This window comes from Miscanthus floridulus, chromosome 11, assembly GCF_019320115.1.
Source record: "Miscanthus floridulus cultivar M001 chromosome 11, ASM1932011v1, whole genome shotgun sequence".
Taxonomy (NCBI): Eukaryota; Viridiplantae; Streptophyta; class Magnoliopsida; order Poales; family Poaceae; genus Miscanthus; species Miscanthus floridulus.
Window position 1 is genome coordinate 46,275,322 of NC_089590.1, and position 71,741 is coordinate 46,347,062.

A 71,741-nucleotide genomic window follows, 5' to 3' on the forward strand; every position below is an offset into this window, starting at 1 on the left:
AACTATACTGGAAGGGCGGGCGTGGTGCAAGCGGTAGAGTCTTACCGCCTGTGATCGGAAGGTCCCGGGTTCGAGTCGTGGTCTCCTCGCATTGCACAGGCGAGGGTAAGGCTTGCCACTGACACCCTTCCTCAGACCTCGCACAGAATGAGAGCTCTCATAATCAGTTAAAATGTTAAGCATGCTACGGCCCTATTTGGATCCAAGGAGATAATAGTTAGCTGCTAATAATTAGCTCCTTAGAGGAAGTACCACCGAGCACCGTTTGTAATAGGCGTGATCGGCCCACAGAGGTCGCCGTGGATGAGCTCGAGAACGTCCTTCGAGCGATACTTGGCCGTCTTTGGGAAAGGTAGCCTCTTCTGCTTCCCGGCTAGGCAGCTGTCACACAGCTCGCCTCCATGCTTGATGTGGGGTAGCCCTCGGATCATCTTCTCCAGCCGACCAAGCGCGTCGAAGCTGAGATGTCCGAACCGGACATGCCACATCCACGGTTCCTCAGAGTGCCTTGCCGCCAGGCACACTGCTCTACCTTCAGGTCGAGCAGGTACAACCGGCTTAGGGACCTCTTCACCTTGGTGAGAAGTCACTGCTCCCGGTCCCTGATCCTAAGGACCCGTCCTTGATCAGTACCTCACTACCACGCTCATCCAGCTGACCAATGCTGATGATGCTGGAACGCAGCTGCGGGATGTAATATACATCCATTAGCGCTCGGTGCTCCTCGTTCTGGCACCTGAAGATAATGGTGCCGCGCCCTTGGATAGCCACCCTTGAGCCGTCACCAAACTTCACCGTACCAGTAACATCGTCGTCGAGCTCGGAGAAAGATGCCTTAGAGCCCGTCATGTGGTTGCTGGCACCAGAGTCCAGATACCACCGCTGTTCCTGGTCGGCGCCCACACGTCCGAGGTGGACATGGGTGCGTGGTTCATCGAGGTTGACAGTCTTCAGGGCCTTCCCAGGTTCTTCCACCGTCGTCGCCTCTTCCTTCTCGGCCTCGACGTCGTGCAGTGCACAGAACGTCGCCATCAGGATAGTGGCATCATCCTCATCATCAGCTTGCGCCAGATGAGTCTCAGTCTTCTTTTCCTGCTTGCGATTTGAGCACTCCCGTGCCTAATGGCCCATCTTCCCGCAGCGCCGATAGGCGTTGGGGTGTACCTGCTTCTTCTTCTCCGAAGAAGCCTTGCCGCGGCGCTTGCCATTGCCACCGCGGCTGGAGGAGGCTACCTTCCCAGAGTTTCTCCGAGTAGCCCACTCCTCTTCCGTCAGCAGCAGTTTGTCGTTGTCCTTCGTTGTTGTCGCCTGCACTAGGCGCTCGTCCACCGCCCACAGACGGCCTGTTACATCCTCAATGGTGAGGGTGGACAAGTCCAGCATCGTCTCTATGGAGAGAGTGATCTAGATGTACTTTGCCGGCATGAAGTGGAGGTACTTGGAGACCGCCTTTTCTTCGTCGATGGTGATGCCATGGCTTTTCAGCTTGCTGATGAGCGTCTGTAGGCGGAGGGAGAAGTCCTCCACCGTTTCACCATCCTTGAACTTGAGGTTGGCGTACTCCTGCTTCAGAAGCTGGGCCGTCGCCTTCTTTGCGCGGTCGGAACCGACGCGCATCGCCGCAATAGCCTCCCACGCCTCTTTAGCCGAGCTCTTCGCCCCCAACGGCTCCCTGTACTCCGCCGGTACAGCAGCGATGATAGCCTCCAACGCTGACATGTCATCTTCTTCATTGTCGGTGCCCTTGTCAACAACATTCCAAAGCCGTCGGGCTCTGAGCTTGACCTTCATGGTCACCGACCACTCTCCATAGTTGGTGCGAGTCAGCATCGGCTAACTGGTGCCGCTAACCTCCCGCACCGTGTCAACAACGACCTCCGGTCGTGGCTGGACAGCCATAGCAGTGTCACTACTGCCGCCCATCTCCGAACCGCCCGTCATCGCCAGCGGTTAGTCTAGCGACGACGCTTGTACGGCTCTGATATCACTTGTTGGCCCATAGGATCACCGGCTCAGGTGAGTGAACCACTCACCAGTCTTACCGAGCACCCACTAGCCGTGCCGACCACGAACAAGCGTTGTTCGTCCCCACGCACTATGGCTAGAGCTTGAAGAATAAGGGAAAACAGAACATACACACACAGTACAAGACACCAGCGTTGGCCGAAGCCCTGTATTGGAGATGACAAATCTGAACTCTCTTTACTGAGTTGCCATGGTAGTCTATTTATACAACTCTATCTATCTAGTCTTAGTACAATTGACTCTGCGCCGGCCTCTGCATGGGGCTACAGTGAGGTGAGCCGTACGGCACCTACACCTGCAGCGGCTACAGTATCACAGCAGGGGGGCCTTTCGACGCCGTCTTCCCTTGCTGTGTTCACACAAGGTAGCAGTAGATTATCTAACATTGGTTGCATAAATTGTTCATCATTAAGTCACATAATACCTCATCTTTTGGAGAGAGAAATGGAGATTTATAACTCAGAAAAGCAGCAACAGACAGAATTGGTGATAGACAACCGAAGATAGCACCATAAAGCATCATCTGCAACCGCATATGAAAAATGAATCAGAATATCAATATGCAAAAAAGAAAAGAAAAGTTCCATAAAGAATTATAAATTCACAAGAAAATGCATGAAGCAGAAATAGTTAACTACATCTAAGTTTTAAGAACCCTGAAGTTGCTGCAGATTCATACGAAAGTGCATAAGAACCCTGAAGTTGCTACATATATGGTGGTGTCTGTGTGTGTGTGTGGGTGGTGGTGGGGGTGGGGGGGGAGGGGGGGTTGAGTATGGTAAATTTCCTATAACTGTATATATATGAAAAAGGGTGCTGCCTACAGAAATCAAAGTGAAATAGAACTGTCGAAAAGCCTGATCTCGATACTTTAGCATTTCTTGACCAAGGCTAAATTCAGGCAAGGATCTACTGGTAAATAAGCAGGCCATGATCCTAAACCAAAGCACAGTCTTGAGTTTAAGCAGTTCAGTTGTGTTCAAACTGAGCTCAAGTTTATGTTATCATATGCAATTCGTAATTGTGAAAGATGCATGCATTTTATTGTTAGCGAGCTCACTTCAGACAAGCTCAAACTCCGAACATGAGCTTACTCAAGCTTGGCTCTTTGACAGCCTAATGTGAATTCTTGTACAGAAGACAAGACAATGCACAGGAAAATTGGTGGTGGTGGTGGTGGTGGGGTGTGTGTGTGTGTGTGTGTGTGTGGGTGTGGGGGGGGGGGGGGGGGGGGGGGGGGGGGGGGGGAGGGATAAGGTAACATGCACGCACAGAGCATTCAAGAGATGTGTCGTGTGACAGAATCAGGTAGTTTCACCGAAATTTCAAATTGCCATTTTCCTTGAAAGTATTTCCAGAACTAGAGCCAGGAGGATTTTATCAACAGAGCAATGTTGCGAAGGCACACAGCCGTTCACAGCAGGCCGCAAGTGGGAGTCCACACTGGCAGCAACCATGGGCGGGAGCCCACACGGCCGGGAAAAAGGGAGGAAAAAAAAGAATTGCTCGGATCGTGTTCTTTGAAGAAACAGGCACGATTGTAACTCTCTAATACGTGCAGCTGACCGTCAAAAAAAATACGTGCAGCTGTGTGTGTGGTGTGCCATGTGTTTTTGGGTGCGTTGTACTTGCAGCTCTCCTGCATATTCGAAAAATAAAAGGGTGAGTAAACTATATATTTTAGCCACACCTTTCCAATCACAACATCAACAGGCAGTTTTGCCAGATGATACCCAAGAGGTGACAACTCTTCATGTCCTTCAAATGCTCCGACCTAGACAAAACAATAGCAGCATAGCCATAGAGTTTGCTTGAGACCAGAGAACTACCAAAAGAAAAGCCAAGATTGCCATGCATACTTGTGCTTCTCACAATGCATACATGTATTACGGGTTAATAAACAGAAAGAGAACACAACCTTGTATAGCAAGTCAACTGCAGAGGAAATAGCTTCTTCATTAGGGGGCTCTACTGCCTGGAGCAAAACAAGATAATATGTGATAACAAGGAATGACATGTGTAACAACAGAACTAACATAAATATAGCTATTACTAAGTACGTCGCAACAGACTCTACAAAAAGGTGAACATGAACTCAACCTTTCTTGCAAAAGTTACAGAGAAACTTGAGGATATTGCATAGAATGTGATGAGATCAAAAGTAAATGGTGAAAAGCAGAGGGAAATGTACCTTTAGCAGGAAGGATTTGATGTCGCCAAGATGAAGTGATTTTATTTGCAGGCACAGCTCAGTCAAAGGCATCCGTAGCATCTCAGGCACCTTCAAGCATGTAGAGTGAATATAAATTCCCAAAGACTATGTGCTATTCAGGAAAATCTTGATAGCCTTGGCTAATGATATTAACTCGCTCATTTGTGTCATAGAAAAGCATATTTTCATATCTTAATAATTACTACTATAACCATATGCAGAGAATGTGGGTTTGCAAATTGCAATCGTTGGTATAACTGCCCTAAAAGAATTTGATTGATATATAAAAAAAAAACTCGACCTGTGAGGGGTTATGACGGCCCCCGGGTTTTCCTTTTTAAGAAGATCTTCTCACATAGATCGAGAAAACCCCCGTCAACATCCTGATGCAGCGGTATCCTTGGCCAGTGAGAAGGCGTCTGCCGGACCTGGGCCGTGCGGCACTCAAGGCGCACACACATGGACCACAGGCCAGACCAGACTCCGGGCCAGACCATTACTGCGCTTTGGCACATGGGACGGGCGAGGGGATTTTTTTTAACCTCAGCCTGAAATTCGCTCCCACGGGGAGTCGAACTCAGGACTTGAGGAGTGCCGCCAGGCCACCTAACCGATTGAACTAGGCGCCCTTTGGCAATTTGATTGATATATTGGAGATGGATTAGCAGGGTGAGACAGCAAACAAGGAAACAGAAAAGCTTATAAGAACAAAAAATCACCATATAATGAATACTGAAATGGTCAAGGTGGCGAGGTGCCATGAAAGATAACTGGGATATATGAGCGGCAGAATAAGGGAACATTAGGAAAAAAAAATATATATATATATATATATAACTAACGCCAATGGTAACCTGAAATGGCCGCATGATGTTTTCAAACCGATGCCTTGTATACAAACAGAAACATAAACCAGGCTTCACACGACCAGACCTACCCCGTCTCTGTTTTGCATTTGCACGAGAAATCCAATCTTCAACTATGCTTGACATTTTCTGCAAAGATAAAATAAAGCAACCAATAACAGACTTTACTTTATATTATATCTATAATCAATGCTCATTATTGCAACTTCTAAGATTATATTGTTTCATAACTACATTATGTCAACAGATGCATAAGGAAGTAACAAGAGCTCATGCACAAAAACTAGAACTGCCAAACTACATAAACAATCATATTGAGCACCATGTGCATTTTACTTCGGGGCTCTTGGGATAATGAATATAAAAGTCCAAGTGTGCAACCAAAACTTGAGCTGAACACAATGTAGTACGCATGGTAGAAGACTATAACTATGAATTCCACTATTAGTGTCAAGGCATCAAGCACTAGCCCATGTGTTCATTTACAACTTCTTTTATGTTGTTTTAATGGAAGTGTAATACAAGAAGCAAAATCTATTGGTTACAGCTCCAGAAGAACAAGTAGAAAATGAAACTCTGTAAGTGCAAGCACCACTGAATAAAATGAATGTTGAATAGATGGTTTAGGGACCTGAGGGGAATTTTTGGTGTTAGATAGACCAGCTAATGTTGTGTCTTTATTTAACTCTAATATATCAGCCAGAGTCACTGGGAACATTAAACGGCGTTGCGTTCCTGGTCCCAAGAACAATCTTGTCCCTGCCTCGTAAAAACATTTCTCAAGTAACACAGGAGTTTGGCGACATAGGAATTGGGATCACCTTGTATTTTTTTTCGTACAAACTACTGAAGGACTCACCCAAAATTCTTTAATATCTAACATTCTAACCCGTAAAACATTGTTTCAGCAAACAATGTTAACCACAGTTTTATCATGGACAAATTTGTCAAGTGCTCTTTCAGTAAATCTGGATTGCACCATTCAGTCAATTGAACCATAAAAAAACTTCTAGAATATAGAAATCCTTAGGAAAAGATTATGCAAATTGTAAATCCTGTATTTTTCCCCCAAAATTATAGGTAAAAAATAAGAGAAAACTGGCCTTGCGTGGATTATAACGGTTCTCCTTGTGCTTTCCAGTATCAACTACATATATTACATCATCAATTGTAATGCTGGTCTCTGCTATGTCTGTGGCAATAATAACCTGCAACACAACATGAAGTAAGATGCAGTAGGTGTCAGTCTGTGAGGACAGGAGTGGGCATAATCACCTTGCGGAAGTTATCTGGTGGAGACTGGAACACTTTCCTTTGATCAGAGGGTCCAAGTAGTGAATGTAAAGGAAGGATCCAATCAGATGATGCCCCTCCAAATCTAACTGAAGCAGATAATCTATCAATCAACAAGTCAATCTCTGCAACTCCCTGTAGCAGCATCAATGGAAGAAAAGAACTAAGATATATATTAGCAAACAAAGCACTAAGCTGATGTGGTGTCATCATAAACTTACAGGAAGAAAAACAAGAATAGCACCCAGAGGACAGTTCTCTTCAATATAGCATATCAAGTCTTCCAATAGATCGAAATCAATCACATCTTCATTCAAGCGTTTCTGTGTTAATAAAAGAAGATTCAGTCAGAACAAAAACATTATTAGAGAAGAAGGATGCCATACATATGGATCAAGCAATGGAACTCACTAGATTTTGGTTCGTTCTCTCATTATATGACTTATAGTAATCAGAAATATAATGAGGGTTAATATAGCCTTCGGAAAGCGTTGACTCATCGCCCCATGAGGATAAGACAAGGTTCTTTTTTCCTCATCGGTTATTCACTGAGCTGCTAGCATGCTTCCACTGGAGCAGAATCAAACAGATTAAAGGTAAGTATAGCATTAATGATCAGAGACACAATAAATGCCTGTTGGCACAGCTCAGCTCCAAGATTTTTTTGAAGCTACTCCCTCTGTCCCATATTATCTGTCGTTTCCGGTTTTCGTGCCACAAGTTTGACTCGATTTGTAGAAAATACGTACAACATTTGTATCTCTAAATAAATTTATTAAAAAACTAGATTCAAATATCTTTGCAATGATACTAATTATGTACCATAAATATTAATATTTTTGTAATATATATTTTATTAAAGTTGTTTCTCGGGAAGCGATAACGACAGATATTTTGGGACGGAGGGAGTACATCCTATCTCCAGAAATTCTTGGGGCTGGAACTGTGGGCACACAGAACGTATTTGGTTGAACAATTTAGTTATTACTTTGGATGAAAAACATGTGATTAAACCACTTTATTTTATCCTATAAACTACAAATCCTACATGGACCTCAGAGATGAAGCTGTACCAAACAGGGCCTAGTATAATGGATGTCAACTGGTTAGCTCACCGGATAAGAAGGGCAGTGACAGAACATACCACTGTGAAAAAACATAACATTCTCTTTCCCCTAAGATAGCACTATATATCAAACAGAGAAACCCCAACTTAACTATAACTTTATTGGAAAAGAAGTTGCAGGAGAGTGCAGGACCAACAAGATTTTTCATACTTTTGTAATAGAAGTGTAGAACTGTTAGATATGTATATATCTACTAGGGGTCTAATTCTATATAGCTTCTTGCAACTGAAGTCACTTGTGACTATATATATGAAAGCCACCCAACCCAAGGGGTGTGTGAGATGTTTCGTTATTCTCTACAAGAACACAGAGGAAGACCAAAAGAACAAGCCTATATCTACAAAAAATAATGAGCAATAGGGACATATACAAGATTTAGCTATTCAAATGAAAGTGAAACAGTAATAAGCACAGGGCTCCAACTAATGAAGAATGTGTACTCTATCTATTGTGAGCTATCCTGCGTATTTGAGAAAAAGAATTGGGAATATGAAACCTTTTCCCCATGCTGTGCGAAGTATGCTCCTGATGCAGGAGAATCCAATGCAAGACAGTACTCCATTTTCTCATAAACATCCTCAAGGAAGTCAGTTGACACTAGATGTGTTCTTCCTTCAACACTAATCACGGGGCACTCTCCAAAATATCGTGCAAATAGGCTTGAATCAACCGTTGCAGACCTAATTAATGATTATGAACAGAATAGGAATAAAACAAGATTAGAAGGGCAAAAACAGTAAGAAAGTGAATGCAAAATTTATATAAGTAGTAAAAATATTAAACCGGGAAGAATTGTACATGAGAATCACTTTCAACTTCCTTCCTTGTTGATTGGAGCGTTTCTCAATGAGATTCTTAAGAACAATAAGCAGGAAGTCACTCTGAAGGGAGAAATAAAGATCGTTCAAGTACCTCATCCAGCATAGGAACATTTTAGACGTTTTGTAACACAAAAACGCATAAAACACATGAATACATACCAAAATTGTACGTTCATGTACTTCATCTACAACAACATGAGTAACATCACTTAAGTCTCTGTTTCCCTGAAACATATAGCATGGATAACAAAATCATATTTTAGCAATTATTAAGGCATGATCCGAAACTGGATCCCTTCTTTTCATTAGCTGAAAGGCTTATATAGAGAAAAGGCAGCTTCACTCATATCAGACCAATGACAAACTGATATCACCTTTATATGTGATTTAAAAAATGCATCAAATGTTAACTATTATGCTTATGAAGGCACTACTTAGTACTTACAGATAGTTTTCTGAGAAGGATACCAGTAGTACAGAACAAAAGCTTTGTCCTCTCATTCCTAAAACAATAGAAAACATTAGACATGGGTAAACCCCTACTGTGGTATATATATTAGATATGAACCTTAAAGGAAAAGAGGTAAAAATAACAAGGAAAAATCCCAGGGGTAGAACTCAAGAGTTTCCACCCAAGAGAAAATATCAGAGATATTATATACAAAATTAGAAGTTATGCTTATAAAACCTGTGCATGGAACCTGTGCATATGAGAAAGAAACAGACCGTGCACTGTCAAGACGAACTTGATATCCGACCAGTGAATCATTCGATCCAGGTGATGATTCACACCTTTCATCAGATACTCTTTCGGCCACAGAAATAGCCTACACATACGTAGACCAATCCAAGTTATATTTGACTATAACTGTTTGATCAAATAAAGGTACGGGGTGGTTTGTGATCATGTAAAAAGTAAAGTTTGAAGCTTTAGCAAATATGGAAAGAGTGACCACCACAACAAATGGTCTCCTGATAATGCAATATTTCAAAAGTTACAATGTGGGATTCAATATATAGCATTGCAAGTGATTTCATTAATAAGGCATGCAACTTTTGCATAATACCATTATTAATTTTAAGGTTAAGTCCAATTTACACCATCCAACTTGCAGCAAAGTTCAGATTTCAACCTCGAACTTCAAAACCAGACAACTTTGGCCCTCCAACTCTCGGAAAAGTTCAACTTTCAACCTTCTGGGCGGTTTTGCGGGTGAACAGTAACTTTTGATATTTTCGGGAGCGCCGAAATTTTATATTATTTTTTTGAGCATCTTAACGTCCTCAAATGAAAAAACTCAAAACTATAAAGTTGTAGATCTCATCGAGGTCTACATTTTACATATAAAAATTATCTTCATCCGACATTGTATTGAAGGGTTTTCTATTTTTTGAAATTTGAGTCTCATCACGCGATAAAATATGGTGCTGAAATTTTATATTATTTTTTCGAGCATCTTACTGTCATCAAATGAAAAAACTCAAAACTACAAAGTTGTAGATCTCATCGAGGTCTACAATTTATATATAAAAATTATCTTCATCCGACATCGTATTGAAGGGTTTTCTATTTTTTTAAATTTGAGTCTCATCACGCGTGAAACAATTTTGTCGCGTGATGAGACTCAAATTTCAAAAAATAGAAAACCCTTCAATACGTTGTTGGATGAAGATAATTTTTATATGTAAATTATAGACCTCGATGAGATCTACAACTTTGTAGTTTTGAGTGTTTTTATTGGAGGAAAGTAAGATGTTCGAAAAAATAATATAAAATTTCAGCACCATATTTTATCACGTGATGAGACTCAAATTTCAAAAAATAGAACACCCTTCAATACGATGTCGGATGAAGATAATTTTTATATGTAAATTATAGACCTCGATGAGATCTACAACTTTGTAGTTTTGAGTTTTTTCATTTGAGGACGTTAAGATGCTCGAAAAAATAATATAAAATTTCAGCGCTCCTGAAAATATCAAAAGTTACTGTTCATCCGCAAAACCGCCCAGAAGGTTGAGAGTTGAACTTTTTCGAGAGTTGGATGGCCAAAGTTGTCCGGTTTTGAAGTTCGAAGTTGAAATCCGAACTTTGCTGTAAGTTGGAGGGTGTAAATTGGACTTAACCCTTAATTTTATGATGATGACCTCCTGGAAGAAAAGATAAAGAACTGCACTGTGATCATACCGCTATCCGTCGGGGCTGTGTGCAAACTATATTGCAAGAACCTCCAAGTTCAGATTCAATCATGTCATCCAAAATAAACTGTGGCACCTGCAAACATGAGAACAGAGACAATAATGCATAAAACAAAAATAAAATCCGTTTGATTCAAAAATGGAGATTTACAATGATATTAGTTGGTTAGCAGTGTTAAGTGTTAACTCTACCGTTCCCAAAAAAATAGAGCCAGCCACTGCTAACGGCTTAAGGCCGGCTACCAGCCTTACTGGTTCAGTTTTTGTTTATCCTAACTTTGACACAGTAGATTCACTAGCCTGGTGGGGACAATGTGCACTTGCAAAGCAGAGGCTGAAGGTTGAGCTCCTTCCAACTTCTGATTGCAAATTAACCACTTGAAGTGGGGCCTGCAGGGCTGCATGTAATTGTTGTGCCTTGGAAGAAATATTGAATAGCCATGTGAGAACCGAATCCACAATCAGAACCTTGCCCAGGACAGACAAGAGGGTAATGGCTGTGGTAGCTAATGCATCGTGTTGTCATCTCTGACTTCTGGGTTAGAGACTTGCAAAGTTAAAATGAAACCATTTTTTTTTCTTTTTGCCAGTTTATACAGCTACCAAGTCCCACAGGTAACTGCAGGTACCAACCCTGTTTGTTAACACAATCCCAAAGGTAAAAAATTATATAAATGGCACGTCCATATCATGACCTCATGAGTATAAAACTTTGTGCTGGATGTGTAAACAATTATCCATGCTTATTACAACAAGCTTGTTCAACACATCAGGTATAATTGCTTTAGAGGGAAAAGTATCAATTTTGGCAAATAAGTGGAACTTCAGAGAAACATATCCAAGACACTGATAGTTTGAGAGAGAGAGAGAGAGAGAGAGAGAGAGAGGATGTCACTCTTAGACGTAAAACAGGCAATGGCAAGAAATGAAACGGCAACAAACAAAAATATTGGGACTGCATGACTGCATATGCCATAATCATGTACCCCTCCGTATGATTCAACAATAATTTGAAAACAAAATTATTCCAAAGGAGACATACAAGACTGAAACAAATTGTCTATATAACGTACTCATCTACAACAGAGATATGGTTTTATGATATGATGCACAAGATGCCTTCCCCTCAGAATAGTCATTTTGTAATGACAATTGACATTCAAGAAGGAAACCATTGCCACGGAGCATAACAAATAGTGGGGAAGAACTCAAATAAAATGGTAGCACAGGTACCTGAGTTGTTTTCCCACATCCAGTTTCTCCACTAACAACAACTACATCGTTCTCTTTCAGCAACTGTAGGAAGTGTTGCTTCTGTCTAGCTATTGGTAGAGAAGCTCTTGCTTCCAGCATTTTCTAAATTCAAGGTGAAAACAAAAAATCATTAGTAACAATACAAAAGAAGCAGCGCTTAATTCTAAACCAAAAAAATATTGTTATTAGATTGCAAATCCATTGCTTACCAAGTAATTTGGTAGCTTCCTTTTATCTTCCAACTGCTTTTTTAAAATTGCACTCTCTGCATCCTCTGCTGATTTCAATCCTATTGTGGAAGAAAAACAAATCACATTTTAATTATTAGCAGATAGAAGAAACAAAACTACAAAAATGACAGGAAGCTTTATTCATTTGACCATTTCACTCAGAAGAGGGAATATGAGAAACCGTAGGAATTGTTAAGTTGCACGCACCAACCAGTTCAACCCAAAAGCTTAAGCTAATAGGAAGAGGTGGGCAATGCATTTATACACACTTCAACACCCCCACTCCCGTGCAGCCAGAGAGAGGTGCACAGCCAGAGAGAGGCACGGCAGCCTGAGAGGCGCAAACGTGGAAATAAAGGGGCGGAGGACTTAAGTTGCCTCTACCAGGATTCGAACTCGAGACCTCTGGTTCTGATACCATGTTAAGTTGCACGCACCAACCAGTTCAACCCAAAAGTTTAAGCTATCAGGAAGAGGTGGGCAATGCACTTACACACTTCAACAGGAATATGATAGGAAATCAAAGCTTATAAAATAGAAGAAATGAATTTCGATAGACAAATTCACGATTCCATATGATTCATCCTGAAAAGTGGCAAGGAAACAGATTCCATATGATAGCAACCTTATTGATGCCCACTGCCCACAAAGTGCAAGGAAATGAAGAAGGTAAATGTAATTGTTCAATATGTGTCAGTGTTTCGAGTAAACACCAACGAGTTAATTTGTATTATTGCGCGTCTGACCCGGATGGTATGCTAAGAAGACACAAGGTTTATACTGGTTCGGGTAAAATGTCCCTACGTCCAGTTCGTGGTCGTGTTACTAGCACTGAAAAGTTCATAGTAGGGGGTTACAAACTAGAGAGAGAGAGGGAGGAGCTCCCAAGTCTCTGTAGTTCGGTTGCTCGATGCTTCTACTGCTCGATCTATCGGTCGATTGATCTCTTGCGGTGCGATGTGCGATGCCCCATAGTGGGACGCCCTACTTTCCCTTTTATAGGCCAAAGGAAAGCAGGGGTTACAGCGGAAGGGGAAGAGGGAAAAAAGAGAGAGAAATAAGGCTCCCGGGGTGGGCCATCCTCCTCTTCGCGTGGGTCCCGCTGACCCTATAGATCGTGGTGGCAGCGCCGTCGCACTGGGGTTCTGTTGGCCGCTGCAGCATACGTGCGGGCGTCATGCGCCGTTCCTGCCTACCATCCCATCCGAGTGGACGGAATGGTCAAAGGGTCCCCTGACAGAGGCCGGGGCCGGCGGTACAGTGCCAATCAACTGACGCCGGTCGACTGGCATTGGACGGTGGTCAGGCAGGGAGTTGGCAGCATAGTGCTGTCCTGTTGACACGGTGGGTGACGTGAGTCTCCTAGCATGGCCTGTTGTGATCGCCAGTCGCATCAGGACACGTCCGAGACGTGCTCCCGGGCGTGCGCCTCCATTCCGTTGTGGTTGAAGCGGTTCGGGTCCCACCCTGGGGCCACTGCTTTTGTCCGGTAGCAAATCCAACTCCTAGGGAACGGGCGAGGTGGAAATCCCGCCCTGGGGGCCGGGTGAGACGGAATCCTACCCTCAGGGATCGGGCGAGGCAGAGCCCTCCCCGTGGGGCCGAACGAGTCAGAGCCCGCGCCCTAGGGTCGGAGGAGTTGGAGCCCGCGCCCTAGGGATGCATGCCATGCTTTCCTCGCTGGACAGAGCACGGTGCTCGGTGAGTTGTTCACGGGCTTGTTCGAGTGGAGTCCCAGCATCCCCTTCGTGGGGGCCCGGTTCGAGATCAGCTGGTGACTGACTTCAGATGCTTGGTGGCCGGTCCATATAGTTCTCGGATCCGTTCGACCGGTTCGATGGCTAGATACCTTTCTTCGAGGAAAAACTATGGACCTTGTATCATCCAAGAGTCGAAATGAGGGTCGAGACGCCCATGGCACTTCACGCGCCTTGGGTATTGGCCGCTAGCGGACCCGTCCTTAACCTCCCCTCACTCTATGGTGCCCTGGAGCGGCCGTGAACCCACTGGTAGGCCAGCCTTTGAACTCCTGGGCGTTAAATGGGCCGTGGGAGCGTTTTCAGCTCCGTATCCCACTTACCAGCGGTGGCCCATAGCCTTTGAAGTCGAACCGTCGCCCAGCGGATCCTTTGTGGGGAAGATTTGGATAGGCATGCGCTCGTCTCTCGAGGCAGCGATGCAACTGATGCAGCGTGGAACAATGAGGGCATGACTCCCGAAGGAAATGGATCTGGCGAGGCATAGGGTGCGTTAATTTAGGCGGATGGTTCGCCCCTCGCCTGTTCCGCCCTTACCTTATAAACGGAGCCGTTTCTCCTTAGCCTTCGTACGCGCAGCCGCATCCTTGCCTCTACAATCTTTTTGCCTTTCGCTCTCAAGTTCCGGCCTTTGTTCCCCTATTTCCGCTCTGCCTCCGGTGAAGCCCTCGCTCTCCAGCCCTATGCCAATGCCGGATCTTCTGCATCGCCATCCCCATTCCTCGATGGAGCCGTGGCCTCGCTCCGACGTTCTCCACGTGTGCATGAGGGTCTAGTTAAGAAAGGCCTTCTCTGCGCAAGGACCGTGGCGATGGAGTGGATCATACCTACTGGCGAGGATGAGCCATCACCGCCCGATGGCTATGTCGTCTCCTTCGTCCCCTTCCACGAGCGTGGGCTCACGACTCCTCCCCACCGATTACTCCGTGGGCTGCTGCACTACTACAAGCTTGAGCTACAGCATCTGAATCCCAACGGAATTTAGAACATCTCGGCCTTCGTCGCGCTATGCGAGGGGTATCTGGGGATTGAGCCCCACTTTGAGCTATGGAAGTATTTCTTTGCCGTTGAGCTGCAGAAGGAGAGGAAGAAGCCGGACCTGGTGGTGCCGATGGGATGTGCGAGCATCCGTCTTCGAGGCAGCCGATCGTCGGAGTACATGTCCATCCCATTGTCAAAGTCCAACAAGGGGTGGCATAAGCTCTGGTTCTACCTGAGGAACTATGATGCTGCCCCCTACCCACCGGCCGCCTGATCGAGGAGACGCCGGACGCGTGGAGGTACGGGCCCATTATGAAGGAGCAGAAGAGGCTCGGCGACCTTCTCAAAGCCATCACGACTCTGAAGGGCCGCAGTCTTCACGGGACCAGCGTCGTCGGAGCGTACCACGTCAGGAGGCTGGCACTGTTGATGGCGCGCGCCCTTCTGATGTACAAGATGACGCCGGATTCCGTGCTCGAAGGGACGGTGATGGTCGTTGGTGAGGCCCTCAGCATCGGCGAAATGGCACAACGCATCAAGGAGGTGATGGAGTGCTCGATGGATGCGTTGGTGGATCTCTCCCTAGTGTACCCAGTGCCGGGGCATCCCGTGAGGCGGCCGGATGCGGGTTTCGTTGAACTGGTAAGCCTTCTTCGAGTTTCCTTCCTTCGCCAACCCTTCTCTGTTCTCAGATTCTAAGCGTCGGGATTTGTAGCCTGACCTCTTCGCCCATGAGTTTGACCTACCACTGCCAGAGGACGCGGCCAGGAGGGTGGCAAACCGTGACTGAGGCGGCGAAGGTGAAGAAGGAGTGGAGGAAGGCAAAGAGGGAGCGAGCGAGGCTGCAGCGTGGAAAGCATCGGCAAGGCTCAGGGGAGAGCGACGATGATGATGAGGAGGGGGAGGAGGAAGAGGAGGAGTCCGACCCCAACATCCCATGGGGCACGCTTGCGTGCGAGGATGAGTAGGCCGACACGAGGTAGGCCAACCTGACCCCGATTCCACAGCATGCCCTGGCGCAAACTGAAGAGGTTGCACCTCCAAGATCGGTGGGGAAGGACATGCCCCTGAGGTCGGAGGAGCAAGTCTGCCCCGCTCTGACCGACCCCACTGGGGGATCAAAGTGGCCAATTGCTGACGTGGTGGAGTCGGAGTCGAGCGACTAGCCCTCAAAGCATTCTTAGATAAAGGCGTCGAGGTGAGTTAACGACTTCTTCTCCCTTTTGTTGCGTTCTTGGGTTTCATCGTGTGACCAGCCCCAGTAACCGCCTGGAGTTGGCACCGCAAAAGATTATGGTGCGTCGGCCAATCCCCTAGGAGCTAACTGGCGTGGTGTTGGGGGCGCGCCGTGATGGAGCCGAGGCGGACACGGCGCCACCTGAGGAAGAGGGGGAGGCAGAGGCGCCGATTGTGCCGGAGGCGACGCTCGTGCAATTGGCGCCCATGCTGATTGACGCGCCCGAGGTGGGGCAGACGAGAGGAGGCACGGCTGAGGCGTCCCCTATGGATGCGACGATGGCTTGGACTTCGGAGCTCGAGCTGCCAGCCTCCTCTACCATCGGAGGGTCCGCTCCTGAGGGAGCATCGATGACGGAGGAGGTACCATCGGTTCCCATCGGGCTGATGCCGATGGTTGCGATGGCCGACCCCTCGGTTGGGGCTGGGCCCTCTCGGTCCCTTGTCCAGCTAGGCGATGATCTGCTCACATGGAAAAGAAACTGGCTCCATTGGGCCAGGTGGCTGGACCTGAGCCACTCGGTGTTCACCCTCGACGACCCGACAGAGGTGAAGGACTGGACGAGCGTGTGCTTAGGACTTGAGTCCATAGTCCACTCTCTGACCGACGCATTGGGGGTGTTGAAGGATGACATCGCCTTAGCCAGCTAGGTTTGTCATGTCTTCACGTCTTCTACTTTCAAGCCCTGTTTATATAATTCTAACCTGATTTTTTCGTAGTCCCTTGAGATGCGCAGTCGGGAGAAGTCCCTGTTCCTCTGTCGTGAGAGGGAGCTCTAGGGGCTTGCTGCTGAAGTGCTACGGCTGTAGGAGGAGGTGGCGAGCCTCTAGACCAAGGAACAGGAAGCCCGTCAACACGTCGATGAGGCCAAGGATAAGCTCAAGTCTGTGGTCACCAAGGCTGGGGAAGATGTCGTGGAGCTTGGACAACTCTGCCTAGCCCTCGACCTTGCTCGTCAAGAGAGTGCCAACGCTCGGCGCGTGCTCAAAAATGAGCAGAGGTTGAAGGAAGAAGCTGAGGGCCTGGCAGCCGCCTTGGCCAGGGATGTTGGCATGCTCCAGGGGGAGAAGACGGTCCTTGAGGAGCAAGTGAAAGGTGAGCCTCTGGTTACCTTTTTGCTTGACATTTGCAGTTAGTTTTCTGACGCTCTTTGATGTTCGACTTGGGTAGTCCTGCAGAGGCAATTCTCTGAGGTGTGGGATCAACTCTAGTCGCAGAGCGACGACCACGGCACTTTGCGCGCTGTCATCGGGTTGGTCTTCAATGACCTTGGGGTCGCCCCAACCGTGGAGACGAGCTCGCTCGCTAAAGATGGCAACGGGCAATATCAGCGTGGATAGTGGCTTCGCACGCCCACGCCCACGGGCAAAATCATGTGCCCACACCCGTGCTCGCCACCCGCCATGGGCAGCAACTTGTGCTCGTGCCCACTATCCGTGGGCATGCCCACGTACCCACCAGATGGGGAAGACAATGGTGGCCTATAGGGCGGAGATGGCAACCAAAGCGCTCGGGACGGCGGTGTGGGGGGTAGGGATGGTAGCCTATGGGGCGGAGATGGCGGCCTATGGGGCTAGCACTCCAGCAGTCGTTGCCCAGGAGACGTGTGGGCAGCACGGGGCTTCCTTGTGCGGCTCTCCGAGCTACGGTGAGCTCACCAACACGCCATCCTATGATCACACACCACTCCTGCCATCGTGCGTCGCTTTGCCATGCCAAGCATGGATATGCAGAGGGCCGCTGGAGAGAGGGCATGGGGAGATGGTGCAACCAAGCTTCATCCGCGAGCTCCTCAGTGACCTGGCCTCTAGATCCGTGAGCTCCTAGAACCAGCGGGGAGGAGGACCACCGGTGGGTGGAGAAGGAGCGCCGGTGGGGGAGGAGGAGAACCGGCGGGGAGGAGGACCACCGGCGAGGAAGGATGAGGAGTACCGGTGGGTGAGGAGGACAGGGAACGACAAGGAGGCGATGAGAGGGACTAGAGCGAGGCTAGCTCAGGCCTGGCTCAAGCCCTAGCCTAGAGCGGGTGGTGGTCGAGCGCGCTATGCCGCCTGCGCAGTCGCACCGAGCCCCTAGATGAGCGGCGAGCGAGAGGGGGTTGGAGGCCAATGGCCATCAACATTCTGGCACAGGGTGGGGCGGGGCACCAGGCTACAACGTCGTGATAGTTGCAAAGGGTAGGGGCACGAGCGAACTGGCCACGACGCAGTCACGTAGTGCGATTCCCTGGTTGCGGCGCTGGGGTGGCCGGGTGGGGATTCTAGGGTTTCTATCTTCCAATATATACTTAGTTAGCCATGACCCCACATGTCAGGTAGGTAAGGCGGGTTTGTGGATACGGATAGGCTATTTTCTTACCTGTTAACAAATGCTCGTTGGGTTTAAAACTCTGCCCGCAGCCGTGCCCGTGGATGCACTCTGTCCCCGTATCCATGCCCGCCGGGTTTGATATCTGTGGGTACGCGGGTATTCTATACCCGTTGCCATCTTTATCGCTCACAGTCTGGGTTACCCAGATCCCAGATCAGGCGCGCACGCTCGCAAGGGAGGCCCTGTACACCGGCGTCCATCGCGCGTTCGTCATTGCCCGCTCCCACTACATTGACATCGACCTACCGGTGATCAGTGAAGGCTTCACGCCTGGCTACACTGACGCCGAGCTGGAAGAAATTGAGAAGGAAGCGGCTCTCCCGGCGTAGGGCCTGGCGGAGAAGATCAAAGAAGAAATCCTGCCCAAAGGTGTTTAGTTAGATAGCTGAGTCCGGCGTTGGTCCTTTTGTAAAGACTTTTACTATGGCCGGAAATGTTGTTTGGCCTTTCTATATATATACATATATAAAGTTCATTGCGATCAGACCCTTGTTTTATGTTAGGGCATTAGAAACTTAAGTTGCGAGCGACTAAGTAATGATTATGCTGGTGAGCAAGCAATGCCGTAGCCATCGGGGCATAGGCTTTTTGCATTCCAACTAGTTTTACTCATCGTTAGTTTTCGAAAACTCTTATTTCTAGGTGTTGTCATAAAGATGAAGGGTCGGATGAGAAAATGTTCCTAAGTATATGTACTCCTATCAGCCCCCGAGTAAAACCCAACCCTGGGTAGTTGACGGGGTTGGGTGTTACTGAAGACCGATCAGATCGGAAGCGAACCCAATAGGAGGTAAAATTTTTGGTTTTTGCAGAAACATTACTTAGTTTGATAAGCATATCGAAAGCTTTGGAACAGAAAGACTAAGGGTAAAAGCGACATAGTTGTTCGATGTTCCAGGCGTTGGCGATGGCTTTGCCGTCATCAGTCTTGAGCTTGTAGGTGCCTGGTCGGAGTACTTCTGCGATGATGTATGGTCCTTCCCACGGCGCCAAAAAGCTTGTGGCAATTTTTATTGCTCTGGATGCGACGAAGGACTAAATAGCCTATGCCGAAGGCGTGACCCCGCACGCGTCGGCTATGGTATCATCGTAGTGCCTGCTGGTATTTGGCCGAACGGAGCAGGGCGATGTCACGTGCTTCGTCAAGCAGGTCCATGGTGTCTTCCAAAGATGCTTCGTTTCCCTGCTCGTTGTAGGCCTTGACCCTTGGCGCTCCGTAGTCGAGGTCGGTCGGGAGGATGGCTTCGGAACCATAGACCATGAAAAATGGCGTGTAACCGATTGCCCGACTGTTGGACGTCCTTAAGCTCTAGAGTATCGAGGGGAGCTCCGCGACCCACCGTCCGCTGGCTTTGTTGAGCCGGTTGAAGATCTTGGGCTTGAGGCCTTAGAGGACCATACCGTTTGCGCGCTCGATCTGCCCATTCGTGCGGGGGTGCACTATGGCAGCCTAATCAATGTGGATGTGGTCGCATTGTTTAGCGAACGATGAAACAAACAATAAGAGACACTCTTAAAATATGTTAATTGTCTTAGAATTTAGAATAAAGGGAGTACATCAAAGCCTAACTTCTTGCATTCGAGTGATTTTGTGAGTTCAATTCATCTCATTCAAGGTCTATGGATTTCCCTATGCAAACTACTCTACCGTAATATCATTGACATCATTGCATGTATATATGGCCATCGGGCCGGCACAGCACGTAAGCTGCTCGGGGCATGCCGAATCGTGCACAGTGCCTGCTCTATGGCCCAGGCACGGCCCTATGGGCCAGTAGTCGGGCCGTGCCGGCCCATTGAGCATGGCCAATTTTATAGGCCATGCCAACCCACAGCCCGGTCCCCTTAAATCACCTTAAAAAATTAATCTCATACAACACTTAGCAAATATGACATTCTCAATCAGATCACAAGCACAAATTATAAGTTCTAAGTTCACAGATTACAACTTCTAAGTTCACATTCACAATCATCTCAATCAGATCACTTACTAAATTTCACATTCACAAATCAAAACTGAACTCAACTCCAAATTACCAAATCCAACAAAACAAAAGACACAAGAGAGACAATTAAGATAATTGAGTTGTTTGTGCAATGTTGCCTCATTAAAAACCTTTTTAGGTAAAACTCACCCTTGTGAGAAACCCTAGAAAGAGAAAAAGAGTGCAGCACAACACTTAATTAAGTCTTAAACATGTTCAAAGGTCTCAAGTCTCATAGAAAATAGATACAAATTATAGTTACAGATTACACTTTCAACTCTCAAGTCTCAACTCTCAAGATGTACCAGCAGCACCCCTAGTCTCAACCAGCAACACCCCTAAATGTACCAACAGTAGCAGCCCTAGATGTACCAGTAGCAGCATCCCCAGATGCACCAACAGTAGCATCCCAGATGTACCGGCTTCATCTTCATTGAGATATAAATTCTTAAGGAATCCTCCAACTCTTGGTTGTCAATAGCATGATGTAACCTTCTTTCTCCTAACTCACAAATCAAAACCAAACTTTCTCTCATATTTGTTAAACAACTTATAAATTTTAGTTCTTACATCAGCATAATATGAATTGTAATCACAACCAGTGTACTCTTTAAGTAATTGTAGAACATTAAATAGACCTCTCATCTTAGCTCTAAGATCAAGAATGAATGCAAATGAATATAACAGAGGTATGTCCTACCAGTATTTAAGGAATTTAAGCTTCATAGGATATACAATAGACATTAGATTTTGATCTTTTTCACTTGCATGCAATGTGAAGCAATATCAAGAAGATGGTGCAGAATAAGTGAACTAGTTGGATAATAAACACTAGAAAGAACAACAGTGTTTTCATAAAATATTTCTAGGAACTCTAATATCTTCTCAACTACATGCCAATGCCTTGCAAACAACAATTGTGACCCATAATTGGCATTAATGAACATAGAAAAAACATCCTTATATGGAACCAAGTGTTTAAACATAAGGTATGTAGCATTCCATCTAACATCCATATCTAAGCCAAACTTTCTAGGTCTAACACCCTGAGCAGTACAATAGTCCTTGAACATAGCAATTCTTTGATTAGAGGAGTTCAAGAAGTTAATAGCAGATCTTAAATCTTTTAAGTAAGGTTTGAACCGCTTTAAACCAGATTTTACAATCAGATTAATGATACGACAAGTACAACGTTGATGCACAAGACTATAGTTAACCTTAGAAGGATCTGCAGGCTCAGGTGAAGGATCAGCACCCAAATAACCAGCAAATAGAGGTGTCAAAGTACTCATAGCCCTAGCATTAGAAGAAGCATTGTCTAAAGTTATAGAGAAAGCCTTATCAATCAGACCATACTCCTCAATCACACAAGCAATTCTTTTAGCAAATTTTTCACCGGTATGTTTCACCTCAATCAACCTAAAACCAATAACCTTTTTTCTATAATTCCCAATTAGCACTGACATAATGAGCAACAACAGTAATGAAGTCTTCCTTAGCATTACCAGACCAAATATCTGAAGTTAGTGCAATAGAGGAAACAACAGACAACACATGATTCTTAAGCATATTACGACGTTCAGTAAACAACTTACTAAGATCTCTGGTGATGGTCTGTCTAGATACCTTAACAAACCTAGGGTTATGAGCATGAACAATGTACTCCTCCCAGGCCTCTGTCTCACCAATACCTAATGGCAGATCAAGCCTAGCAATCAAGCGACGTAACTCAGATCTAGCAACATCAGGTTTATAGTCCTAGTTATGCACAGAACCATCAGGATTATAAACAAGCCTAGACTAAACCCTAGCACGTTTATCAGTTTTTTGCTTACAAGATTTCTGGTGCCTCTTCAAGTGACCAGTGCCAGCACTAGATCTAGCAGACAAAGTACTCTTACACATTTTACAGGTAGCTTTAGTGCAAATCTTAACTCCATTCACAGACTCATAGATCTCATCAAAATTAGCCCACACAGCAGATTTACACTTACCAACAGAGGTACCGGTACCAGCAACAGATGGAGTAGAGCTGGTGGAGCCGACCATGGTCCCAGTCGTTGTCGCCCCTTCACCACCATAGCCATCCAGATCGATCGGAGCATAGCCGTCTCCGAGATCGATACCGAACAACGCAGCAGCGTCGTCACGGGTGTCATCGTCGTTCTCACCCTCAGGGGCTAGGCCTGGCGGAAGGACGCCATCGTCTTCAGCCATGGCCTCTCTAGCCCCGTTCCTCAATGGTGCGAGTGGCCGCCTTGCTCGCTCTATGCCATAGCTAGAGGACGAAGCATCCGCTACCAACCTACGTAAAGAGATAAAGGAGGAAGAGGAACAGACAGAATTAGAAACAGTCAGACATATCAAGATAGAAGAAGAGGGTTAGGGTTAGGGTTAGGGTTTACCTGTGCAACCGGAGCTTGGTGCCGTAGAAGACGACAGCCCCCAAGAGAAGACGACACACCGTTAGCAAGGACGGTGAGCGGCGGTGGAGGGAAGACAGTAACAAGAACTCACATAATCATCAAGATCTAGAGGGGTCGAGGGGAGAGAGGGAGAGGGAGACGGGAGAGAGGGAGGGTATCAGGGAGGAGGAGAAGGGAGCGACTTGACAGCGGCAGGCGGATCGAATCGAGGTCACCGGAGTCGGGGGAGGTCACCAGAGACGGCGAGAGCGAGAGCGAGAGCGACTCGAGAGGGCGGAGCGGCGCGGGTGGGTGCCTAGGTGGGGAATGAGATGACCGAATGATTTAGGGTTTGGTGAGGAAGGGGAGAGGGAGTTGGCGCCGCTTATATACGAAGGCGGAGGCGGAGAGCAGCTGGGCCGTCGCCTTAGGCCATGGTGGAAAGGGGTGGCGGGCCGCTGTCGGGACGACCCTAAAAAGGCAGGCCGTGCTGTGCCAGCCCACGGGCCTGGGGTACGGCCCAGGCACGGCCTGCTGTAACGGGCCGGACCAGCCCGGGCCCGCACGTCACCGGGTCGGGCCATGCTCGTGTCGGGCTAAAAAAGCGGGCTTCGTGCCGTGCCGTCGTGCCTCGGGCTGCATGAACATTTATAATTGCATGCATTCTTCTCTTCGTTTGTTGTCAACAAGCGCTTAGAGCGTCTCCGATAATATAACCTAACACTAGCTCTAAGCTAGTAAACATGAAGGGGAGAGATAATAGCATTTATATCATATTGTGTGTGAGAGACCTCGAAAATGTGTGACTCTCTTGACTCCACGCTACTCTCTTATCTTTTGCACTATTTAGTGAATAAAAAATTGATTCAGTTAGCTCTAAGCTAGACTATCGGGGACACTCTTGTTGTAACTCCATTGGTAGATGCCACTCGAAGTTTGAGACGTCTTCGCCTTTCGAAAGAAGTAACTCGAATATATAGCTGCTTCCTCTTGATTTTCAGGAACACGAATGTTCCAATCGTGCACGAGCTTTGCAGAATATCTAAATATTTTGAACCGGTGGGCCATCTCAGCATGGTCACGTTCCTTGTTGAAAGCTGCCATTCGGCCTGTTCGCTAGTTGGTTTCAGCCAGCCCAAATCAGTCAGCCAACAGTGTTTTCCTCTCACAATAAACCAGTACCAGCCAGCCTAAACCAGTCCAGAAACCAACCAGCGAACAGACCGATTGTTGCCATGATGAGGGATGAGGTGATCTGTTTTTTATGAGGCAGATTGTTGCTGCAGGCCCTACCACCCTAGCCGAGTGCTTAGTAACTAGCCTGCCAAAAGTATCTCCAGTAGATTATCTAAATAGACACACCTTGTTTGTTTTGGCTTGTTTGTCTTATAAATCGTACTTTTTTTAGCCAATAAATAGTATTTTTTTCTCACGCCAAATCAGCTAACAGTACTTTCAGCCATGTATCAGCCAAATAAGCTCAAGCGAACATGACACATATTTTAAGGCAATAGAGGTAAAAAAAAACCCACTCCAGCAAGCTAACTACCTGGCCACTCAAATCTGTTGGTCCTATACTTTTCTCCTCCTCCTACCCTTTGTTGAACCAATAGGTCTCTCTCCTTCTCTCTCCCTGCCTCCTTCGTTGACGGCGTTCCTCGCAGACGCCGAGTCTGGACGACAAACCTCTCTTCCTCCCCGTCCAACCTCCCGGTCGCATCTCTTCCTCCCCCGGCGCAACCTCTTCTCCGACGACGGTCCTCCTCCGGCGACTCTCCTTCCCGTGGTGCGACCCTTCTCTGGCAGTGGCCGGCCTCCGGCGATTCCCTTCCCCAGTGGCGTCCTGCTCCCCGATGGATTTCAAAACAGATTTTGACCAATACGGGCATGCTTGAAAAGCATACAAATTTTAAATTTTATAAGGATTAGGTAAAAATTTTGTAGAAAACAGTTTAATTTTACAGAAATGCATGAATAGAATTTGTTTTTCTCACATTCCAAACAGACCTACGCCGGAGGCATGAACCTTGCTTATGCCTGTGCTACAAATCTATATAGGCAGAATTTGGCAAGCCCGCCCCAGGTTGCTTCATGGTAAGCGTTTGGTTCAACATAACTATACAGCTTAACCTGAACCAATCGCATAAAACATTTCTCAGCAAAATGATTGTTTTACACTTTTAGTGACAACTAGCGAGTAATGGCTCCGCTCGCTGCAGCTGCGGCTGTTGTTCTGCTGCTGCAACAGCCGCAGCTGCAGCAATAGAAAAAGAGCAGGGGGCTCGTAGTCATAGCACCAGAACACACTCTATATATCCTGTATTAATTGTACAAAAGTTCAGTAGCAGAGTATGATAACAAATATATTTTCACAGAAAATGGACTCTGGAATGGCAGTGTCTAAAATACACAGGAAGAGGCAGAGGCTAATTTCTAAGCTCTAAATTAAAAAACAAATTGAAGGGCACAACGCAGAAACACAAACAGGCAGGATGTCGAAGTTGATGTTGCCAGTAGAGATTGAAGAATCTGAGCATCAATCGCCAAAACCACTCTTAACGACTTGCGTCAGTTGAAAGTTTGAAATCTAACCTCTGAGCTACATCTCCTGGTAGATCAGTCATCTTTAGGTGCATGAAGCTCCCAAAGCTTTCATCACTCTTCATGAATTCGTCTTGGCTGAGGAGTATCATCTTGCCCAGCAAAGTAAACCATGACAACCAGAAGGGCAATGACAAATATAAGGATGCACAGCGAGCTCAAGCTGACCAGAGAGTTCAGGAAACCCATGAAAGAAGGGCCGCTGATTTTCTTCTTTGTTGTTCTTCCTGCTCTGTATCTCTCAAGGAATTGGCTTATTTGAGATGCTTGGTCACCTTCTTCTAATCTCTCTGAACCATCCACCTTCACCAAGAACCATTTTAATTTAATCCCAGAAAATAATGAATTCTTATTTGATGATTATCAGAGAGATAGTAGCAGTTTCTATCTTAACCAAGTATTAACTTTTTCAGGGAATTATGAGGGTCAACAAACAGGAACTATAAAAGTAATACCTTTTATTGATAGAAAAACTGTGCCATTACTAGTAAGAACATGCCAGTAACACAGTACTTTTTATATGGATGCTGGTATTAGAAAATAGAATTAATTACTGAGGATGCTTTACTTACTAGCTCGTACTCCTCGTCTCTATCCCACACAAGTAGCTTTGGCAGCTGTGAGCTCTTGGAAACATCAAAAGTCTCCACAAACTCGTCCCATTGCTTGATTCCAACATATCCAAACACCAAATCACGGTTTGCATTAGCAGCAGATCTCAAAATCTTTACCAGCTGTGTAGAATTTTCATCTGAATCATCCTCCAAAATTGTGAGAACAACTTTCCTCTGATCATCATTCAGCATTTTTAGTGTCTCTGTATTGATTGGGACAACCAAAGGGAGAAGGGATTGCCGTACAAAATCTTCCAAGAAATTTTCTACGTCCAAAAAACAACACCATAAGTTATGGTATTATGGGGGAAAGCAACATGGCTATGTATGGTATATTAAATGGCCATAAGACAATATACGGTGCCTCAAATTACTTCTCAAACTAAGAATCAACATAGAAAAAATCAAGTCATGAACGAACACAAGAAAAGGATAGCAATTACCTTCAAATGGGCCATAGAACAAACTTTGTTCCTTATACTTTGGATGGATTGCAACTAGTGCTGGAACCTTATCAAATTCATAGGCTGCCATGATGTCCTCAGAGAAATCTTTAGCAACAGCAAACCATGCTCTTTTCTTGTATTTCCTTCCATATTCAGCAATCAATGAGTCATTGACCCCAAAACCAAGGAACATAGGAAAGCTTGTACCAGCATTCTCAACAAAGGTCTTTATCGCAGAGTCTGACTCAAGGATAGAAACATCTGGCGCAACAAACTTCTTCAGATTGCGTACAAGCTGGTCAGCTTTCCTCGAACCAGTGTATTCAATTGGGACACCATGGATAAAAAGCATGAGGGTAGGGAATCCACTGCATTTAGGAACTAATAAGCATTAGGCATCCAATCTAAGAATATCTATTCCCCAACAAAACCAAAATACTTTGGGGCAAGGACTTACTCCACTCCATATTTTGATCCAAGTTTCCTGTATTTATCAGCATTGACTTTGGCAACAACAATAGGCTCACTCAACCCTGCCAACACTGGTGCAGCTTCATCTAACTGCCCCAGCAAAAAAGGGAATCATATCAGAACTTCATTTTCTTAATCCAATTCCCTGGCAGTTCCGGCTTTTATGCAAGTGTAAGTAAGCAAAACGTATCATTTGAGAACCTACTAATGGGTCACAAACATACCGCACTTAATAGCACTTATTAGTCTTTTCCCACGAGCTAATGTACCCAAATTCAGGTGGTGTCACACACTACCTCCCTTGTTTGTTTAATGACTCAATAACAACATTTTTTTGTTCAAAAATCGAATAAATATTCTGAAAAAAAAAACACTAAGTTCTGTACTCTCCCACTTCGCTCCAATCTGCTCGAGTTCTTGGGACCACGCACCCAAAGAACAAGGAATCCCAGAGTCCGAATCAACCCATTCCCACAGCACTAACACAGAAACCAAGATCCACGGCAACAGCCCACGGTATCCCAACTCCCAATTCGCATCACATCTCACAGGTCTACCACCACCAGCAAGCGACAGGTCGGCAGGAGTTCCTCGTACCTCGGGCGCAAGGCGCTTGCAGTGGCCGCACCATGGGGCGTAGAAGTCGACGAAGAGGAAGTCGATGGCGCCCAGCGCCGCCTCGAAGTTGCTCTCGTCGAGGTCGATCACCCGCCCGTCGCGTGGGAAATCCTCGCCCGCGGCGACGGTGTCGCGGGCTGAGAGCGGGAGCAGCAGCAGGAGTATGAGAGGGAGCAGCGCCGGCGGCAGGACTCTAGTCGCCATGGCCGTGGCGGGCGCTCGATTCGATCTCCGCCGCGCCGGAAGTATGGACACGGAACTTGACTAGTTTCCAAGGGGTTTATTCGGAAAAGGTTCACATTTACCCTTCTTCGGAATATGAGATATTTTGCTGACCTTTTTTCATTTAGATATACTTGCATAAAAATACAATTTTTGTGAGAAATTGAGCCCCACGTTAATTTCAGATATGCAGCCTGTTCGTGCTGACACAATCATGGATTATTACTACTAACTAATTTAATGTAAGAGAAAAATATTGTTCTGCCTGAAAATTTTACGACCGAGCGGACAGGCTGATATACATGCACACTCATCTGTCCATCCGAATGATTTGAACGTCCTTGCATCGTAGCAATTTTATACTGATTTTGCTGAAATAAAGTTTTTGAAATTTCCAGGAAATGATTCAGTCTAAAAAAAAAGGGACCTGATTTCAAAGATCCAGGTCAGTCAAACCCCTTTGCTACTACACCGCAGCATCATAAGCATCCGGATACAAAAGGAAGTGACACCTCAAAAGGTAACACACCTGCTACCCGTGTTCTTTTTTTTTTGGAACACCTGCTACCCGTGTTCAGCAGTCAGCATAAGTAGCGTGACAAGAAACAGAAAAATTAACAAACGATATCAGTGCTGATGTTTCTCCAATCTCCACAGCCTGGAAAGTTCAAGCCACGATATTATTAACAGAAAAGTTGTGTCCTACACCAAACCGCAGGAAACGAGGTTACAACGTATGGTAAGAAAATGCAGTACCAGGCAACAACAAAGGTAGAATGAAGTCCAAGCTTTTAACTTCACAAAATGTTGTTGAAAATAAGTCTCCAATGTCGGCAACGAGAGGCAAACTTCACAAAATGTTGTTGAAAATAAGTCTCCAATGTCGGCAACGAGAGGCATCATCTCAACCTGAGGCAGTCTTCTTCTGCTGGAATATGACTGCGTACACAGGGACTCCAACACCGATACTAACTGCTCCCAGCACGGAAAGAGTCACCTTCAACCCTTGATGCTTCATCCTGTGCAAGTTATACATGTGCTTGGCATGGAGGTAGTATGGCTCATCATGGCCATGTCCTCCCATTCTCTTCACACCAGTGGCATGGAATCCACGAGAAGCTGATGCAGGCACAACAAGAAAATCAGATATCTGGGGTGATATACAAGGAGAACAGAAGGAAAAAAAATAGAGAGCACATAACTTCATGATATGGAAAGAGTAGGAAATGATGAACAGACTGATGCATCCACACATAGTGCTAAATCATTTGTCAGAAGTGAATTAAACCAGAGAAAACTTCACAGCTTCATCCGATGATAATTTCAGACATCAGAAATACAGTAAACAAGCCAAACAACTACTAGACACTAATGTTCAGTCCCAGATCACCATCTCCAGTACTCCACACGTACACATACCCAAGCTGCTTTTGGTCACCAGAACACCTGACAAGAAATATGAAACACAGGAATTTTGACCTTACAGCATTGATATGATAGGAACTAATGAATTGGAGAATCAATGCTGAGAAGATAAGACAATTGGCTTCTTCTGATTGAAAAACAGTTTGCTCAATACTATAGCTAAAAATCATGGGGCCAGCAGTGACAAAAGGTAGTATGAGCCTGTTGTAAATAGCCACGTTTGATCACTGCTATAAAGGAGGCACAACAAAGTAGCGCATCAAAATAATAATCAACCCCAGTTGCATAGTTAATATTTCCAACAATTATTTCTATTAAATTGTATGTCCTCAAAGGCCTATCACTATCAGGTTCTCAACAAGACAATGAAACTGGACACAAAACCTCCAACAAATTGATACAAGCTCCTTTAAAAACACAAGACAAAGAAACTCTAATTATAACATTTGTGAGCACGCATCACGAAACATAAAACACAAGAATAGTGCTCTTTCGCACTGGTTAATCGGAATGATACAAGAGTATCCAGAGTGGTCGTTCAACTGTTCAGTGCTTATCGGCTATGGCTGATTCCTGTGTTATCAGACGCTGCAAACTCAGCAATTATCGATCTAAGGACAAAGGCTAACCATTGACCACATGTAAGACCAAAGTGCAGAAAACGTAAATACAGTGCTTCTCCTGATTCCCCGAACATAAACATATCGACTGATCTCACAGCCCGATCGAAAGCAAAATCACAGCAGAGCGCGGACAAATCTCGGGCCCGAAACATTAGCTACCCCAACCATTTCATCACGCGACCAGAACTATTATCCGAGGAACCGACGGATCTACCACCGCACACATCCACACCACCGCGACCAACGGAAAACTACACCTACCCTAACCGAATCGTGCCGCAGCAACCCTAATCGGCCCATGGTGAGAGGTCAAGGCGAGGGGATGCGGGATTGGAGGGGCCCTTGCCTGGCTTGGACGCCTCGGCGCCGGCGGCGAGGAGGCAGATCCCGGAGCGGAGGCCGCGGTTCAGCGCCGTCGCCATCGCCTTCGTGTTCTCGACTGCCGCCGCCGGTGGTGTGGTATGGTGGTGGGCGAGAGGGTGAGTCACTGTGATTTGCTGCGGTCGGGCCTTCGACGATGTGCTTGACTGGAGCTTGAACGGGCCAGTCTCGGGCTGCTTGGTTCCTAGCGAAGAGGCCCGGCCCAGAGAGCAAAGAACAGAGTACGTCTTCGTTGGTCAGATGAAACCGCTTTCAATAGGGGATAACGTATCCTAGTGGAATCCTGCTTCTGCCTCAGATGAATTCGAATCCAAGAGTCGGATGATTGCCGATCAAATAAAATCATGCTCGCGAAGCAAATCCAAAGGAGAGACGCTTCCCCTTCTTCCCCTCGCCGATGGAGTCGCTTGCCTCGCAAGCGAGGCCGGCGGCGGTGCTCTGGTTCGCCGGCTTCTTCCAGGCCGCGCGCCTCCACCGCGTTGTCTCCTTCTGCGCCAGGTCCTCCTCCGCCTCTGTCCCATACCCTCTTCTCTCTCGATTTTCTAGTGATTTTATTTGATTTTTGGGGGGCTGAATTAGCGTCCTCTGACCCAGATCAAAGGTTCGATTACTTGTTCGTCAGTATAACCTTGTGGATTTCTGGTTGGATGCAGCTCGAGGGCACTATTCATCAGGATTGCACAGTGCTTCCTGCTGAACGGGCTTATCTTCCTGGGGAGGTACCGTCGTTCGTAATTGATTTTGATTCTCGACTTTTTTTTTTTGGTTACTTTGGTGTGTGGTAGACTTAAAATTATTAGAGCTTGTGAGGAGAGTGTCACAATTTTGTTCTCTTAAGTGTTGTTCTTAGTTGTCATATGTACTCAAACTACAAGGGTAGCATGGCAAGTACCAGTAAAATGCTTTGTGACTTGAACGCCGCTATGCATTTGCCTGGAATGATGTAGGTTGCCTGATGAAATAGCAAAGTGGACTGGATGGAGTTTGATGTGCTATTTGGAGCCACACAGAGCATATCGGGCTTTGGATTTGTCTTAGTTGTCTATCACTTCAGTTGTTCGATTACAATGTCTTAAGCCTGACGAGATTATGTTGTGCATATCATGTCAGCACTTCTCTGCTGATATTGCTCCGAATGTTCCTTCTTAGCTCTTTTGTGTGTGTTTTTACTTAATTCTCATGAATATCCATTTAAATATTTCTTCTGCTTCACAGCTTGCTAACCCTGAAATTGGTGGTCATTCCAACTCTATTGTTTATACTACCTGAGCAATGCAATCAAACGGGGGGACATCTTTGTGAGCACACGGCAGCCATATCTATCTATTCATTCTTACGCTCTGGTCTTGTTGAGATTTTTTATGTGAGTGCTACTTGTTACGTGCTGCTATTTTATTTTATTTTTAAAAAAAGTTACTCTGTTTTCGTCATTGAAAATAACTCTCCAGTTTCAAGTCTCTTGCGGTCCATCCAATAATAAGTGATTTGGCTTTGGCATTCAACAGCACATGATTATTGATGTTAGCTAATGTGAAAATGATATTTGGATTATTATTATTTTAGAAACATATATGGAATAACAGATACACATTAAAACAATCTAGTGGTTGTCGTTTATCTTTGCAATAACACACATAAATAGACATCATGTAGGAAATCTTGTTGTTTCCCTAGCAATAAAGGTTCACAACTTCACAAATAATAATATAAAAAACATGATATATAAAGTGTCACTAACCCTTGTTTTTCTTGTGACATGCTTGGCTCTCCATATGCTGCAAAGTTTTCCATGAACGTAATACTCCACCACTAGTCTGCATGATCCCTTGGGACAAACTATCTAATACCTATCAACTTACTGTGACTATCATGCCATGTAGTACTTTATATGGTACATGTGGCATTGGCACCATAATCTGTGTGTTCTTCTTATTACATTATTTTCTTTGAATATCTATGCATTGCTTATTATTTACAGTTTTGTTTTACATAACTAAACATCTATTTCAGGTATTTTGGTTTTATCCACTTTATGTCTTCAGCTTGATATTAAGTATGATTTGGTATGTTTAATCCTTTTCCATTCATGAACTTTTCTTATACTGCCAGACATTGTTTTTCCCTGTGAGTACACTTTCAGTTAATAGTGGGATTGTCAGCCATTGCACAAGTTATATGCTTACAATTTCTAGTTTAAAGACTGCCCATTTTCTCTTATTAATGCAGTAATGTGTTCACTCTAGCAACTATGGGTCCAATATTCCATCCAGCAAGCCACACAAGATCCTTATCATAACCAGTTGAAAGTTTGTATTTGGGTGCACCATGGCACATTAAGTTGTAGGACATTTCTTGATCACCTCGTCGATGGTTTTAAATCTACTGTTTTCCAGTACTTTTCTGTAGAATATATATTTGTGGAGTAACATGATGAGAATAGGTTTTCCTGTGCATAAGTTTGCTATTTGCTTTCTGGTATATGTATTTAACAAATGTTGGAGTGAGTTATATGTTTGCAGCAGGCGGGTAAAATTGTTCGGTCTATGTTTTCTCATCTTATCGCTCTGAAAAAAGTAAAAAACTGAGTGTTGTCCGCTGGTGCATTCTTTTTTTAAAAACGAGTGTTGCATAATTAGTTTTTTGTATCGCATAAAAACAAACCTGGATCTGGTATTTGAGCTGAACTCATTTGTTGTTACAGGTACGGATTCTCATCTTATTGTCCTCAAATTATGTATAATTCAGAGACTGAACCAGGGAGCATCCTTTTATCCGTTTTGTGATGCGGAACATTTATGCCAGGTATAATGACATTGCCAAGCATGCTTTGGATGTTGTGAAAAGTAAGCGGCTAGTTTTGACTCAAGCACTGGATGATCACAACACAACTGAAACAGAAGAGCAGCCTGAAGGGTTTGACAGGTAGCTGTATTCATGTAGAACTTGTTTGCGCCTGATTGCATGCTCTGTTTGCTGATATTTTTATATTAGGGTTGCACTTGGTATTGGGGAACAGGTCTACTCAATCCTTCTTTTAACCATTTTCTTTGTTGAGGTATGATTCTATCTTTCCTGCATGTACCACTGGATAACCAATTCCACAGATCATATCTATTTGAACTTTGTTTCTCCTGGTCTTCTTATCTTGTCAGTTACTAATTTTTATATATCTGCATCTGTAGGTTACAGTGATTGGTTACATACCTTACTTTGGCAAGGCAATGAACTTCCTGCTCTTGTCATTGATGTATGCCTACTACTGCTTTGAGTAAGCACACCTGAATGTTTTCGTCATTCTCCTAGCTATTATTTTAAAATGTGTTATGCGTTTGCAGAGCTGTTTCTATAGTTCTATTATCTTGAATTTTGATAAACTTTTTTCCAGGTACAAGTGGAACTTCTTTGCAGTGAGTCTGCATGAGAGACTTGATTTCTTTGAATCAAATTGGGCATTCTTTGCTGGATTTGGTATGTTGACAATTTATGCTCTAATGGGTTATGTTGTATACTATGTCATTTTCCCTTTAGTCTAATTATTATTATGTTTTGGCACATGTATTATTAGAGTAAGACAGATTTGTGGTATGAAACTGCTTCTTTTCACTGGTCATTTTGTTGAATAGGATTTGGTCACATGAGTGGTCATACTGTGATCTTCACTGATATAAAGAGTGACCAAAGTTTGTCTTATAGTTTCTGTTAGACAGAGGGGTACGGCAGCCCCTATGGCTATCGTGTGGTTCTCTTGCTGGGCCTGTGTGCCCCTATTGGGCCTAGCGCCCATATGGCTAGGATAGATAGATTGATCTCTATTAAGCAAGGATCACCATTGATTGGTTCTATTTCTATAAACCCACGGTCATCCTTGCTTATATGTATGTGTAACATCATATCCTCCATAACAATCCTTGTGCCTAATCTTACAGTTTCAAGGACCTTTTGTGTCTTTGTTCCCTCTTTTAGTGACATGTGAATTGCTTTGCAAGGAAGCTGAGCTAGCTAAGTTGGTCAAGGGTATGGATGTATACCCAGACCACCCAGGTTCAGGTGAATTTGGGTGCCTATTTTCTTCTTGATAAAATGCCCCCACCTAGTTTGTCCTAGGTTGGTCTAGTTTTTAATTGCTTTGCAAAGAAAATTTTGAAAATTAACTAACTGGCTGTGGCTATCTACAACTACATATTTTGCACGCTATCAAAAGCTATTTCATGCACATTGTGTCTGTGTGAAATAACTTGGTTCATTTTACATGTGTGTGGATATGTTTCATGGCAAGAAGCATCTGTACTTTCAGCTTGTTATGGGAAAACTTTCTGTGATTATAGATTACTAAATATTTGGTTGCTAGTTCAGCTTGCTTCATACATTAAAACATAGGTGTTAACATGCATAAAAAGAAACCATTTCATTATACATTCCAAATGTAAATAGACAACCGCTTGTCTAATAGGTTTTGAACCATTTAAAACCTATTCTTGCTGTAATTTGGGGAACGTCCATCATGTATTAGGTATTAGCCAAATACCTCTTGTTATTGGGCACTGACGCACTGTTGTTTTTTCTTTTATTGCGCTTTTGTAAAATTGCTCAGTTATCACTGTCATGTCACCTATATGCTAGCTACTAGCTGGTTTTTGTGTTACTGACATGTTATTTGTTTTTCCTATGTAGGTGCTCCATGCGTCCTTCCAATTTTCTTCTTCTCTCCTCTTACAAGCTATGGATTTCTGGCTATACTTTACCCATTGGTACGGTTAAGCACATTTCAGTCGTGGTTCCTTTTTCCTGCATATTATTTGTTTTCTTTTGGAGCATTACATTTTAGAACTGTAAGAATCTTTAGTTTTTATTGCTCTTTTGTGAAACATGCACAATTGATTATTGTCATATCTAATATCTCTATATAGTTCATACCCACTAAGCAATAAATGTTAGCTAAATCTCAGCTCTCGTGCTTCCACGTCACTTCTCTTTTGCAGCCGTCCGATCTTCATCCAGTTTCCTTTTCCAGCCGCCCGATGTTAACTAGATTTCTCGCTGGTGGCTTATGGTTGGAATTAGCAAATAGATAGAGTTTCACCATTTTGTATATTTGCTTTGTTGTAGGAAAAACAGAAGTTGGTACATGCTCATAAGCTGTTGCAATTTTCTCATTCACAATAACATGCTGTTTCGTAATACCATTTCAGAATATTGAAATTAATTCATTAGGATTCAAAGATGAAATACTTCTACAAGACTTAGAGAGCCCTTATAAGATCCAAAATATGAGTTGGCTTGATCATCTTGTACAGTAGCTCTAGTTGCCCTTTTTCTGTCACCTTTCTCTCTAGTTCCTGTTGGACATCAGTTTTCCCTCGAAATTAAAAAAAAAATCAGAAGTCTGCATGTGGTTATTCATTAATCATTATGGAAGTATGACCATATGGTGATTGCACACTGTACCTGTCTTAGAATACTAGTCCTGAACTGCATGGAATATCAGATTTGTGTGTGTGAAGAAGAAAGAGAGCAAGCCATGGACACTTATTATGCTATCTCAGTTTTCCTCATCTTGCCCTGGAGCAGGAGCTTTTTGAGATATTCGACGTGTCCTTGATCAATTTTAAGTTTTTGTCACATAGGTCTTAGATGCTTTGGGAAAGAGTGCTTTGATCGATTTTACAATTGTTTAGTATACAACAAATTCTGAGTTCAACTTGACGCCATTGCCCTTTTCCAGTTTGTCTTGACTGCTGCAGGCACTCAAGCTGAGCAAGTAATTGATGGACTGAAACCTGCACATGAAGGGAAACTACAGAGAATACCTGTGTTCTTTGTCGCAAAGCGACTGACGTAAGCACCCCCAACCTGTCCCTCATGCAAGATATGAAAATCAGTGGTATTCAGTTTCTTTCAAGTAGCGAGCCCCATATGGTCAACAACAACAACCACCACCCCCTCCCCCCTATTCCTTCCTTCCGTTTTCTCTGTCACTGTTACATTTAGGTGGCTGACATTAACAGTCCGAACTTTTCTGAAATTGTGATGCTGCAGCACAAAAGTACTGCAACTGTTTCCAGTGGCACAGAAAGAAGAATGAAGGATCCACGGAAACAAATCAAGGAGAGAAGGCACTGGTGTTGTGTTTATCACAATGCCCCGTTCGAACGTTGCATCCGTAAGGTGCGCGCACGCCTCTCCATAATGTCGAAGGAAGGGGGCCCTTGCCTTCACGCTGTAAATACCCTGTAACATTGCCGTTGTAACGAGCATTTCTGTTGAGTGGGAACTTAGAAAATATAGAGACTTGCACTTTGTACACATGATACCACCCATATTGCTGTGCCTGTACATACAAATTGTACCATGTCTTTCTCCGACCATTTCATGCTGTCAGTAGCAGATTTGGCACAGGAATCCCTCTAGTTTGCCTCTCATATCGTTCATCTTGTTTCTTGAGTTTGCCTCATACTGTTCATCTTGCTTCTTCAGTTTGTAGGCCTCGTTCAAGAATGAGGAATAATGACAGTGATTAAGTATCTGCCCAGCGTAAAGTTGCTTTCTTTTCTGTTATTTAGAACATCGTGGTAGACTGCGATTGAAGATGGAAGTGGCGGAAGAGCGCTACGACACATCTGACGTTTCAACTCCCGCACCATCTTGTCCCCAGGTTTTCCGTAGCACCTCATGTACCCAGTAGCCGTATGCCCATTAGCTGCCAAATACATATAGGATTCTGTCATCATAATATACACAGTAAGTAATTGTATGCAGTGAGTGAACTATACCAGTAATGCTTAGTTCGTGCCTTGTACTTTTGTGTCAGCCACTTGGAAGGCTTGCTGAAATATTGCTCATTGCCTGCGTCCTGAAAACATTACTGTTTACACCTGTTCGCCTAACTACTCTTTATTAAGATCAGGTGATAGGCAAGGACTAACCATATGCTATCCTATGCTTCATCAATTATCCATATTCATCTGATTTGAAATCAAATATTTGTTGATCATTCAAGATTAGGCCAGCAAGTCGGCGACACCAACCAAGGACGGTGTTCCTTGGTAACTCATAACAGGACAACAGTGTTCTCTGTTAGCTGAATTTATAATGCAAGCCGCCCTTGAGATTATTTAGCTAGGCTGCTTTCGTAAGATGCTGGACAAGCTCCATAATTTCATGTACTTGGTACTCAGCACTAATGGGTCGTGTCTGCTTGCTCCTTTCCTCGTACGTACGTGAGCATCCATACCGCCCCTCTGTTTTTTCCACATGCATAGCACAATAATACATATAACTTGTACAAAATATAGCTCTAATATAATAAGAATGCTAATATTCTGCCAGCTACTCTGTCATTGCGTATATATAAATTAAATGACCAAAAGAGAGTCAGCAGAGAATATATCTGATGAGCGAATAGCCTTTGGGCCTGTTTGTTTCCGCGTTTCAGCGCGTTGCGACTGGGAGAAGCAGGATAATCCCGCAGAATGGGTCGCAAGTCCGAAATTAATTTCAGACCTGTGGCTATAGCAATTAGAGAGGACCACATAATAAACATCCACCCGGCCCTCTGTTTAGTCTCCAAGAGAGGTTACTGCTAGTCTTGTTGTTGAACTCCATTTAATTGGCAACTGCAGCTCTTCCATATCCTCTTAATTTCTTTCTTTCTTTCAATCTTTCATTCATGTTAGCTAGCTAGCTGCACGTTCCTCGTCTCACGCATCAGTGTACTTGCACACATCATCATTACTTGATCGATGTTGTGTTGCCACCTAACGCACTGCTAGTAGCAAACAGATCAATGCACAATGCTTCCCATTTTTTCAGCAAAGAATATTGAAAACATGTGTGCATTCGGTCCACAAGTCAAATTATTGGAGCACCAGGAATAACCAATTTCGCTGTTCTTTCTTTGTTTTCAACGCTTGCAAGATCCAGCGTATAAGATAAAGCGAGCCTTGTTGGCAAGCCAAATGTTCTCATATTCTGGCATCTTAACATTACTAATTAACTAGAACATTCATTTCAATGCCTCATCATCAATCCTCATGTCTAATAAGAAAAGGAATCCCCCCTCCACCACCACCACACACACATAAAAAGAGAAAAAAACACCTCAATTCCATAGACTTCATTAGTCATAGTTTTTTTTAGAATTACACCGTGTAACGCAGATGCTCACAATGCACGCACACTTACCCCTATGAACGCACGTTGTTAGAATATTAGGCAATTTTAGTAACAATTTAATCCAGAAAAGACAGTAAGCAATATGAACATGTTGGTGACATCATGTATGTGCTTGTGTGTCTTAACCGTGACGAGCATGTAGATGATACTCAAACTAAGGATTGATAGCCAAGACCGTAAAAAGGTCCGTTCCAGAAACATACCCAGCGCCAGAGCCGGATGCACTCGAAGACATAGTGTCTGTCGATGTAGTCGTCCCGCTCGATGCAGTGTAGATGAGAAGCTATGCCGCTCACCAGCGATCCTCCAGGAAGTAGAGGATCAAGCGAGTAGTCGTGTCGCCAGCGACACTCCCCAAAAACGTGATTGCCGCCCTTCACCCGAGTAGATGAACACGAAGACGGCAGACGTTCCGGAGGCCTACCCTCCCTGTTCCTTGTGCGCGTAGGGACTGGGACGGGGAGAACCAAAGAGCAGCTGAATATGTGGTTGTCTCACGAAGCGAAGAAGAATGACTGACGGAGGAGATGGGATTATAAGCTCGCGGCTGGGAAGTGAAAAGGCTCATGAGATGATCAAGAGACAGGAGACGAGAGAGCTCTCGCCATCAAGGTTCAGCGGCAGTTGCGGAGGAAACTTCCATCATCAAATTGCCACTAACTAAAACGGAAGGAACTCTCGTAATTATGCGACTTGATTGGCAAAACACGGCCCCGTCCGCCTGCCTGCCTGCCTCGCCCACGCCCTCAGCCTGGCCTGGCCGCCAGCGGCGGCGGCGCGCGCGTTTGTGGCATACTAGCGTCCTTTTCTCAGCCTCCTTTTCTCAGCCTCTCAATATAGATAGACAATGTCCAACCATATAAACTGAGTCAATGTCTAGCTAAAATCCCGCATGGTATTAAACCATATATCGCGCATTAATACGGGCCATAGAGTTTATTTGATTTATTAAATATTATATGGGCCAAGCCCATAGTATATCCAACAATCCCTACCAAACTCTAGGGTTCATAGTAAAATAGTCTCAAAACCACATTTCTTTGATATACCAGAGTTTCGACAGGTGACTGTTAAGCTGAACATCCATCTAGAGCAGTGGTTATACTCAGTCACAGCTGAACAATGGACTATGCCTTGAATTGACAGTTTTGTGTGAGGTGAGTTTCACTAAAGTTATTATCTGGTACTAGGCTGCAGCTAGCATCCCCTCTATTTGAAGCATATAAGTCACACTTCAAGGCCTTTCATGAGTATCTAGAGATTACCCACATCTCATAGATTGTGACTAACAATCGAACTCATATAGGTGTGTTCCTTCTATGACGTTCTATAGGACAACATCCCTACTTAAATAAGCCACTCGGATCACATTAAGGAATTAACCATCCTGCTATACAGCATTGGAGAAACAGTGCATCTCAAACGATTTGGACTTTAACATAAGGGGTCTCTTCCTCAGTCAACCACTAGCTTGTTTCACCACCCTACTTCACGGGATCTCCGATCACATAGGACATGTTACCACTATGGAATGACTTTAAGTGTGTCTCAAGCCCAACTACCTCGATGCACCTTCTATCACATTGCGTGACAGACCCTTTGTGAACTAATCTGCTAGATTCTTTGATGTATGGACATAGTCCAACGCAATTACTCCGGAGTTTCTCAATTTTCTGACAGATTTTAACCGCCTTTTCACATGCCTTGTTGTAACACCCCGGTGTTACATTGTAATGTTTTGCTTAAACATTTCGTAAGCATCTGAATTATGTGCATATGTGTATGACATAATGTATAACTCAATGTTCGGCACTTGAAACATTCATACGAAACATGAGTACGTGGTTACGTTTCGTATAATACTGTGTAATCGCATTGTTCTGGAAACTAAAAGGGCTAAAGAACGTTTGGCTAACGGCGATAAAATAGGTGTGGTCGGACAAGGATAGCTGGCTAGTACCTCGAGTAGGCTGGGTTTGGATTCCGACGTGGAATCGTTGAAACGTTCGTTTCAACGTCGTTCGCGTAAGTTTTGGAAGTGGTCGACGATGCCACTTTTGGCGAGCTCTGTGGAACAATCGGCTTAAGCAGTAGGACGATATCTTGGCTCCGTTAGATAGCTTAATGTACCCTATTGAGCATCGAATAGTTTGTTCGGCTTTTGGAGCATCGTGTACAAGTTTTTTGCTTGCTTTAAAAAGCGTGCGCGTCACTGGAAATGACACTGGGCACAGTCACCGTTGGCCTGGCACGCTGTTGGCATTGCCAGCGCTCTGCCGTGCCGGCCGTGTTCGCGTGCGCACCGCGTCCACCGTCCCACCAGCCATGCACGCGGCTCTAGCATCGCGCGCCAAGGCCGCCTGCCACTGTGATGTCCACGACCCCAGCCACTGCCGGCCTCGGCCACGCTGCTGCCCACCGACCAAACTGCCGCGCCATGCCTTGCTCTGCACTGTCTTTGGCCGGGAGCACGCCGGGTCATGCACTGCACGTCGCCAGCGGCTAGGCCAGCTTTGCTCCATTGACTCATTGGCTGTGCACTCGAAGGACGTCCGCCTGCCCTGCCATACCCTCCGTGTCGCATTGCTCTGCGTCGGTTGTCTAGCGCTGCCCGCAGCGATGGCGCCATACCGCGCCCGTCGCCTTGCTGCTGTGGCCATGCAGGCAGCCATCTGGGGGTACGTCCCGCCTGTCCCGTTGTTCCGTAGTGGTGATGTTGGCCCGTGCGTTGATGCCGCAGATGAGCCAAGCCATGACCTCCCCTGTCCCCGCTGTCTCCTTGGCCGCCGAGGCGATTCTCCTCAATTCGCCTTAACCGTAGTGGTAGACCCAATTCGTCTTAGGCTCGGCTTCGTTAGGCATTTGGCTGCGTCCCGTCCCCACCTTGCTGTGCATGCCGTTGCACAGGGCCGTAATTTCATAATCCCGCGCCATCGGGTCCATAAGACCGTGATGGCACTCCTCGACGGCAAGCCAGCCACGCAGTGCCTCTCGTAACGATTCAGTGCACCCACAGCCTCGCCGTACCCTCCTGAGCACCCCACACACCGCAGTCGTAGCTTCGCAGCAGGCCAGCCACCACCGCGACGGTCGTGCCACCGTCGGGCACCACCGCACCGCCGCGAGCGCACATGGCCAGCTCTGCTCAGACCACCTCCAACCGAACCATCAATGCGAAGGTATCCGTGAGTACTCCCTGGTGCTCGCAAGCTCGTGTGCTGGCCATGCCTTCGTTGTTGCTTACGGGAATGCGCCCGCCTTTGTAGGTCAGGAGCCACCGCCGGGGAGGGAGTTCGGAGCGCCGCCCCTGCTCGCCGAACCACTTCTAGACCATGTGTGCTGCCTTGGAGGTACTCATCGGCCCCTTAGTTAGGTTTTGGGAACTCAGGTGTCGCCGGCATGGCCGTCCTGTGCTGCGCCATCGCGTCGGTGCGCGCCCTGGGGGCCAGGGACTTAGTCACGGTGAAGACGTAGAAATGGGAGGGTGCAGCTGTAAAACGGTAGACTGAGGAAACAGTGCTCTGGTGCTCGCGGAGATTATCTAGGACTACGGGGGTGCTCATGCATTTTTGCCGATGCGCGCAGGCCTTTCCCCGTCGTGGGCCGTTGGCCGGCTGGGCCACGCCTCCGTGTGGGCCGCGCGGTGGCCTGCTGTCGTGCGTGGGTGGGGTGGCGCGCTGGGCCGAGCTGCGCGTTGTGGGCCGACGTAAGATGATTCGGTTTTCTTATTTTCCTAAGAATAGAAATGTTTATTTATTTTCTGTTATGAATCCAACTTCGATAAATCGTAGTAAATTGCATGGTTGTCCAAAAATAGTGAAACTAAGTTTGTTAGGTTCGCAAAAATGCCATCTATCTGTTAGTGTAGTTAGTTCACAGTTAACTGTTATGATTATAGGCTCATAAATTCTAATTAGAAGACTTAGCATTATGTAGATTAATGTTTGTAGGAATTCTTATGGCAAATCAGTAATAGTTTTAGCTTTAGAAATTTTACAGTATGTTCACTAGGATATTATATATTTGCTGTAAAATTGGTAGCCGTAGAGCGAGTTGCTTAATAGCGTAGTTATTATCCTTGCGTTATTGTATGTATCGTAAATTGGCATTAAGGGTAGGAATATCCGTAGTCACCATAAGAATGTATGTCACGTTCATACTTGTTAGTGGTGCTGGTACGTAGCTTAGCCTTTAGTGGGTAGATCTCACTTAGTAGTTAATAGATGTACTTTTGCATTTAGAGTTGCTGTTGCCGTAGTGTTAATCATTGCATCATCATTTCATGTAGATCACGAACAGGTAGACTTCGTACTCGTCTGCGAGCCGGAGTATGACGAGGTGATCGAGGAGTACGAGGAGGAGCTCTTCGCATAGGAGGGAGCCCTGGAGCCTGTTGGTACTGACCTTGCTGACCCGGCACCTGCCCAAGGCAAGCCCCGGTGCATAACCCCTATTTTAAATGATCACTGAATATATTTATATGATATGCATTTACGTTACAGGCATTTTATGGAAACTACATGCATAAATATATCCACCATAAGTCCTAATAGTACAGGTCGAGTAGCTGCTATGCTCAGGATGTCGGTAGCGTGAGTAACCTGCCGTTACTCGTAAATAGGTGATTAAACTATGATATCATGATGAAATAATGGAAAGGAAAATGGTGACCGGGAAGGGATGTGGATTTGGTACTAGTGGGTGTGAGGGGTTGTGTCCTGCGGCCAACAGGACATAGCCCGGTTACACTTTTTCCTTGTTTGTGTCGATTAAGGACCGGTCGTTGCATATGACTCTAGGCAAGTCACAGATTATTGTCCCGAGCACATACTTGGGTATGGGCGCAGGGAAGACTTGCTGCTCTCTTGTTGTGGATCCGACTCTTTCTGGGCTGACTGATGGGAAGAGGACGTGGTGGAGGTCCTTGCACCGCACTGAGTCCAGGACTCAGGGGCGGGGGCTTGGAGTCCAAGTTTGGAGGGGGACCTAGACACCCGGGACAGGAGAGTGGTGGGTTAGTCCTGCTTGTGCCTGGGGTACAAGCGGGGCGTGTGTCTTCGGGGCACCTAGCTAGGCACATTGATTCACGAATCGCCGGGTTATCCAGAACGGCTTGTATGTGGTTTAGCACCGTAGTAAGAACTAGAAGTGGAAAAGGAGAAGGAACAGTATCGATTGCTCAACTCTTGCTTGAAAGTAGAACAGGTGCTTATATAGATTGACTAGATGAAAACTTAATACGGCTGATGATAATAATGTATCAATAAGGACTCACTATTAGTATTGCTTTTGCTAAAAGAAAACCAGCAACCATAAAGCCTAGCATATTCCTTGGAGTTGGAAAAGTATTCCCACTGGTCGGATAATTCTTGCGAGTACATTGTGTACTCAGGGTTTATTTACCCCTGTTGCAGGTGATGCTTGAGTACCTTGTGTGGAGGATCCTTCTGGTGGGCTCAGATGGAATTCTCATTATCTTATCGCTAGATGTTATCTTTTAATATTCTGCTGTTTATCATTCCACACTCTGTATTTGGTTTTGTAATAATGTACTTTTTAAGAAACTCTAATGTATGAAATGGACTTGTGTTGTAACTCGTTCTCATTATTGGATCCTTGAAAAAAATGTGGATCTTTCGGGTTCTCCCTCGGGGTGTGCCCGACGGACACCGCTCGTTGTAGTTACTTTTGGGGTGCTTAGTGTCTGGTGGAAGACGAGCGCCTCTGTAAGTATGCTATTTTAGGCGGTTCTGCCACAGTTGGTACCAGAGCCAATAATGGTCACGAGTTCCATCACTCTTTTACAAAACTAAAAATTTGACCAACAAAAGTTTTGCGAAAAGTAGGATGCAATTAAGTTAAGTTATATAAGTATAAGCCCTAGCTATATGATATATCTAGGATAGCGGCACTGGTTTTATCTAATCAGTTTTTTGTAGGTACACTGACTTACGTTGCGTAAGAAATCATTTAGAACACGGAAAGTGAGCGTACGGTGTGCCAAAAATTTTATGAATGACGCTATATTCCGGCTTGAGTGAACGCATAGGTCGAAGCATGCATCATATAATAGCATCTTACTTGAACTATAAGTCCCCCTTCACGTATAATGAAAGTAGTAAATTGGTAGGACTAACTAAATGAATGCTTTGATAAATGTGCTGTCATCTCTTTAATCCCTAGATTCTGATCAGGAAGGTGTCCTAATGGATGGTTCATCTCTCTTATAGATGAATCTGAGGTCCAAACGTGGGAGCACTAGTTTGGGAGCAGCCAACGAGGGCCATGGTGACAGTGCTTAGGCCTTTGAGCGTGGCAATGAGGGAGCTCAGGAGGTTCCACCTTTGGTTCCTCATCCTTTCCTGCCGCCGCCACCGCCTCTGTTGATGTCTCCCACGGAGATCATGGTGGAGTTGTTGGCAGCTCGTTGGGAGTCAGCCGCTACTCATCAGGAGACAGCTCGTGCCATGGAGATTATGGCACAGGCCATCGCGGGTCTTGCCCGTGGAGGCCCTGGGGGCAACGGTGGGAATGGGGGTGGTGCTCGCCGTCCTGAGGGACAGTCCTCTTACCAGGACTTCCTCAAGACCCACCCGCCCATGTTCATGCCGTTGGATGAGCCTTTGGAGGCGGAGCACTGGCTTTGCACGCTGGAGCAGAAGTTTCGGCTGCTCGAAGTGGCCAACGAGCAGAAGGTGCACTTTGCATCCCAGCAACTTTTGGGGTCCGCAGGTGCCTGGTGGGAGACTTTCTAGGCCGTAGAGCTGCTGGATCATCCGGTAATGTGGCAGGAGTTCTCCACCGCCTTCCATGAGTTCTTCATACCTGCTGGTGTCATCAACCAGAAGGTGACCGAGTTTCTAGAGCTGCGCCAGGGAAGCAGGACGGTAATGGAGTATGTGACCCAGTTTAACCACTTGGCTCAGTATGCTGGTAGTTAGGTGGATACAGACGACAAGAAGAGGGACCGCTTCTTTCGTGGTCTCACTCCTTCACTTTAGGAGAAGCTATATCTAGGGAACTATCAGAACTTTGGGGCTCTCATGAACGCCGCTATTGCTCTTGAGGGTTTTCAGCGGGCATCGCAGGCGGATTGGAAGAGCAAGCGGGTGGCAGCTGGATCCTCCAGCCACCCTCATATGTAGAAGGTACAAATTGTGAGGCGGGGGTCCTATCAACCATCCGGCGGGCCTCCATTCTAGTCACCCCAGCAGACGTCATAGACTTCCTCTACTCAGTACAAGGCACCTCCGCAGCAGGTGCAGCCTCAGCAAACTCAGGGATAGCAGGTCCCACCTCGTTAGGGATTCGGGAACAAGCCTGGTGCTTGTTTCAAGTGTGGTAAGGATGGCCACTATGCCAGGGAGTGTCCTCAGCAGTAGGCAACTCAGTCATTTCAGCCGTCTGCAAATTCTAGGCTTATTAAGAGGACTATCATCAAGAGGAAGGTGCCCAGCAGATCTGGTCAGGTGCACTTCACGGATGCTCAGTAGGTTGTGCAGTAGGAGACAGTTATGGCTGGTATGTTTACCATCGAATCCCATCTAGCTTTGGTGTTGTTTGATTCTGGTGCATCGCATTCCTTTATGAGCATGGGGTTTGTAGAGCGGCACAACTTATCACTATTGGCTATACCGTATGCCTATAAGATCCGTACTACGGGTTCTTAGATGTTCATCAATACCCGCACGGATACAGTAAGTTTGGTATTAGCCACCCACACTTACCGTCTACAGTTCATGATAATGCCTGGGCAAGGCATTGATGCTATTCTTGGAATGAACTGGTTGCGGGTGTATGGGGTAGTATTGGATATGAAGAGAAGAAGTGTAGAGTTACGGCTTCCTTCTTCTGAGGATAGGATGTCTCTCATCATACCCTCAGAACCAGTCTTACCTGTTACTGCCCATGCTAAAGTCGTTCCTGATCTTACCTCCATTCCAGTAGTATGTGAGTTCCCGGATGTTTTCCTTGAAGATCTTCCTGGATTGCCATCGGACCGTGAGGTAGAATTTTCCATTGAGCTTGAGCCTAGTACTGCTCCTATCTCTAGACATCCATACCGCATGGCCCCGAGAGAACTAGCAGAAATGAAGAAGCAACTGGAGGAGTTGATGGACAAGGGTTTCATCTGCCCAAGTTCTTCACCATGGGGTTGCCCAGCTATTTTTGTGAAGAAGAAGGATGATACTCTACGGATGTGTGTGGATTACCGCCCCCTCAATGCGGTAACAGTTAAGAACAAGTATCCTTTGCCCCGCATAAATACTTTGTTTGATCAGTTAGCTGGTGCTAAGGTGTTCTCGAAGATAGATCTCCGATCGGGCTACCATCAGATCAAGATTAGGCCACAGGATATACCAAAGATAGCTTTCTCTACTAGGTATGGGTTGTATGAGTACCTAGTGATGTCTTTCGGTCTCACTAATGCCCCGGCCTTCTTCATGTACCTGATGAACTCAGTCTTTATGCCGGAGTTGGATAAGTTTGTGGTGGTTTTCATTGATGACATCTTGATCTATTCCAAGAATGATGAAGAGCATGCCTATCACCTCCGGATAGTCCTGACTCGACTAAGGGAGCACCAGTTGTATGCTAAATTCAGCAAGTGCGAGTTTTGGCTAGATCGAGTGTAGTTTTTGGGACATGTGTTGACACCTGAGGGCGTTTCTGTAGATCCCAGCAAGGTGCAAGATGTATTAGATTGGAAGTCTCCTAGGTCTGTGCACCAGATTTGTTAGTTCCTTGGGCTAGCTGGATACTATCGGCGTTTCATCCCTGATTTCTCCAAGATAGCCCAGCCCATGACTAAGCTACTCCAGAAAGAAGCTAAGTTTGATTGGAGTCTAGCTTGTGAAGAAGCTTTTCAGTCCCTGAAGACTTTTCTGACCACTGCTCCTATGTTGGCCCAACCAGATATTGAGAGGCCCTTTGATGTTTACTGTGATGCCTCAAAGACGAGATTGGGATGTGTGCTTATGCAAGATGGGCGTGTGATAGCTTATGCTTCGCGCCAATTAAAGAAGCACGAGGTGAACTACCCCACCCATGATTTAGAGCTAGCTATGGTAGTTCACTCTCTGAAGATTTAGAGGCATTATCTATTGGGCAACAAAGTGCATATTTTCACTGACCACAAGAGCCTTAAGTATATTTTCACTCAGTCTGAGTTGAACATGAGGCAAAGGAGATGGTTAGAGTTGATCAAGGATTATAATTTGGAAGTCCATTATCATCTAGGAAAAGCCAATGTGGTAGCTGATGCTTTGAGTCGTAAGTCGCATCAGGCTAAGGAAATACCCTTGTCACTCCACCACACAGAGGTGCTAGCTCAGATTGCATTGACCTATGAGTTGCTGGAGCAAATTATTCGGGAACAGAAGGAAGACCCCGAAGAGATTCCTCACATCAGGAAGTTGCTAGCTGAAGGGCATGGACCTCATTTTAGCATTGATGAGCAGGGGATCATGAGATACAAGGATAGACTAGTGGTCCCATCCAATGAAGAGCTGAAAAGAAAGATTTTACAAGAAGCCCATCATTCTAAGCTGTCTATCCACCCTGGTAGCAACAAGATGTATCATGATCTGCGCCAACTGTACTGGTGGTCCTACATGAAGCAAGATATCACCCAGTTCATTACGGAATGTGACACTTGTGGTAGAGTCAAGGTAGATCATATGCGTGCTCCTGGGTATCTGCAGCCTTTGCCCATTCCTGTTTGGAAATGGGAGGATATTTCCTTGGATTTTATTGTGGGTCTACCCCGCACCTCCATGGGTTTTGATTCTATTTGGGTCATTGTGGACCGTCTCACTAAGTCTACCCACTTCCTTCCAATGGATACTAGATACACTGCCAAGAAGTATGCGGAGTTATACTTTGATTGGATTGTGACCCTACATGGAGTTCCTCTCACCATCGTCTCTGATAGAGGGTTAGTTTTTGTCTCTTGTTTTTGGGGAAACTTTAGGAATGTCTGGGTACTTGTCTTCTCAGAAGCTCGGCATACCACCCACAAACTGATGGTCAAACTGAAAGAGTGAACCAGGTGCTTGAGGATATGTTGCGGGCTTGCACCATCTCTTTTCCTAAGAAGTAGGATCAGTGTTTGAAGCTGGCAGAATTTTCATATAATAACAGCTACCGAGAGAGTATCCGCATGGCACCATTTGAAGCTTTATATGGGCAGAAGTGTAGGACGCCACTAAACTGGGTTGAAGTAGGAGACCGTGGATACTTTAGGCCTGATTTCATAAATGAGGCTTGAGAGAAAGTAAATATAATTCGTGAACACTTGAAGGCAGCTCAGAGTCGACAGAAAGCTTACGCAGACAAGCGAAGAAGGCCTTTGGAATTTGTAGCTAGGGATTATGTGTATCTCAAGGTATCTCCTATGAGAGGGATACATCGGTTTGTGTCCATGGAAAGTTAGCCCCTCGGTATGTGAGTCCATACAAGGTGTTGCAGCAGTGTGGTCTCGTTGCTTATCGTCTCCAACTCCCTGAAATTCACTCGGCAGTTCACAATGTATTTCACGTCTCTCAATTGAAGAAATGCCTATGAGTTCCTAAAGAATTTGTGGAAATAGAAGGACTTCTGCTCCAACCTGATCTGTCTTATGTGGAGCATCCTATAAAAATCTTGGATGAGAAGGAGAAAGTGACCAGGAACAGAGTGATAAAATTTTACAAGGTGCAATGGCAAAATCATTCAGAAGATGAGGCCATGTGGGAGCAGGAGAGCTACATATTAGAGCATTACCCCCATCTTCTCGCCAGCCCAGTTAGTTAGTTGATGCGTCAAAAATGTATTTCCCTATCCCTTTCCCACACTAGGCACATAAATCTCGGGTCAAGATTTTGTTTTAGGGGGGTAGATTTGTAACACCCCGGTGTTACATTGTAATGTTTTGCTTAAACATTTCGTAAGCATCTGAATTATGTGCATATGTGTATGACATAATGTATAACTCAATGTTCGGCACTTGAAACATTCATACAAAACATGAGTTTGTGGTTACGTTTCGTATAATACTGTGTAATCGCATTGTTCTAGAAACTAAAAGGGCTAAAGAACGTTTGGCTAACGGCGATAAAATAGGTGTGGTCGGACAAGGATAGCTGGCTAGTACCTCGAGTAGGCTGGCTTTGGATTCCAACGCAGAATCGTTTGTTTCAACGTCGTTCGCGTAAGTTTCGGAAGTGGCCGACGATGCCACTTTTGGCGAACTCTGTGGAACGATTGGCTTAAGCAGTAGGACGATATCTTGGCTCTGTTAGATAGCTTAATTTACCCTATTGTGCATCGAATAGTTAGTTTGGCTTTTGGAGCATCGTGTACAAGTTTTCTGCTTGCTTTAAAAAGCGTGCGCGTCACTGGAAATGACACTAGGCGCGGTCACCGTTGGCCTAGCATGCTGTTGGCATTGCCAGTGCTCTACCATGCCGACCATGTTCATGCGTGCACCGTGTCCACCGTCCCGCCGGCCATGCGCGCGGCTCTGGCATCGTGCGCCAAGGCCGCCTGTCACTGCGCTGTCCGTGACCCAAACCACTGCCGGCCTCGGCCACGCTGCTGCTCGCCGACCAAACTGCCGCGCCATGCCTTGCTCTATACTGTCTTGGCTGGGAGCGCGCCGGGTCATGCACTGCATGTCGCCAGTGGCTAGGCCAGCTCTGCTCCATTGACTCCTTGGCTGTGCGCTCAAAGGACGTCCACCTGCCCCGCCATACCCTCTGCGTCGCATCGCTCTACGTCGGTTGTCTGGCGCTGCCCATAGCGATGGCGCCATACCGCGCCCGTTGACTTGCTGTTGTGGCCATGTAGGCAGCCGTCTAGGGGTACATCCCGCCTATCCTGTTGTTCTGTAGTGGTGATGTTGGCCCATGCATTGACGCCATAGATGAGCCAAGCCATGACCTCCCCTGTCTCTGCTGTCTCCTTGGCCACCGAGACGATTCTCCTCAATTCGCCTTAACCACTCGTGTGCTGGCCATGCCTTCACTGTTGCTTACGGGAACGTGCTCACCTTTGTAGGTTAGGAGCCAGCGCCGGGGAGGGAGTTCGGAGCGCCGCCCCTACTCGCCGAACCACTTCTAGACCACGTGTGCTGCCTTGGAGGTACTCATCGGCCCCTTAGTTAGGTTTTGGGAACTCGGGTGTTGCCGGCATGGCCGTCCTGTGCCGCGCCGTCGCGCCGGTGCGCGCCCTGGGGGCTAGGGACTTAGTCGCGGTGAAGACATAGAAATGGGAGGGTGCAGCTGTAAAACAGTAGACTGAGGAAACAGTGCTCTGGTGCTCGCGGAGATTATCTAGGACTATGAGGGTGCTCGTGCATTTTTGCCGACGCGCGCAGGCCTTTCCCCATCGCGGGCCATTGGCTGGCTGGGCCACGCCTCCGCGTGGGCCGTGCGGCGGCCTGCTGTCGCGCGCAGGCAGGGTGGCGCGCTGGGCCAAGCTGCGCGTTGTGGGCCGACGTAAGAGGATTCAGTTTTCTTATTTTCCTGAGAATAGAAATGTTTATTTATTTTCTGTTATGAATCCAACTTTGATAAATCGTAGTAAATTGCATGGCTGTCCAAAAATAGTGAAATTAAGTTTGTTAGGTACGCAAAAATACCATCTATCTGTTAGTGTAGTTAGTTCACAGTTAATTGTTATGATTATAGGCTCATAAATTCTAATTAGAAGACTTAGCATTATGTAGATTAATGTTTGTAGGAATTCTTGTGGCAAATCGGTAATAGTTTTAGCTTTAGAAATTTTACAGTATGTTCACTAGGATATTATATACTCTCTATAAAATTGGTAGCCATAGAGCGAGTTGCTTAATAGCGTAGTTATTATCCTTGTGTTATTGTATGTATCATAAATTGGCATTAAGGGTTGGAATATCCGTAATCACCGTAAGAATGTATGTCACGTTCATACTTGTTAGTGGTGCTGGTACGTAGCTTAGCGTTTAGTGGGTAGATCTCACTTAGTAGTTAACAGATGTACTTTTGCATTTAGAGTTGTTGTTGCCGTAGTGTTAATCATTGCATCATCATTTCATGTAGATCACGAATAGGTAGACTTCGTACCTGTCTACGAGCCAGAGTACAACGAGGTGATCGAGGAGTACGAGGAGGAGCTCTTCACATAGGAGGGAGCCCAGGAGCCTATTGGTACTGACCTTGCTAACCCGGCACCTGCCTAAGGCAAGCCCCGATGCATAACCCCTATTTTAAATGATCACTGAATATATTTATATGATATGCATTTACGTTATAGGCATTTTATGGAAACTACATGCATAAATTTATCCACCATAAGTCCTACTTGTACAGGTCGAGTAGCTGCTATGCTCAGGATGTCGGTTGCATGAGTAACCTGCCGTTACTCGCAAATAGGTGATTAAACTATGATATCATGATGAAATAATGGAAAGGAAAATGGTGACCGGGCAGGGATGTGGATTTGGTACTGGTGGGTGTGAGGGGTTGTGTCCTATGGCCAACAGGACATAGCACGGTTACACTTTTTCCCTGTCTATGTCAATTAAGGACCGGTCGTTGCATATGACTCTAGGCAAGTCACAGATTATTGTCCCGAGCACATACTTGGGTATGGGCGCAGGGAAGACTTGCTGCTCTCTTGTCGCGGATCTGGCTCTTTTTAGGCCGATTGATGGGAAGAGGAGGTGGTGGAGGTCCTTGCACCGCACTGAGTTCGGGACTCAGGGGCGGGGGCTTGGAGTCCAAGTTTGGACGGGGACCTGGGCACCTAGGACAGGAGAGTGGTGGGTTAGTCCTACTTGTGTCTGGGGTACAAGAGGGGCGTGTGTCTTCGGGGCACCCAGCTGGGCACATTGATTCGCGAATCGCCGGGTTATCTGGTACGGCTTGTCTGCGGTTTAGCACCGTAGTAAGAACTGGAAGTGGAAAAGGAGAAGGAACAATATCGATTGCTCAACTCTTGCTTGAAAGTAGAATAGGTGCTTATATAGATTGACTAGATGAAAACTTAATACGACTGATGATAATAATGTATCAATAAGGACTCACTATTAGTATTGCTTTTGCTAAAAGAAAACCAGCAACCATAAAGCCTAGCATATTCCTTGAAGTCAGGAAAGTATTCCCACTGGTCGGATAAGTCTTGCGAGTACATTGTGTACTCAGGGTTTATTTACCCCTGTTGCAGGTGATACTTGAGGAGTACCTTATGTGGAGGATCCTTCTGGTGGGCTCAGATGGAATCCTCGTTATCTTATCGCTAGATGTTATCTTTTAATATTCCGCTATTTATCATTCCGTACTCTGTATTTGGTATTGTAACAATGTACTTTTTAAGAAACTCTAATGTATGAATTGGACTTGTGTTGTAACTCGTTCTCATTATTGGATCCTTGGAAAAAATATGGATCTTTCGGGTTCTCCCTCAGGGTGTGCCCGACGGACACCGCTCGCTGTAGTTACTTTCGGGGTGCTAGTGTCTGGTGGAAGACGAGCGCCTCCGTAAGTACGCTATTTCAAGCGGTTCTGCCACACTTGTAAACTTCATATTGTCCCTAAAACTGTTTGCCTTGATTATCACCGTTTGATTATCACAGTTCATGGAAATGGCCGGTATTGGTTTTTCAATTACCGGTAAATCCATTAGGAGCTCATGAAGCCACTCGGCCTCAACGCCGACGGTGTCTAATGCTGTGAGTTATGCTTCCATTGTTGACCTTGTTAAGATGGTCTGCTTGCAAGACTTTCGTGAAACAACGCCACCTCCAAGTGAGAACACATATCCACTCGTGGCGTAAAATCTTATCAGCATCAAATATCCAATTTGCATCACAGTAACCCTCTAGTACCCTTGGGTACCAATATAGTGAATGCCATAGCTCATGGTTCCTTTCAGATAGCGCAACACCCTCTCAAGAGCATGTCGGTGTTTATCTCCCATATTTGAAACAAACCGGCTAAGTTTGCTCACAGCAAACGAGATATCAGGCCTTGTTGCACTAGCCAAATACATAAGTTAGCCAACAATTTAAGAATATCTCAATTGATCCCGTGCTATTCTATAATTTTTCCTTAATAGCACACTTGGGTCATAAGGAGTTGGAGTAGGCGTGCAATCACTATATCCAAAGCGATTTAGCACTTTTTCCACATAGTGGGATTGCACAAGTGTTACCCCACCATTTCCTTCTCTTAGTATCTTTATGTTAAGAATAACATCAACCTCACCCAAGTCTTTCATTTTAAAATTACTAGACAAAAAATATTTCACTTCTTTGATCACATTAATGTTATTTCCAAAAATTAAAATAGCATCCACATACAAGCACAAAATTACACCTTCTCCCCCACCATACCGATAATAGACACATTTATAAGCTTCATTCACAGCAAAGCCAGCTGATGTCAAAGTTTTGTCAAACTTCTCATGCCACTACTTAGGAGCTTGATTTAGGCCATACAAGGATTTTAATAATTTACAAACCTTACCCTCTTGACCTTTTGCTACAAATCCATCAGGCTGATCCATGTAGATCTCTTCCTCAAGCTCTCCATTCAAGAAAGCTATCTTAACGTTTATCTGATGAACGAGAAGACCATGTGAGGTAGCCAAAGAAAGCAACATGTGTATGGTCGTCAAACGGGCAACCGGTGAGTATGTATCAAAATAGTCCTCGCCTTCCTTTTGAGTATAACCTTTAGCCATTAGCCTCGCCTTGTACTTGTCAATAGTACCATCAGGCCTAAGCTTCTTTTTGAAGACCCATTTACACCCCACTGGTTTGTATCCGTAAGGACGATCAATCACTTTCCAAGTTCCATTAGACATAATAGAGTCCATCTCACTTTGAATAACTTCCTTCCACAAGTCAGTGTCAAGAGATGAATATGCCACAGCTATGGTTGTGGGAGTGTCATCCACAAGGTATATAATATAGTCTTCACCAAAAAACTTTGCAGTCCTCCGTCTCTTACTCTTTCAAGTGACTACATTATTATCATCCTTAGAAATTTCTTCATGGGTTTCAACATCAGTGTGTATTACTGATTCATGTGTCTCAGGCAAAAAAATAGATCATAACTAGAAGTGTTATGTGTATTTTTCATGGAAAATTCACTCTAAAAAAATATCGCATCTCTAGATTCCATAATTGTATCAGCAACCATATTAGGAACACCAGAGTTTATTATTAAAAATATATAACCCACGCTGTGAATAGCATAACCGAGAAAGACACAATCAACAGTTTGGTTCTTTCTCTCTATTGACCAACTCAATTGACCAACTCAGTTAGAGTGTGGTTCTTTCTCTCTGTAATCCTATTGGACTATGGTGAGTATGGTGGCGTCCTCTCATAAATAATGCCATGTACCGTGCAAAACTCAGAAAATTCGTTTGAGAAATATTCTCCCCCACGATGAGACCGCAAACATTTAATTTTCTTCTCAAGTTGATTTTCTACCTCAGCTTTATAGATCTTAAAATAATGCAACACTTCATCTTTTAATTTTAATAAATACACAGCAAAATCAAGTGCAATCATCTATGAACGTTATGAAATATCTCTTGTCACCTTTGGTCAACTCTCCATTCATCTCACAAGATCAGAATGGATTAGTTCTAACGGTGCCAAGTCCCTCGTTGCTGCAACCTTGTGAGGCTTGCGAGGTTGCTTTAATTAAACACAAACACGACACTTAGAACCTTTGACTAAATCAAATTTCAAAATTAAATTTAAACCAGCTAAGCAAGTTATGCAGCTAAAATTAATATGACATAAACGTGAATGCCAAATATTTGTCTCATTATCGTGGCTCACATAGTTCACGGAATTAAAACAAGTATCAGTAAAAGACAAGTGGAACAAGCCTCCACTCTCATAGCCTTTTCCAACAAAAGTTCCATACTTATAAAGTACGCACTTATTAGACTTGAACACAAGTTTAAAACCATCACGACAAATCAAAGAACCACTAATCAAATTCTTCTTTATTGAGGGGACATGATGCACATCCTTCAGCTACACGGTCTTTCTCGAAGTAAGCTTCAGATCGACCGTACCAACACCACGTACAACCGCACGTGCCCCGTTCCCCATCAACAAGGAGAAAGTCCGTCCGACTTGATAAGAAGAAAACAAAGAAACATCAGCACACATATATATATTTGCTCATGTATCAACCCACCAATCAGGTGAATGACAAACTAAAAGAATAGTAGGCAATAAATTACCATACCCTATAGTTCCTGCATCAGTCTCAACTATGTTTGCTATTTTCTTGTTTGGCATCCACTTAGCCTCCTCGCACTCTCTAGCATAGTGCCCAGGCTTGCCACAAATGAAACAATTTCCCTTTTTCTTGTTCTTGTTCTTCTTATTAAAAGGAGTGGTGGACTTTTGTTTGAGTTCTTGCAGGAATTTCTTCTTGTGGGATTTGGGAGGATTTTTGTACCACATGGGCACTAGAACTCCCCTCATCAATTTTTTTTGCCACGAACGTCCTTTGCTCTCGCCTTCTCTTCAACATCCAAAGAACCAATGAGCTCAGCAATGCCAAACTTCTATCTCTTATGTTTCAGAGAAGTAGCAAAATCTATCCAAGGCTGTGGCAGCTTAGCAATGATACAGTATGCCACAAACATATCAGGCAACACACAACCAAAATTTTCGAGCTCTTTTGCCAGTGTTTGTATCTCATGAGCTTGATCCACTACAGAACAACCATCAACTATCCTGTAGTCATGAAACTGCTCCATGACATACAACTCACTATCAGCATCAGATACTCCATATTTGGCCTCAAGTGCATCCCACATCTCTTTACCAGTCTGTAGCGGCACATATGCATCCACTTGGTGTCTTCTAGCACGCTCAAAATTGCAGCCTTGAACATAGTGTCAGCATATTTGAACGCACGCTCCTCATCAGGAGTATGTGGCCCAACAACCCTAGGTTCAGCAACAAAATAGCAGTGCATAGAAGTCAACCATAGAATGCACCTCTGTCACCACCTCTTGTAATGAGTGCCCTCAAAGACATTTGGTTTCAGCATACTCGCAAAGCCAACTACCGAGAATTGCCTATTACGTTTTTGGATTGTTAGAATATTAGGCAATTTTAGTAGCAATTTAATCTAGAAAAAGACAGTAAGCAATATGAACTTGTTGGTGACATCATGTATGTGCTTGTGTGTCTTAAGTGTGACGAGCATGTAGATGATACTCAAACTAAGGATTGATAGCTAATACCATAAACGGTTCATTCTAGAAACATACCCAGCAGCATAGCCGGATGCACTCGAAGACATAGTGCCTGTCGATGTAGTCGTCCCACTCGATGCAGTGCAGATGAGAAGCTATGTCGATCACCAGCGATCCTCCAGGAAGTAGAGGATCAAGCGAGTAGTCGTGTCACCAGCGACACTCCCCAAAAATGTGATTATCGCCCTTCACCCGAGCAGATGAACACAAAGACGGCAGACGTTCTAGAGGCCTACCCTCCCTATTCCCTATGCATGTAGGGATCGGGACAGGGAGAACCACAGAGCAGCTGAATATATGGTTATCTCATGAAGCGAAGAAGAATGATTGACGGAGGAGATGTGATTATAAGCTTGCGACTGGGAAGCGATGAGGCTCATGAGGAGATCAAGAGATAGGATGTAGGATCTACAGGAAGATAAAGGAGGCCTAGATGGGGTGAATAAGCCTGTAAAAATTCAACTCAAAAACTCTGTTAGAACAGAGGGCGGCACTGTCGGCCTTTCAGGGTGGCACTACCGCTCTACGAATATAAATCTAACACAACTGAGATTTTATAGAGATGAACCTGACCCCACTAGCTGCTTAATCCTGCAATAGAAAGACAAGATCCAGTTCGAAGACTGAATACCACAAAAACTCCACACAAGAGTGGATCGAGCAACTAAACCCTAACAACAGCTAGCAATGAGCTAAAACAGCAAGTAAACAAGATGAAACACGTGAGACACAAGATTTATCCCGTGGTTTAGCACCACAAAGGTTTGCCTAAGTCCACATTGTTGAGGAAGCCACAAAGGCTTGCCTTACCCTCGTTCTCAAATCAAGAGAGCGAACTCTTGAGGTGAGAGGTGATTTCTTAGCTTTTGAATAAGGTTACAAACCTCCCAAGGCTGCCACACGAGTTAGCAAGCGCAAGGGTGATGCCTAGCCGGCTAGGAGCAAGCTCCAAGAGTAACAAACCCTAGAACCACCGGCCAAACATGAACCAAATGCGCTTAGACTTTGGGAATTAGTGGATCTACTCTTCAATCGAGTTTTGCTGCCTTTTCTCTCAAGTTTTGATGGTTGGAATCAAGAATTTGCTTGAGGGATGGTGGGGCAACAATGGAGCAGAGAAGCGAGCTTTGGTTCTGTCTTGTTTCGAGCAGAATGACTCAGTGAAGAAGATGATCATTGTGGGCCGGGCTTGAAGGGTATAAATACCCCTCGAGCCCAATGGTCAGTTAAGGGCGGCACTACCGCTCTTAACAGGGTGGCACTGTCGCCCTAGCCAAAATAGGTAAGATGATATGGAATTTGGCTGGCTGTTTTGACTAGGTGAGAGGATGTAAATCTGTGAATTTGAGCATCTAGTTCAACAGTTGACCAACTGTCCTAAAATCCCTCTAAATAGTATGGCTTTCCCTAAACTCAATTTCAAAACATAAAAGAATCTAAACTTCCTTTGAGCTAGGTCTAGCCACCTTTTGTAATTAGGACATCTACAACATGTACATCATCCTCATTTTTTGATTCCCTGCTTGTCATCTCGATAAATCTCATTAGCCCTCTAATTTGGTGGACATCAATGCCAAAACCCATAATAGGGCTTGATTACACTTACAATCTCCCCCTTTTTGGTAATTGATGATAACCCAATTAGCGCTTACAAATGATATGAAATCTAAACTGAGATTTTCGAACCATGGGTGTAGGAGCCTCCCCCTAAATATGTGAATAGAGATTTGAATTCTCAAGTTGGCATGAAAGGCCATAATTCACATTTTAGGTGTGATGGGAACCTCCCCCTACATCCATGCCTACTGTGGGGTGCTGAACAAAGTGTCACAGGAATAAGAGTGATGCATATGACAGGTCATATCAGATCAAGCACACAAGACTCTAGCTGATACAGCATAGGGTGGCACTGCCGGCCACAGAGGGTGGCACTGCCGTCCTGACTATATCAGTCAGGTAGCAATCAGATTCCTACAGCAGATCATATGAATATAAAACAATCTAAACTCAGAATATGACAAGCTAAAGAGTAACCATGAATACATGTCCATATCCGAAGCAAATTAAGTCACAAAGTAGCATATTTCATAAAATAGAGTTTTGAGCGACTCTCAAACTCACAATCTAACAACTACTCTCATCGGATCTGAACAAGAGGCGCAGCTACAGAGAACACATGGCGTTGAAAATCTATTGACCCCTCTAATTTTCTCTCCCTTTGGCATCAAGTACCAAAAAGAGAAGAAAAAGAAGAAAAAATCACTCGTCACTGTCGGAGTCAACGCGGGCATGTCCGGTGATGTGGGTGTGTGAAGTGAAGCATGCTGATCATCGCGGAGGTGCTGCCCTAGCTGAAGTAGAAGGCCCTAGCTGATCCATCGAAGGATGCGGTCTTCTAGAATATGTGCAAAACAAAGCTGCCTGAACCTATGGATCGGCCTCTGTAGGGTGAATCTCTACACCAAGGTCCTGCTGCCTTGTGGGCTCCTTAAAATGCTACCCCTGTGGATACCCGTAGTACTGACTAAATGGCTCATAAGAGTGCCCATACTATGGCTGTTCATCATGATGCTCATGTGGCTAATCCTGCTCCTCATCAAAAGAAGACAGGTGAGGCAAGTTAGGAAACTAAGGTGGTGACTGCACTGGTGGAAGGGGTGGCAGCCCTGCCATCTCCCTAGCATGCCTCACTGCTTCCTTGTTTTCCATTCTATCCTCATAAATAGTCTGTGAAGCATATGCACAATGAGCAAAGATTGACTTCATCAATGCACTCATCTTCCCCCACTTTGACTTCTTCTTTTGTTCCCTAGCCCTAGATGGCTCAGGAATATCTCTATGTGCAGCTCCAGAAGAGTGAAAGCCTACTGCCCCACTATCTCCAAGCCCTCTAGAACCAGTGTGCTGAGTAGCTGAGCCAAGTCCCCCTAAGCCACCATGGGTCTTTTTGATCTTGTAAACAGTGTGCTCACAATCCTTAGGGAACTACATGCCAGTCACTCTCTCAATCATAAACATAAGGTAAGGAGCATAGGGCAAAGATCTCCTCCCATCATCCAAGGCATATGCTAGCTCAACCCAAATAAATCTTGGAACATTAAACTTTTCATAGCTAGGAAACCTAGACAACACATTAGTGATATAGCCATTCAAATATGTTGCATTGTCTTTGGGGTTAAGAGTGATTCTGAAAAGATTGTTCATGATGTAATAGAAGCTCTTGAGCTTGGTCCTTGACCAATCAGGAACTGCAAGATTTTAATCCTCCCACATGAAGCTTACTTCCATTGGCACAAGATGACGCTCATTATGAATCCTCTCATGTCCCCTATGGATGTGTCTGTCGATGCAGGACCCACAGGATACCCCGTAAGGAAGAGAGAAGATCTAGTCTAACTAGGATTCTTCCCATGCAATCCTAGTAGTAATACTACCCTATAATCCTACTAGGACTCTACATTGTAAACCGACTAGGACTCTGGCCTCCTGACTATATAAAGGAGGGCATGGCTCCGTGGATTGGGAGTTTTGAGAGAAGATGACAACAATTGTATGACACAACACCTTACAATCAATCCAGCACAAAGGCTAACGCCGACTGGATGTAGGGCTATTACTCGATCAGAGATCGAGGGTTCGAACCAGGATAAATCGACTATCTCTTGCGTTAACCGTCGAGTTCTGCATATGCTGAAGCCCGAACATACTGCCCTGGGTACCCCCGTGGCAGGCTATCGGTGGTCAAACATCGACAGCTGGCGTGCCAGGTAGGGGCTTTCGGTGACTTTGCATCCGAGACCTCAACGGGCCTCGACAACATGATCTTCTTGATGGGATCAACTTTCATCTTCGGTTCGTGGATCTATGAGGCAGGTGACAATGGCAAGCTCCAAAGCCGTCTCCTCAAAAATTCAGATCACCATGAAGACCATTCTATTTTGGCAACTATGATAGATCAACTTGCTGGAAGATTCACTCAGCTCACGATGTCCGATCCAACTTAGATTTTGTGACTTTGTGTATCCGACTCAAACTCAGGTTCTGCATCCAAAATGGAGTCTTACCCGAGTTCTTTCGAGAAACCGAGTTCTTTTCTGATGGGGCTTAAGAACGCGGCCTTGGCCTATCAAGAAAACAACTCGGAGTACACTCAGAGTACTTTAAATAAGACGGGTCCTTTTCCGTTCGGTCTCCACAATATGGCAACATCTTATCAGGCACAGCTCGAAAGATCTCTTAATCCAGTGCTTGGAATACCACTAACATGAGCTCAGGAAGGTCTCGTACTAACCGTAACATCTCAAGACTACATCATCCACTGGCTAGGTTCTGTTCCTGAAGATAGCAATACCCGGCTAGTTGACACAACAACGACAACAGCTCTACCCTATCAAGAAGGAGACTTGATCTATGACCTTGAAGCCCCTACTAAAGTTATCAACAACTCTGACAGTACAGAAACCAACGCCGATAACAGAACAACTCACGCACGAGAAGTATTCATGATTCACCATCCTCGATCACCATTGGCCCCCCAGAAGCACCCGACATCAGGTCATCGGATGAATCTGAGTCCAACATATCACCCTTTATCCAAGGGCACGATGGTGAGACTAAAAATCAAAAGCAAGCCAGAGAAAGAAAAAACAAATTAAAACAAGGACACCAATGCCGTGCTAGGCAGCACAAGGAAGCATGGATCAGATATGAGTCAGATCTAGCTGAGTACGATAGAAGAAAATCAGAACAAGAAGTCAAAGAAAGATGCGCGGCAAATACACCCTACGACAGGATCCGAGAAGCACTAGAAGAACTCAGAGCAATCTCACATCCCAGTGAAAAATAGGAACAACTCCAGGACTATCTCTGGTCAACAACCCTAAGGACGCACGATAGAAGAACCCATTTAAAACTACCTACTAGATCGACATCTCATGCGCAAGAAGATCAAAATCAAAGGAAGTCCGCTTTCGAGAGACTTGGACCAAGTGGAAGTCACAACGGGGAAAGTAGAAGAGACCATAATCAAAACTACCGAGTCAAACAACCAAGAAAGATCAGAAGCAAAGTACCCATTCAGACAGCCATGCAGAACTACTCTCGACAAGACGACAGTTGGCTAGAAGGAGGTGGCGAATTAGAATACAAAGAAGCCAGAGCACAGATAGATTCCCCTGTTTTGTGAATAGACTCGCTTCAATACGACTACCTCACAAGTTCAAGTCGTCCAACCACTCTAAGTATGATGGCAAGACCAAACCAAGGCAGTGGCTCAGGATCTACTCGTAATCAATCAAACTAGCCGGAGGAGATGATGACATCAAGACCTTATTCTTCCCAATGGCCCTAGAAACCATGCCCCTCCAATGGTTCGACAAATTGAATCCAGGGTCAATCAGAAATTGGGAAGACTTGCAAAGATCTTTCTATGAAAATTTTGCAGGTATCATGACGCACCCCATCACCCACGCAGAATTAAAAGGACTCAAGCAGAAAGGAGGCGAAAGTCTTAGAAATTACTATCGATGATTTGGCGAACTACATGCTCAAGTACATGATATCACAGAACGAGAAGTAATCGAAGGTTTCTCTCATGGAATCATGGCTAGGTGGCAATTTCAGGATTTTTGCAAAGAAAACCCTGAGAAACAATGAAGAATTCAGACGCACAGTGGAAAAATGATTACTGCAGAGGAGAAGACATGAGAAAGGTTCCCGGATAGAAACAACCAAGACAACCCGGACAAGCGAAATCATCAAAACAACAAACATCAGGAAAGAAAGCGTGGACCAGATAACACCGTAGCGACAGCTGACAAAGCAAGGAAGTTTTCCAAACCCAGGAGGTATGATGACATTGAAAACATGCAGTGCATCTGGCACCCTAAATCAAATCATACAATCGGAGAGTGCTACACCTTTAAAGATCGATACACGAGAAAAGATAGTAAGGGGAACAATAAAGAAGGCAATTAGAAAAAAGATAAAGATGACCACGAAGACAAGGGATTCCAAAAATCCAGGGGGACAGTAGCAGTAATCTTTGCTGGAGTTCCAGATTCCAGAAGCAAACATCAAGAAAAGCTAGCACTACGAACCATCATGGTAGCAGAACTGGCTACACCAAGATATCTCAATTGGTCATAGTATCTAATCCAATTTTCAAGAGAAGACCAATGGACTAGCATAGGAAACGCAGGCCATTACCCACTGGTTCTAGATCCAACTATTGCCGGTATGATTGTCATAAAAGTTCTAATCGATGGGGGAGCCAGACTCAACATCATTTTTTAGAAACTCTAAGGAAGATGGGACTACAACTCGCCAGGATGATTACACCAACAAGCACGCCTTTTTATGGCATAGTACCCGGCAAGGCAGAAATGCCACTTGGACAAATCACTCTACCGATTACTTTTAGGACTCCCTTGAACTACCGTACAGAGTTCATCAAATTTGAAGTTGCAGACTTCGATTCATCATATCACGCAATCCTCGGGCGTCCAGCACTAGCAAAATTTATGGCAATACCATATTACCCATACCTATTGCTTAAGATGCCAGGGCCTAATGGTGTTCTTTCCCTTCGAAGTGATTTGAAGCGCGCTTTTGACTGCGACGTTCAAGCAATCCAAATTGCAGCAAAAGCACAAACCGCTAGTGGAAGAAAAGAGAGAGCTACTATTGCCGCAGAAATAAGCCCAGAAGAACTAGACATACCGGCTAAAAAGCCCAGCATCCTTGCACCACCAAAAGAAGCCGACGTCAAGCAAATCAACTTGGGCACTGGTGATCCCTCCAAAACGGCAACCATCAGCACCCACCTCTCGGCAAAATAGGAACTTGCGCTCACCAACTTTCTTCGGGACAACAAAGATATCTTCACCTAGAAGTCGGCTGACATGCCAGGTGTCCCAAGGGAGTTGGCTGAGCATGGAATCGATGTCAACGAAGGCTCCAAGCGCAACGGCTACGACAGTTTTCACCCGACAAGAAGGCAGTAATTAAAAAAGAAATCACAAAGCTAATGGCAGCAGGATTCATCAGGGAAATCCTTCATCCAGATTGGCTAGTAAACCTAGTTCTAGTATAGAAAAAGAACACAGATGAGTGGCGCATGTGTGTTGACTACACAGATCTGAACAAGCACTGCCCAAAACATCCGTTCGGACTACCACGCATTGATTAGATAGTTGATTCAACAACAGGATCTGCCCTATTATCCTTTCTTGATTGCTATTCAGGATATCACCAGATCGCATTAAAGGAACAAGACCAGAGCAAGACATCCTTCATCACTCCTTTCGGTGCCTACTGCTATAAGACCATGTCGTTTGGACTCAAGAACGCTGGTGCCACTTACCAAAGAGCTATCCAAACATGCCTTGGTGAACAGATCGGCGAAAACATAGAAGCATACATGGATGACGTAGTAGTAAAAACAAAGAACCCGGATACACTAATTGAAGACTTAAAGCAAACCTTCGAAAACCTAGAAAGGTGGAGGTGGAAATTGAACCCAAACAAGTGTGTATTCGGAGTTCCATCAGGACAACTACTCGGATTCTTGGTTAGTCATCGGGGAATCGAAGCCAGCGCCAAGCAAATTGGAGCCATAACAGAGATGGGCCCTCCTTGAAGTGTCAAAGATGTACAGAAACTAATAGGCTACATGGCGGCCCTCAATCATTTCATATCAAGACTCAGCGAAAAAGGGCTACGTTTCTTTAAACTACTAAAGAAGACAGATAAGTTCAAGTGGACAGAAGAAGCCAACGAAGCTTTCAAAAGACTTAAAGAATACCTCACCTCCTCGCCTGTCCTCACACCTCCAAAGAAAGATGAAGACATGATGCTATATATTGCAGCTACTTCTACTGTGATCAGCACAACAATAGTCATGGAAAGAGAAGAAGAAGGGTGCATATATAAAGTACAACGCCCCGTATACTACATCAGCGAAGTACTATCAGAATAAAAAATCGAGTACCCGCATGTGCAAAAACTACTCTACGCCCTACTGATCAGTTCACACAAGCTTCGCCACTATTTTGAAAGCCACACGATTACTGTGGTGACAGATTTTCCACTCGGAGACATCCTACACAATAAAGACGCAACATGCGCATATCTAAGTGGGCAGTTGAACTTGGTTCTCTCAATATCAATTTCACACCACAGAAGGCAATTAAATCTCAAGCCCTTGCCAATTTTTGTTGCCGAATGGACGGAAATTCAACAACCTATGTCAAATACCGTCCTTGACCATTAGAAGATGTACTTTGATGGATCACTCAAGCTAGGTGGCGCCAGCATAGGCGTCCTCTTCATTTCTCCAAACAGAAAACAACTCAAGTATGTCCTTCAGATATTGTGGCAAGCTACAAACAATGAAGCAGAATATGAAGCTCTCATCCACGGACTCAAAGTGGCAATTACCCTCAGAATCAAGCGATTACTTGTATATGGCGATTTGGCAGTAGTCATCAACCAAGTCAACAAAGATTGGGACTGCACCAAAGAAAACATGGGCGCTTATTGTGCTGAAATAAGAAAGCTCGAAAAACATTTTCAAGGATTAGAAATTCTACATGTCCTGTGTGACTCCAATATTGCAGCAGACGTCCTCGCCAAACTCAGATCAGATAGGGCGAAGGTCCCACCAGGTGTGTTCATAGAGGAGTTGTTAGCTCCATCTATCAAACAACCCGGTGAGATAACCCCTGAACTCCAAGCTAAAGGTGCACAGATTCTGGTGGTCACAGCATCATGGACCCAGGTCTTTATTGATTATATCAAAGAGAATAAGTTGCCAGCAGAAAAAGAAGAGGCTACCCGAGTTGTTCGTAGAAGCAAGAACTACATTCTAGTAGGGGACAAGCTCTACAGAAGAGCCGCATCGTCAGGAGTACTCCTAAAATGTGTCTCATTCGAAAAAGGCAAAGAGATCTTAGACGAAATACACTAAGGTTGCTGTGGAAATCATGCCACTTCAAGAACACTAGTCGGCAAAGCATTCCGCATCGGATTCTACTGGCCAACCGCTTTGAAAGACGCAGAAGAACTCGTCAGAAAATGCAAAGGTTGTCAGATGTTCACAAGACAAGCTCATGCACCAGCTCACAATCTCATCTGCATCCCACCCGCTTGGCCTTTCTCATGCTAGGGGCTGGATCAAGTCCGACCTCTCAAGAAAGCAAAGGGAGGCTTTAAGTATATCTTCGTAGCAATTGACAAGTTCACAAAGTGGATTGAATACAAACCACTCGCAAAATACAGCGTAGCCAAAGCAGTTGAGTTCATCCAAGACATTATGCACCGCTTCGGCATGCCCAATCGAATCATCATAGATTTGGGTTCTCCCTTCACTGCCACAGAATTCTAAAGTTGGGCACAGGACTACGGTTTCAGCATAGATTACGCATTAGTCACACATCCAGAAGCCAACAGACAGGTAGAAAGGGCTAATGGACTCATACTAGCTGGATTAAAACCAAGATTGTATGAAAAACTAGTGGACTATGGATCCAAATGGATTGAAGAATTACCCAAAGTAGTATGGGGGCTACAAACTCAAGTAAGCAGAGCCATCAGATATTCACCTTTCTTCCTGGTTTATGGATCAGAAGCCGTATTACCTGCCGACTTGATCTGGACATCACCAAGGATAGAATAATATGATGAAGGAGAACCAGAACATACCTAAAGATTAGAACTCGATAGTACAGAAGAAGTCAGAGTAAACGCTACCCTTCAATCAACAAGATACCTCCAAGGTTTAAGACGCCACTACAATAAGAGTACCCAGCCTCGATCACTCCAAATCAGAGACTTAGTCTAAGAATAATACAAAAAACTGATGGACGCCATAAACTACTTAGTCCATGGGAAGGTCCTTTTATCGTCACAAAAGTCACCAGACCAGGCACATACAAGTTGATAACTGAAGATGGAAAAGAAGTCAACAATACATGGCACATCAGCCAACTAAGAAGATTCTACGCATGAAAACAACTCAAGGAAGAATATATATACAAGCCATAAGAGATCAACATTCAAGATCAATAGAGATGATGTTCCTTGACAACACATGTATTATTATGGTTTTCATTCAAGATCAATAAAGATGGTGTTCATCGACAACATGTCCTATTATGGCTTTCCCTGAGTTGATTTCATGAACCAAAAAGCAACACAGCTAATAATATGCCTGAGCATACCGGCCGAGAGCAAAAAAAAGCTGAAAAGATGCTTGAGCCCACCGATGAGGGTAGCTAACAAGCTAACACCCAAACCAAAAAGCAACACGGCTAATAATATGCATGAGCATACCGGCCAAGAGCAAAAAAGCTAAAAAGATGCTTGAGCCCATCGATGAGGGTAGCTAACAAGCTAACACCTGAACCAAAAAGCAACACGGCTAATAATATGCCTGAGCATACCGGTCGAGAGCAAAAAAAGCTGAAAAGATGCTTGAGCCCACCGATGAGGGTAGCTAACAAGCTAACACCCGAACCAAAAAGCAACACGGCTAATAATATGCCTGAGCATACCGGCCGAGAGCAAAAAAGTTGAAAAGATGCTTGAGCCCGCCGATGAGGGTAGCTAATAAGCTAACACCCGAACCAAAAAGCAAAATGGCTAATAGTATGCCTGAGCATTTTGGCCGAGAGCAAAAGAACTCAAAAGATGCTTGAGCCCGCCGATGAGGGTAGCTAATAAGCTAACAACCGCTAGTCCTAAGACTTTCCAGTACCAACAAGATCAAGAAAGGTTGTCAACACAACAATCTACATATACCGAGTTGTTTACATGGCGCAGACGAAAGCCAGACAAGCACTTGACGAAACAAGAAAGTTTGTTAAGACAACGATCTACACATACCGAGCTGTTCACCCGGCACAGACGAAAGCCAGACAAACGACTACCCAAAAAAATGCTGATCACTTGGACAACTCATTCAAAGAATAAACAAGGCGTCTAGACAAAGAAGACATCAACAAAAAAATAAAGAATCTTCATTCAATCTTCATTCAAAAAGAAGTTTAGTGTTCTATTACAGAAGCTAGAGTACAAAGGTCAATTACATCAAGCATTGCCATCAGGAGAAGAAATATCAATATTAAGATTATCTACAATCTTCCTGGCTAAATCTTTGACCTCAGGCTCCACCTTTTCAACAGCATCCAGATATTCTTGACTCTTGGCTTCATCAGCAACCTTGGACAAAGGAAACTCCAGAGAAAGAACCCAGACCTGGGCAAGAACATTTCTGGTATATAGTTGGGCACACCTCTTCATGAACTCCTGAAAACAGGTCGGCACTTGGGGAATAAACTAAGCCCAAGATTGACCATCATCCGCTGAAGTCCAGAGAAGACCGGCTACTGACCGAAAGTATTTCCACAAAGCATTCCAGTTCTCAGTAATCATCGCCAACTTGCCAGACAAGACTTTGAGTTCTTCTTCAGCACAAGATCCTTGTCAGCTCTATGCCTAATCAACTTAGCAAGCACGAGTTCTTCTTCAGCTCGAGTAATTACCTCCTCAGCCCTATTGTGGTTAGTACGAACAAGTGTCTTCATCTTCTCGATACCCTCTGAGAGATTTTGCTTTTCAACTCGGAGAGCTAGACCAGACAACAAAAAACAAGTCAGCAGAAAGGCAAATTTGAATACAAAAGGAAACAAAAAAGAACTCACAATATTTGTGCACTCTTTCTTCATGGCCTCCACATTTTTCAAAACCTCCTGGGCAGCTGCATCCCTCTGCTTTTCTGCCTCAACCACCCGGGCAAGGAGAGCCTTCTCCTCCTTCTGATGCGTCTGACGCTCGGTCTCCAACTCAGCCCGATAGAGGTCAAGCTCTGCCTTTAGGGTACTCACCTCAGAAGACAACTTTTTCTCGGTTTTAGGCGAGAAAAAGAAGTCAGTATGATCATGAGAAAAAGACTGAGCAAAAAGAGAGAGAGAAAAACAAGACATAAGAACAGAAGAGAGACGAACATCCAAAGAAAGAACTTCAGAAAAACTTACCTGGAGCTTTTCCCCAAAAGAAGTCGCAAAGGTCACCAAGTTTCCCCAGGCACCGGTCAGCTCTGACAACCGATGAGAAGCATCAAATTGATGCAACACATCATCATCCAAACACGGAGCATCGGTACCAAGAGAGGAAGAAGGAGAAGCCGGCGCAGGCAAAGGAGGCAAAACCAAGGTCGTATCCTGGGAAGCCCCGGCTACCTCCTTAGATGAATCCACCCCCACGGCCATGGTCACCCCCGGAGTTAGCAGACCTAAAGCAGCATGATCACCAGGGGGCCCCGTCTCCCTCACAGCCACCTCACCGACCGTACTTTCCAAGTCCCTTGACTCAGTACGCGGGGGCGCACCAGAGGACTGACAAGAGGGCGGCTGAGGAGTAAGAGAAGGCGAAGGTCTACAAGATGATAAGAAAACTCAATGATAAGAATATGAGTCAGGAAAAAAAATAGAAGCAAAGAAGCATAACAAGGAATCACTCACTCAACTACCCTCTTCTTCAGAAGACCAACAGAGGACCTAAGAGGGGGAACTATAGCGGCAAAAATATCACCGCCAGCCTATGACAGGAGTGGCGCGGCCGGTACTGGAGCCCCAGAAGAACTCAAACCCGATGACCGCTTACTACAAGAGAACAAGACCAAAGTCAAAACAAAAAGAGGGGTTCAACAACAGGAAAACAAGAAAACAACTCACCAACGAGTAACAAGGGCGGCATCATCATCCTCTTCTTCCTCACTCTCAACCAAGGCCACCATAGCACCAGCTGAAAAAGGACAAAAGTACTCGGCCAAAGATAAAAACATACAACAAAAGGATAGAGCGTATTAATATGCTCACCTAAGAGCATGCTAGCTACAACTGGAGTACCTAGACAAGTACTCAACTGGCGAGACTTCTTGGCAGCAGATAGAGCAGAAGAACTATCCGCTCGCCCCCTCTTACCAACAGTATGAGGAGCTCGAGGAACTGGACGAGGAACATACTCTACATATACGTCAAGGTTTGCAGAAGTAACGCCAGGAAATACTATGGTGGTTTGAAACTTACTAGTCAAGGATGCCCCAGCAAGACTATCCCCAGCCTCCACATTTGCAGGGCAATCATCAAGGGGAATCGGATCAGCGAAATTACGCCTCAATTCCTATAAAAGAGTAAAACAACAAGACAAGGAAGACTAAGCAAAAAGTGGAGACAACAAAAGAAATACAAAAAGTACCCGCATAAGAAAAGAACAACTCACAGCAGGGGGTGGGTTGTTAGCACTATACTCAAGAACAGCAAGCGGGACGATGCTTACTCCTTTCAGCATCTTCTGAAGATGCTCGAGCACCTCCTCATCAGTCAACTCAAGGGCAGGGACCATACGAGAAGTATCCTCTGCCCTAGAGTACTCAAAACTAAAATTTTCTCACTCCTTCAGAGGCTGAACACGGCGGCGAAGAAAACTACAAATGATCCCGAAGCCGGTCAAGCCTTGTTGTTTTAGAGTACATATCCTTTCAAGAAACGGCTTGATCACCTGGAGCTCATCCTTCGTCAGAGGGTTCTTTTCCCATCGGTCGTTAACAATGGGACCAGAACAAGAATGAACAGTAAGAGGAGGAATCATGTTGGCGGAATAAAACCACTCGGAACGCCAATCCGTCACGGAATCAACCAAGTCATAATCAAAGAATCTACTTTTAAGACCCTGATGAAACTGAATACCGCAGGCACCAAGAACGTGGGTGTCATCACGGCGGGGTTGTGGTTTCAGACGAAAGAAGAAACGAAAGAGAGAAAGAGAAGGAGAAATTCTAAGGAAAGTTTCACAAAGATGAACAAAAATAGAAAGATGAAGGACAGCATTGGGAGTAAGATGATTCAAGCTAATCCCAAAATAACTGAGGAATCAATGAAGAAAAGCAGAAGCGGGAAGGCAGAACCCAGCATGGATAAAGGAGATGAAAAGAACGATCTCACCAGGACCTAGAGTTGGCACCTGATGCTCGCCTGGGGTTTTCCAATCAGCAAACTCCTTGCTCTGGAGCAGACCATCACTCATGAGCTCACACAACTGGTCCTCAGTCGTAGTCGAAGCCGGCCAGATCTTCTGAGCAGCACCCATGGCCATGAATTCTTGATTTTCAATAACGGAGAGCGATGCTTCCTCGTCGACAAAGGTTGCCTAGGACTTACTCACCGACTTCTTCCTACTCATATACTAGCAAAAGCAATGGGGCACTAAGAATCGAGAAGGCTCAGACGGCAGCGCTCAGATGACGGTGGCAATGGCGACGGTGGAGTTTCGAAGGCTAGGGTTTCAAGGCAAAGGCAGGGTACTAAAGAAAAGGAGGAGAAAGGCCTTTAAATAGATTTTACAGCAGTAAAAACGTAGCCCACAAGGCCCATTTAAGCAACGCATGAGAATACAACGGTCCATCTCCCACCACAACTGACACAGCTGAAAGAACGAATGACACAAATCCACACAACGGTACAGTTCAATGGGTAGATTTCAGACTTATCCATCTAGCAACACGGCAAAGTTATCATATTGCTACAAAAAGAACTCATCAGCCATGAAGCAACGAAGGGTTACCTCACAAGGAACACAACAACCCAGTCCTTATAGAAAGAACTCAGGAATCTCATAAACAACCAGGACATCAGCAGAATAAAGAATGACAACTCAGAAGACAAGATTCTTTCCATTATAAATGGTTTCAAAAAATAGAAGATTACACATCTTACAAGACCCAATGAACTTGGTACTATGACAAGCAAGGTACCAAAGAGGAACCCAGACACAGCTAGGCTCTGGAATGACTACGTGTTCCAAATTGTTACTCGGTAGAACAAACCGCACTCGGCTACATTGTTTTCTTCAAAGGACGGACGCAGTGCATCCAAGGCGGAAATCAGCAGCACAGCGGGACAACATGGACTAGAGAAGGCCGGTAGGCATCTGTCTACCCAAGTCCGATGTGATGCTAGATATGGTGTTGATCTGCACTGGACAGTCTTAGGGCAGGCGACGAGGATCAACCTAGAACTGCCAGATGAAGGAACGTATCCCACATCACAAGACTCCCTCTGACTACCGCCATGTACTTCCAAGTACA

General features: G+C 45.1%; 3 protein-coding genes and 1 pseudogene across 3 annotated transcripts; 1 reads left to right on the plus strand and 3 right to left on the minus strand.

The window, feature by feature from the left end:
* Positions 1-2,329: 2,329 nt before the first annotated feature.
* On the minus strand, positions 2,330-13,206 carry LOC136491886 (DExH-box ATP-dependent RNA helicase DExH7, chloroplastic-like; annotated as a pseudogene).
* Positions 13,207-24,911: 11,705 nt separating this feature from the next.
* On the minus strand, positions 24,912-27,979 carry LOC136490586 (protein disulfide isomerase-like 5-2). Its single transcript, XM_066486791.1, has 5 exons — positions 27,492-27,979; positions 26,881-26,984; positions 26,421-26,791; positions 25,936-26,243; positions 24,912-25,666 (listed from the first exon to the last, which is right to left on the minus strand). The coding sequence occupies exons 1-5, from the start codon at positions 27,714-27,716 to the stop codon at positions 25,418-25,420; spliced, it is 1,257 nt and encodes a 418-aa protein (XP_066342888.1). The 5' UTR covers positions 27,717-27,979; the 3' UTR covers positions 24,912-25,417.
* A 416-nt stretch (positions 27,980-28,395) lies between these two features.
* LOC136490588 (uncharacterized) lies at positions 28,396-30,292 on the minus strand. Its single transcript, XM_066486793.1, has 2 exons — positions 30,129-30,292; positions 28,396-28,853 (listed from the first exon to the last, which is right to left on the minus strand). Exons 1-2 carry the CDS (start codon positions 30,202-30,204, stop codon positions 28,639-28,641), a joined length of 291 nt encoding a protein of 96 aa, XP_066342890.1. The 5' UTR covers positions 30,205-30,292; the 3' UTR covers positions 28,396-28,638.
* Positions 30,293-30,451: 159 nt separating this feature from the next.
* Positions 30,452-36,580, plus strand: LOC136490587 (protein EI24 homolog). The gene is made up of 11 exons (XM_066486792.1): positions 30,452-30,661; positions 30,817-30,882; positions 31,379-31,526; positions 32,174-32,226; positions 32,966-33,085; positions 33,155-33,218; positions 33,346-33,431; positions 33,549-33,631; positions 34,835-34,911; positions 35,886-35,998; positions 36,200-36,580. Exons 1-11 carry the CDS (start codon positions 30,561-30,563, stop codon positions 36,243-36,245), a joined length of 957 nt encoding a protein of 318 aa, XP_066342889.1. The 5' UTR covers positions 30,452-30,560; the 3' UTR covers positions 36,246-36,580.
* Positions 36,581-71,741: the final 35,161 nt, after the last annotated feature.

What these genes read in the sequence shown, in the direction of transcription:
- LOC136490586 (XM_066486791.1), bottom strand. Translation starts at nt 27,716, where the DNA reads ATGGCGACTAGAGTCCTGCCGCCGGCGCTGCTCCCTCTCATACTCCTG. An exon ending in GCAAGCGCCTTGCGCCCGAG is followed by an intron (nt 26,985 to 27,491) that starts GTACGAGGAACT and finishes TTGCTGGGGCAG; the next exon opens with TTAGATGAAGCTGCACCAGT. An exon ending in GAGACGAGGAGTACGAGCTA is followed by an intron (nt 25,667 to 25,935) that starts GTAAGTAAAGCA and finishes TTCTTGGTGAAG; the next exon opens with GTGGATGGTTCAGAGAGATT.
- LOC136490588 (XM_066486793.1), bottom strand. Translation starts at nt 30,204, where the DNA reads ATGGCGACGGCGCTGAACCGCGGCCTCCGCTCCGGGATCTGCCTCCTC. An exon ending in CGCCGAGGCGTCCAAGCCAG is followed by an intron (nt 28,854 to 30,128) that starts GCAAGGGCCCCT and finishes TGCCTGCATCAG; the next exon opens with CTTCTCGTGGATTCCATGCC.
- LOC136490587 (XM_066486792.1), top strand. Translation starts at nt 30,561, where the DNA reads ATGGAGTCGCTTGCCTCGCAAGCGAGGCCGGCGGCGGTGCTCTGGTTC. An exon ending in GTCTTGTTGAGATTTTTTAT is followed by an intron (nt 31,527 to 32,173) that starts GTGAGTGCTACT and finishes CATCTATTTCAG; the next exon opens with GTATTTTGGTTTTATCCACT. An exon ending in TAACCATTTTCTTTGTTGAG is followed by an intron (nt 33,219 to 33,345) that starts GTATGATTCTAT and finishes CTGCATCTGTAG; the next exon opens with GTTACAGTGATTGGTTACAT.